Source organism: Pyrus communis, chromosome 4 (genome assembly GCF_963583255.1).
Source record: "Pyrus communis chromosome 4, drPyrComm1.1, whole genome shotgun sequence".
Lineage (NCBI taxonomy): Eukaryota > Viridiplantae > Streptophyta > Magnoliopsida > Rosales > Rosaceae > Pyrus > Pyrus communis.
The window spans coordinates 16411371-16483459 of record NC_084806.1 but is presented as its reverse complement, the minus strand read 5'-3'; the positions used below and the strand labels follow the sequence as shown (position 1 = coordinate 16483459).

General features: G+C 37.6%; 4 protein-coding genes and 1 long non-coding RNA gene across 15 annotated transcripts; 3 read left to right on the top strand and 2 right to left on the bottom strand.

Moving 5' to 3' along the window:
- Positions 1–20557: 20557 nt before the first annotated feature.
- Positions 20558–22393, top strand: LOC137732556 (uncharacterized). Its single transcript, XM_068471873.1, has 2 exons — positions 20558–21186; positions 22003–22393. Exons 1-2 carry the CDS (start codon positions 20652–20654, stop codon positions 22266–22268), a joined length of 801 nt encoding a protein of 266 aa, XP_068327974.1. The 5' UTR covers positions 20558–20651; the 3' UTR covers positions 22269–22393.
- Positions 22394–44038: 21645 nt separating this feature from the next.
- On the top strand, positions 44039–45024 carry LOC137730627 (uncharacterized). Its single transcript, XR_011068197.1, has 2 exons — positions 44039–44131; positions 44739–45024. It is a non-coding gene; the product is annotated as an uncharacterized lncRNA (long non-coding RNA).
- Positions 45025–52066: 7042 nt separating this feature from the next.
- LOC137731757 (tabersonine-19-hydroxy-O-acetyltransferase-like) lies at positions 52067–55800 on the bottom strand. 11 transcript variants are annotated; one of them, XR_011068288.1, is made up of 11 exons: positions 55544–55800; positions 55247–55316; positions 54979–55167; positions 54836–54900; positions 54477–54662; positions 54062–54382; positions 53846–53899; positions 53295–53353; positions 52919–53041; positions 52492–52738; positions 52075–52379 (listed from the first exon to the last, which is right to left on the bottom strand). XR_011068288.1 is itself a non-coding variant. In XM_068470959.1 (10 exons), exons 1-4 carry the CDS (start codon positions 55584–55586, stop codon positions 54283–54285), a joined length of 390 nt encoding a protein of 129 aa, XP_068327060.1. In that variant the 5' UTR covers positions 55587–55800; the 3' UTR covers positions 52079–52379; positions 52492–52738; positions 52919–53041; positions 53295–53353; positions 53846–53899; positions 54062–54153; positions 54263–54282. The 11 variants fall into 11 exon arrangements, 7 of the variants coding, with proteins under 7 accessions (XP_068327061.1, XP_068327058.1, XP_068327059.1 ...); XR_011068286.1 differs by having other exon boundaries at positions 52078–52379; positions 54979–55156; XR_011068287.1 differs by having other exon boundaries at positions 52078–52379; positions 54477–54653; positions 54979–55156.
- Positions 55801–62649: 6849 nt separating this feature from the next.
- On the bottom strand, positions 62650–66187 carry LOC137730853 (beta-amylase 1, chloroplastic). Its single transcript, XM_068469843.1, has 4 exons — positions 65376–66187; positions 64339–64549; positions 63953–64063; positions 62650–63871 (listed from the first exon to the last, which is right to left on the bottom strand). Exons 1-4 carry the CDS (start codon positions 65963–65965, stop codon positions 63068–63070), a joined length of 1716 nt encoding a protein of 571 aa, XP_068325944.1. The 5' UTR covers positions 65966–66187; the 3' UTR covers positions 62650–63067.
- Positions 66188–67292: 1105 nt separating this feature from the next.
- Positions 67293–68351, top strand: LOC137732775 (uncharacterized). Its single transcript, XM_068472050.1, has one exon. The coding sequence runs from the start codon at positions 67293–67295 to the stop codon at positions 68349–68351; it is 1059 nt and encodes a 352-aa protein (XP_068328151.1).
- Positions 68352–72089: the final 3738 nt, after the last annotated feature.

Genomic DNA, 72089 nt, shown 5'->3' with positions numbered 1-72089 from the left:
TCAAAATAAAATAATTTTTTAATCTTGGAACAGAAATAGGACAAACCGACAATGCACAAGTCTTGCACACCATGCACAAACCTAAAATTACTAAAATACACACATATAAATGCTAAAAACCCTTAGCCCATTGCATCACTGTTCTCATTTGGTAGAGAGGATGCCGAAAGAGCTCTGTGAGCTCTGAGTTTCAAGGTAGCTCCGATTTCGAGTATAGGTAAGTCGAGAGTGAAGCTTCAAGTGAGGGTTTCTCGTTTGCATCAATGTTCCATCCTTAAAGATATAATTTTTGTACCAAATTTTGCGTTTTGGCCGGAAAGTTCCATTCTTTCTGGCCAGTGAACTTCGGCAACCATATTTCCACTGCCATCAGGTTCGTCTTTCGAGTAAGATATTGCCATATAGTTTCCTCTATTGTGTATGTTTTTTTTTTTTACTTGTACATTTTGTACGCATATGATTTGAATGTTTTTTTTTTTTTTTTTTGTTTCCCAACTATTATAGTAAACATTGTACTTATTGCTGGTGAGAACTAGAATTGTTAGTCTTTTGTTTACATATGCAATGATTCGATTGCCAGTCTTCCATAAGATATTGTATCTATCTGTTGAATTTGTCATTTTTTTCACGTTGCAGTTATGTTGTGGTTGCTGCTCATTATGATAACTTGGAAGTTTGAAGAAAAGAACTTCATGACCTCTTAAGTAAGGCATCACTAAATGGTATTCCGCTCTTGGTGCTACGAAACGAGATTGACATAAAGGAAGCTCTGTCTGAAGAGGGTTTGTCATAAGAAATGTAAGTGAACTTTTTCATACTTTGTAAGGAATATGGTTGCCCATTATGGTGGTCTACTTTGAACAGATCGATGTTTGTGTTATTTGTTACATATGAATGTGTTTGTTTTACATATGATTGTGTTAGTTTTACATATGAATCGTGTGTCGACGAACATATTTTGTTGTCTAGGGATCTGAAAACCATCACTGATAAGGAAGTTTGTTGGTTCATGATATCCTCCAAGAACTTTACAAACATTGACAATCATTGATTGGTTTTTAAGGATTTGAAGTAAAATACTTAAGTTTTTTTTTTTTTCTATTGGGACTGATGACATTACATTTCTGAGAGTGGATTTCAACAAAGTTATCGAAGTGGTTGTTACTGTTTGCTGAGTTGAGTTTGTCAATTGTTGGAAATGTGCCCTAAAAGCCAATCATATGATGATACTTTATGGACATTTCACATGTTAAACTAATCTAGTTTAATATATATATATATATATATATATATATATATATATAAAGGGCATAGATTATTGTTTAAAGCCGTCTCATATAAATGTTATATGCTTAAACGATAAGTCCAAGAAATATGTAATTGGGCGAATGTGATCTAAAGAAGTTGGATTCATAAGACCATTCTTTTTCGTATACATATCCTAAACGTTCTTGATCATAGGATTGCCAATTGGGCATTGACAGTCCGTTAAGATCAATATGTGCTATGTCTTCTCTTAAAGAGAGTCACTAGTCTCGAGTCATTGGTGTGATTGACACCAAGACAAGCATGTAGGTGCTCAATAAAGAATGAGTCCACTGAATGCGATCAACAAGGAGTTCTCATACTCATGTACATGAGAACTCATGGTTGGGATACTGCAAAGTAGTCTTTTGACCTGAGGCATCATAGTTGCCTTGTGGTTAGGTCCTTGATCTTTGACTATGTCAAAGTCACATCGTCAAAGGGTGTTCACAACATAGTTAGGGTTAAGCCAATTAGCCATGGAGGCAAGTAAATGTGTAACAAGGGATCTCTAGCCTTCAAACCATTTGAGGGAGAATACTCTATGATATGATTAAGAATCTCTAGCCAGAGTATAAATGAGATTTAGGAAGTCGTTCCAAATCACATTCAAGGTAATCATAAAAGTAAGAGAATCACATTGGATGGTAGACATGAATAAATTATCAAACCAAACAATGTGGTCAAGAGTATTATATTAGAGAAAGACCATATTGCATTGTGATCCTAAACTGAATAGGTTCTCCACCTCTTCTGATTAGCTTGGGTAGTATGATATATTGCTAGGTGTCATTCATGGTTTGTGGAAGCCCTAAATGTGTGTAATCACTAAAGGTAGAGATTGAAGAAACAATGCTGATGAGCAAGGATAATTAAATGGTTTAATCATTTATGGCTAGGATTAATTAATATGTTAATTAATCGAGCGAATAAGTTCGTATTAGACCTCGATGAGTTTTGGGCCTCAAGGGCCAATGGGATTTGAATGTCAAGTCCAATAACTCAAGTTGTATGACAACTTGAAAACACAAAGGGTTTGACAGCCCAATAAATCCATCAAGGTCGGCCATAAGAGTGAGGGGTAGTGAACTTGGCTTAATTGCAAATTTGCCACTCAAATGTGAGGTGGTATAAATGCATCTTTATAGCCATTTCATCATTATGGTTTTCTTTGAGGAAATTGGAGATAACACAAGCTCTCATTTTCTCTCTAAGAGGCCGGCCACCCTAGAGGAAAATACCTAGCAATCTTTCTTCCTCTAGGTCACTCATCTCTTCCTCAATGCTCTCCTTGGTGTGGGGACTTAGAGGTTCCCTATCTTTGGAACTTGGAGAATCCATTCCTTCATCCATCCAAGAAGTCATGGAGCCAAGAAGCAAAGTTCCTCCATCCACATCCATGGAGTCAAGGAGCAAGGAGACTAAGGAAAGAAGGCCCTCACATGGGTGAATATCCTTTGCTAAGCAAAGAGGTGCTTCAAAGGTATAAAAGTTTCTCAACTCTTTTCTTTAAGATTTGAGTTGAGTCTTAGTTCACCACAACTATTAAGCCTTGAATTTCATGGGTAAAGTTTTGTTTTTGAGTGCATACAAGCATGATTCCACCTTTTAATTGTTAATTACATGCATAGATGTTGCTCAAATGAACTAGTTTTCACAAATATTTCCTTCATCGATATCTAACCATCCATTATCGTCATCTATTATGTGGTTGAGGTAGACATATTGGGATTGTTGCAGTAGCCTTATATCAATGTTTTGATTTACATGTATACACTTTGACTTTGTGAATTGTAAAGTACGCACATATTGTCGTTACATATGATATGATTATTTTGGTTGACAAATTTGACATTGTGAGTTGTGTAATGTGCAAATTTCAATCTTTTGGATATATGTGATCCCTGTGCAAATTGCAAATTTAGTGCAACATGTGTGTATTGTTTTGGCTATGTGAGAAGTGGAATTCTTTTTTAGCATGATGTGGATCAAAAGCTGTAGGAATCCGCAGCAGTGCTTTTTTGTCCCAACTTGAATGTTGCTTCCAATTTGTGGGAAGAAACAAGGCTTCCCCTTCTTTACCTTATATTCAAGGTAACATATCACTAACTTCCTAAAAAGAACCCATTACCATTAGAATATATTAATATTATTAAGGGACCTTTGCAGGTTTCCCTCTCTTTGTACATGGTTTTTCGATTTTGGAGGGAACCCAAGTTGACAATAAAGGTGATGAGACATAAAGGTGAGGTGGTTAAGATAATCCCTAGGCCCATAGCACATTGTTCCAAGGTTTGCCTTTTTCTTGCCAATTTTCCCTCTCTTGTTTCTATGTTAGCAAAAGAAGTTCTTCCATTGCCAAACATAAGAAATTCTTCTGTCGACTGAAATTTTATCTCTTCCGGCGATTGAAGGTTTGGCAGGCACATTTCTGCTCGGTTTTCAAGGGTACTAAGGTAGGGTGTTTATTTCTAAGTTTCTATATCAATGATTTATGGATATGGTGGGTATGTTCCAATTTTTTTTTAAAGTGTCGTATTCCACAAATTTGACCAATTTTTTTCCGTGGTGTGCATATGGTATGCATATTGTGTGTATATTGTGTGTATATGTGGATCACACTATGTGCATATGTTGTGCATATGGTGTGCACAATGTGTGCTTGTCTGTTCTTTAATATCACATTCACGATTGTTTGTTAGTTTTGATGCACCTATGTTATGTGTAATTTCAAGTTTGTGAACAAAACATCGGGGAAGTACCTGTAATGATTTGTCATAGTGGGAGGTGAGTTACATCTGATAAGGAAAATGAGTACGTAGGTGGTGAAGAGAAATGAGTTGTTGTGTCTAAATCTATAAAATTGTTGGAGTTTTTGGAGATTATTTCGAAGATCACATGTTGTGGTGCTGACATGGTTACTCTTGCCTACTCAATTCCAATGAGGTTCCATGCAAACAAACTTCTGTTCACTGGGGATGATAGTGACATGCGGTATTTTTTGGAGTATAGCTTGGCAGTTATTGGTACAAGGGTAACACCTACATATGTATTGATGCTCCACATCTCGGGCAGTATGAACCCACCTCCCACTAAGGTCCCATTATGGTCGAATGCAATGTTTAAAGTAAGGAATACTTTAGCTGGCAAACAAAGGGTTTTGGGTACTACGAAGGTGCCGATGATGGGTTACCATGGTGGACTTTGAATCATGGCAGTACAGATGGACAACCATATTTCAAAAGGGGTGACCTTTTTGTCGACAAGCAAGATCTATCAAGAAGGCTTTGATTGAAAGTGATTAAAGGGAATTTTCAATACAAGGTCAATACATCTTCGAAAGGCGTCTCATTGTCAAGTGTAAGGATGCCTGGTGTCCATGGTGGATTTCCGCATACCGAAAAGGTAGTGGGGAGTTTAGGATTGCCAAAGATGAATTCTCCCACCGGTGTGATTTGGCTTTGTTGAAAGACCGTCACTCGCAAGTCAATACGCGGCTTATTGGTCACATGATAAAGAAAAAGTTCAATGATCCCGATACAGTGTACAATGTCAAAGATGTTGTGCATGATGTTAAAACCACTATCAGGGTTACAGTTAGCTATAAGTCAGCATCTCGGGCTAGAGGACCGGTATTGGCATCGCAGTGCTGTTCACCTGAGGACTCATATGCCAATCTTCTCGCCTATTGTGCCAAATTTGAGAGGCTAAATTCGGGTAATAACACGACCATTCTAACCGACAGAGACCATCATTTTTAGTACTTATTCTTCATAATTAGTGCGCCAATCAGAGGTTTCTTGTCATGTCACTTGATGTCAAAGTGCAAAGATGTCCTCTTAGTCGCGACAACGCTTGATTGCAACCGCAACATCTACCCTTTGGCTTTCGGCATAGGCGACACAGAAAACAATGATTGCTGGGAGTGGTTTTTCAAGCAACTCCATAGAGTGATTGGGGATGTACTGAATTTGGTTATAATTTCGGACCACAACGCAAGCATCGCAAATGTGGTTAATAAGGTTTTCAAAACGGCCCAAGAAGCGGCGTATCCCGTCCCAAGGAGAAGATATAGTCCATCGGAAATCCAAGCGTTGCCAGAAACTTGGTCATAACAAATGGACTTACAGGGAACTTGTTGATATCCCCAACAACACATGATTGTTTCCCTTACATGGGGTGTCCCTATAATGTGCATGTCATGGTATTTTTGGATTAAAGTGTGTTTTTTTTTTTTTTTTTTCAAATGGTAGAAGTAACCCCTTGTGCATGGGAAATGCATATACTGTGCATCCATTCAGTCGTGCATTTGTTCTACAAATAAGAAGGATATTCAGTTGTCATGTTTTTCACACTGAATAGGACAGGGTCTATGTGAAAAAAAAGATATTTATACAAGTCTACCATGATGTGCATGAAAACCTATTGGATCAAATTAAGTGGCCAAATAAAACCCCTAATTAAAGCCCCTTTTTGTAACATATTATTATTAAACATTTATGAGTTGACATGAGAAGAAAAGACATCTTACGCATTTAGATGGAATGTATACCTCAAGTAGGTTAGGACAAGACATAGAGGTGAGGTCATGTATAACACGTATACAACTCATCTACCTTGTCCTATCAATCAGGTTATAAAGCCAACCAATACATTTACAAACAAACCATGGAGGCCAACTTTTGCTAACAATTTCCACTTTTTAGCTTGGGATTTACACAACTATAAGGATGGTGCCTTTTCCAATAAAAGAAACCTTAAAATAATGGGGGTAAGTATCATTCTATATGCCTCCAATTCTTAAGGAGAATTCCCAATCGTACATTACATTGCTCTTTATCACACATTTTTTGTTAAAAATTTGGGGAAAATATCCCACCAAGGTATTTTTTTGGCGCCCTGTATCCATCCTTTGTTTAGGGACCAGAACAATTTTCTGGCGCCAAATTTTTTACTTTTTAATTGGCAATCATGTCCTTATTCACCTATTAAACAACAACATTTTACATTACTAACTTCACACATGCGCACACGCGCGCACACACTAACACATTGCAAACTTCATCACATGATCAACCTCCACACCTACAATAGTTCAATAATGTCTAATTATATAACACTGACCGGGGAATCAGACCATAAAAACAAAGTCACTAGTAACTTCGATTTCAATGTGGTAAACCTCATGGCTAGGGAATGGGCCGCATTTTTCAAGACTCGGATCACTAACATTGAAAAGGAAAAAGAGGCATGTAGGACAAGAATTAAGTATTGAAGTCTATCGAGGACGGCCACAAACTCCAAGCTTGAAGGAACAGCTTTAAGGTCAGACTCCTGAAACACAAACCAAAACAGTGTTCATATGAGGACAGTGTTAGCCGGTTCAAGGTCTCTAAGGAGCTTGAGATGAAGAAAAAGAAAAAGGCCTTTAAAGGAGAAGTTGAGTTATTTCAGGCGTATGCCAATCTTCACAGCTACGCCAAGGCCAACAAGGATTGGCTTGATGTCAACATGACCAACAAGCGCAGCCTCCTTCTTAGGCGTTTGTTCTAGGTGTGGCATTGGCCACCCTTTTTTATAAACTGTCAAGGTCCTTTTTTTTGTGTAGTCTTCCAAAGTTGAAACTTACAGAGAGACCTTCTCAACTTGTTGCACCACTGTCCTTCTTCTTAAATTTGGACATTGGCACATCAAGATAATACTTTTGATCACTTTGATGTAATATGCATTTGCCGCTGGTTGTAATGAATGAGATTAATGATTACTTCCATTTCTGTTTTTCGCCATTTAGTGTACCATGTTTTCAGTTATCCTTAAAAGAAGTAAAGAAATCTTTGACAAAAACCAAAGAACTTAAGAAATTCTACGAAATTCTACCTGGACAATATGTACATATCAGGTGCATATATTGTGTACTGCGTGTGCATACTATGTGCACATTATGTGCCCTCTATGTGCATACTATGTGGATGGTACATGCATGGAAAACTTGTATGTACTGTGCATGGGATGTGGATAGCATGTGCACGAAAATTACAAATACTAAATTTTCACAATTTGTCCAGGTGGAAAATTCAAACCACTGCCAAAATTTGGGGCCCAATTTTAAATTTTGGGAAACGTAAGAAACTCCTCATTTTTTGAAAATTGTCCTTTGATTTTGGTGATTTTGGGTGCATATAAGGAAACACAAAACACCCCGTTCTCTCATCCCTCTAACGAAGAAATCCATACTACAGTCAAGCAATGAAACCTTCATCTTCCCGTTCCCACCCTTGCTCCCATTGCACCTCCCCTCAGAATCTTCTTCTTCCCGTTCCCACTCATGCTCGCCTCTTTCCTTCCCCTAGACAGAAGACATAGACTAGTTGGAGTTATATGAGCTTGAAAAAATTATAGGGAGGATTACTAAGCACAAGGAAGATCATGAGAAGAACATCGCATCCTTGAAGTGGAAATTAAGAAGGGCTCGTTGACCCGTGGAGATGTCGGCAGCAAAAGAGATTGAGAAGTTCATATTATCCGAAGCGTACAATCACGCCTTGGGTGAGCAATACAAAGAAGGCTTTTAGTTGGGACTTAGTAAGGGGTTTGAGATATTTCACCGCTATACAATGAAAATGGATGTCAACAGGAAGTGGGCGACCGTTGACTACTACAAGGTACTTGTTGTTGGGGCCACTCGCCAGGGATAATTTAATTTGAAGTTAATTTAAAGTCTTTTGTGGGTCCTTCCTATTTTGTTATATGTTGACATTCCATGTGTGGCTTGTCGTAAATAAGAAGGACCTTAATGTTTAATTAGCTTAATGTTATCTACATATGTTAATGGAATTCTGCTATCGTTTCCGATGTTGGTTTTTTATATACAATACAATAACCAGTACTGGACATTATATGTTCAAGTGATGCACATTGCAAGAATGTTCATCATCCAAGTCACATGTATACGTCATGCACATCGCATATACACGTCATGCACATGAAATAAACAAGACATTCATATACATTGTTGTACATGAAGCCTTAGAAGTAGAAATGCCAACACAAGGCTCTTGAATGCTAAGAAATAAAATAAGGATTACATGCTCAATACAAAAACCATGTGATTCCAAAGTGTACCAAAATTAGACTAACACACTAATTACAACCAATGGCAACAAAAGGCCCTTCGCTAAGTAATAAAATTAAGAATACATAATGAATACTGAAACAATGCAATGCCAAATTCATCTAAAATTACAATTACATACTAAGTACTCAAATTACGATTGGAATGTTAACCCAATTGTTTGGTTATAACAATAAAACTACTGAAATAAATGGTGTCCACATAATGATTCACACAAATGCACAACCTCTCATGAACTCGATGGCAAGCTTCAATATGAAAAAAGGCATGTTCTCAGGTTGTACACGATCAATGTCCAAGCTCGATGATAGGTAGTCAGCAAATTTAAGTAAGAAAACTCCGTAGTCAGACCAACAAGAAAACAACAACTCCAGGTTACAACACAATACATATTGAAGACATTTACAATTAAGTTTGATATAAGTATGAAAGGAACGTACTTATTCTTCTATTGGCCGCAGTTCGCCTTCACCTAAATCTCAAACGGTTTATCCATTGCTTTCGAGGTTAGGTTCAAATCGCTTCGCATAGCCTAGAATCCCATCGCCTTTAAAAGTTGGGGTATTATGAAACACATATAAGCAAGTTGTTTCTTCATTTTTGCCCACCTCGACCTTGACGAATGTGAATCGTAAATCATGATTTTGTGAAGTACAAGATCGACATCAGCCAACATCTAATGGTCACCATTCATGTGACATGGGATAAATACTTGGTCAACATCATTCCATGCACACGTGTGTGGCATCACACTTACATCGGTTGACATGACCTTCATCAAGTGCTCGAGGGTGTAAAAACTAGAGCTTCTTTTACCTTTGCCTTAGACTTGCCCTTACCATTTCCTGCAACAAGGGTCTCAAATTGTGCATATGCTGTTTCATTTTTTCCTACATCGATGTGTTACAACACGATTTCAAATCTTCCCACAAAACAAAAACTGAGGACATGTCTACCTATTTGTAAATGGGGTGCAAAACCGTATTACGAAGATAAGTAGATGGAAGAGAGGGTAACAATAATAACATAACACTTACCCAAAAATAGAAATCAATAGTTGCCACCACGCCCCGATTTCTCTAGGACACTTCATCGATCACTTCCTGAAAAGATAAGGCCGACATTGATGTGCTAAAGCCAAGGTCAAATGCATTGTAAAAGCCAAAATTAAATTGTTGTACTAGCTTATAATGTGGTAAACAAAAACTATTTACAAATGAACAACAATTACTTACATTACTGTTCAAAGTACCCTCAGACTGGAGGAGTGCGATACAAAAATCCCGACCGACAGTAGCCAATCTAAATAAGTCTAGTTTATCGCTGGTACATAAAAATAAAAAAATAAAAAATAAAAAAAAGGACGGGTTGTTAGGGATATATGGACATCGGGTTCATATTCAATTGTTTGAATGACAACCGAAAATGAACTTACCTCGACTAACCCACCCAACGAGTCAAGACGTCGACGAAAACCTCCACATCCGGCTTTGAGATGATCCGCATGGGCTCCAGGAGAACAATAAAATCGTCGACGGAACAACCATCGCCAACTTTCCTTCTTTTGTAGGATCCAAGAAGGGTGAAAGGGTACACCAGCTGCATTCCTTTACACTTCCGCCATATTCCCTTACAAGGAATGGTCTCCGAACTAGATGAACCAGTGGCCTCGTTCATGTCGGTGCCTTCGTCAGTGTCAGTACTATGCTCACTGACCTCTGTGACCTCGTCTTCCTCTCAAAGATAGAAAACTTGCCCTTCTCCTAGCTCACCTTTCACTCTAAACTGCAATATACGCAATAGTGAATGGGTGACTTCGTTTGAGTACTCGACCTCAATTATCTCTAGCAAATCGACATCAAAAGTAACCAAATTCACAGTAGGGTTTATGTATTTTCCCTGATCGGACTTCTCTTCGCCAGTAAAGGTTTCAGGTTGAGAGGAAAGTGTAATGAAATCTTCATAACCCGGTGGACGTTCCAGGGAATTGTCGCATTCTCATCCTAAGGGACATTATCTGCGTACGGCCCTAACCCTGTTGACTTTTCAGAGGTCGGGGGCTTGTCAAACTGTTTTCCAAGTGTGCTGCTTTAGAGACGCTCAAGCTCGGCAGCCAACTTCATGCGGGCACATTGCTCTTTCTCTAATGTTTCTACAACTGGACTTCCATTGTCACTGAAAATCCTTCAAACTGTCACTTAGAAACAACTCAAACTCTGCATATAAAAAATAGTGATTTCATTTCATAAGTCCATCGAAACCGATATCTGAGCAAAAATAGTACATGTGTGTAAATTCAAACTACAATTTACGAGGATTTATGTACGAACCACTGACCGAGATGACGATGGCAACGCTCCCACGTATGTGTATCCTTTTTTTGCCTTCCCTTTCGATTTGGATGAAGGCGTGGCCTCGGAGTCCTAATCAGCATCCGCAACACCTTTACTTTCGTCCTCTGGTGTTGCATCTCCACCAGCCTTAACATCATCAAACATGACATTCCAGTAAAGCACCATTTTTTCTTCCTCGGTCAGATTAATCGAGTGAACAACAACCTACATCGGACAAAATCGGTGTTGTATACGTAAGCATAACCAATTCGTAACACACAATATTCACTAAGTTTATTAAAACTCAAACAAACACATACCCTTTTTTTAGCAAAAAGACTACTTTTCACCTTGTGATAGGACGGATTTAGGTAGGTGTCCCAACGGCAAATCTGGGGCAACAGCTAAAGGTTCTCCGTGCACACCTTCACATAGTTTTTCGACCTCAAGTATGACAATGTTTCAAACAACCAGATCTACAAAATTTAAAGCAATAATGTCAATAAGTTGCAGCGAAAATGAATGCAAAAGTGCTTTCAACTTATAACAACAAAATAAATGGGAAATTACTTGAAAAACATAAGGAAACCCACTCAAATGATAGGAGTCCCGGATCATACCACCCCCCCCCCCCCGGCGGGTTTCTTTACAACCTTCTATCTTACTACTTTGTGGCAAGTCAAAGTGGTTGCGAATATGCTTGGCATTAACATCTAGAATGATGCAATTCGCCAGGGACATCTCTCCCATTTTTCTTCATTTTCTACCAACTGAAGCAGGTGGTAGTTAATGGCTGACTCATTTTCCTTGCCCAAAACAACAAAGTGGGCGAAGTACAGTAGATCGAGCTTGTACTTATCTTCTGGATGTTGGTACATGTTGAATTGTTCATCCAATTGTTTCAGTGTTATCTTCTTCTTCCCCTTGAAATAGATGTCTCTAAGAAGACATTCGTCATCCTTCTCTTTAGGGGGAATTCTCTGAAAGTAAGTCCCGTCACCAAACAGAATTTGTGTTTCTCGAAAGTCGCGACATGTTCCTCAAAAAGGAAGGAGATGGAATCATCACTCACTTTATCCTTAATAGCCCTAAGAATAACGTAGTGGGTGAGCTACCCGAACCAATCAATGCGGTCCACATCAACCAAATGTCCGAAACAAGAAGCCTTAAATTTGTTCAGTATATCCTTCGTAATTCAGCCTCTAATATTACCCAAACACCCCAAGGCATATGACAGACAAGAGATGGTTGCAGGAAACACCTCATTAGGTGGACACACGAGTTTCGTCAAAGATGCAAATTTGACCTTGGACTTGCAATATTTGGAACATATAAGATAAGCATGCACACAGGATATGCACAACATATGCATATTGTCTACCCAAATTAAACCAGTTCATCAACCAAATACAACCAAGTATAGCCAACATCAACGCTTGCACAGGATATGCACAAAATATGCACATAGTATCTACCAATTCATGAACAAAATTCAATTGAATATTTCCAGTAATATCAAAAGGATATGCACATAATATACATATAGTATGCACAAATTCAACGAATTCATGAACCAAATTCAAGCGTGCCCAATATATAGACATGCACGGATTATGCACGCAGGATGCATGAATTAATGAACATGTTTCAATTAATTAATTTCCACCAACCTCTAAACCACATGCACAACAGAAATTAATGTCAAACAACTTCACTATACAAAACACTAATTCGCACCCAAAACCCAAACTTCCCAATTTTACAAAACCTAGGTTCAAGTAATTAAATTCATTTCAAAACGTACCTCTTTTTGGATTTTGCCGTTGAAATCTTTTGGAAAGGATGTGCAAATGCTGGGGTGGAAACAACTTTTTTAAATATTTTGAAAGGAAGTGCAAATGCACAGCACAACACCTCATAAATATAGAGAGTGGATGGAAAAGGTTGTGTCTGTCGGAAACTGGGGTGGAAAAGGGTTGCGTTGGCCGGAAGTGGGGTGGAAAAGGTTGTGTCGATTGAAAATGGGTTGGAAGAGGGTTGCGCCATTTAGGGTTAAGGTTCTTGGAGCTAAAAGTTAGGCATTGCAAATTTTCGAACAAGGAGGAAGAAATGTTGACTTGGTTTTACAAATTAACCCATTTAAATACAAGGGCAATTAGGTCATTTCAAGGTGTAGGAAAATCCTATTTCTGTCCAATTGTTGTACATCGTGTGTGCATGGCATGTGCATATTTTAAATGTCCTATTTATCCCAAGATTAAGAAATTTGTCCCATTTTTAGGTACTTCCCAAGTATTTTTAGGATCTATTGGAAATGGAATATTAGCTAGTAGTACATAGTGATTAGAATATATAAAAAGAGAAATGCTAGCAACCTTTGTATTTGGTTTTTTTCTTTTTCTTTTTTTCAAATGACACGTGCCATCTTTTATACAAAAAAACAAGATCTTTAGAGCAGTCCTTCCTAATCAGCTAGGCTCTAGGGGGCAAGATCAAGCACATGGGCTAGAATGTGAGTAAGTGGATCTGACCATATGTTATAGCCAAGAATCGGCTTCTTCTTCGGCACCAAGACCACCAAAAGAGTAAGCACCATGGCTCACGACAATTTTTGCCTGAGTGCAACCACGAATCGTATTAGGAATAAGCTGGCCAATGCCTCAATCAATTGTTGTGACCTTGGATTAGGAGTATATTCATGCCTAGGTGGCATAGTTCTGTCAAGTAGACATTACATAATTAGCACAATTACTGGCATCATACGATGCAAATGCATGTTTCCCCTAACCATGCTCTAATACCAAACTAATACACCCCAATAGTAATAACACAAGTTATGAGGTCCTGATGTGCTGGCCAACACTAAAGTGACTATATGACCCCATCCGGAGATGATGTCACAAGTCAGCTCAATGACGAGGCCATAGCAAGATAGTTATGATGTGCAAGAATTTGAACCAAAAGATGTTCATTGAAATAATAAATTCAAAGCTTCTACATAAGTACTTATCATCTGCCCCCTTAGGGACACAAATTATCTCGGGTTTAATCCCGTTATTAATCACATCACATCAAAGTAACTAGAAGTTTCACACAATAAATACAACAAAGTGTAGTGTTGTGCATAATCAGAAGTGCAATCATGCAATAATTATTACACCATAGATAAAACTACAGTAAATGAGCCATCACCCATAATCCAGAGGATGAAAGCCTCACTGCCAAGCCCACTCATCCCCACCGATGTTCTCCTTAGTCTCGTTACGTGCTAAAGGGGTCGATAAAGCAAAACATGAGTGGACCAGTTTTATCACAATTATAAAATCATCATTTAAACATAATAACCCATGTTTTGAAAACATATATAGCAAAAAAAACTATATAATATAATACTACCATAATAGTAAAATCTTATTCATCAATCTCAACGAAAAACCATCAAGTCAAGTTCAGAAATCTGTTAATCAATCATGCTAGCATCCACTAACATAAGTATAGCAAGCAGGAAATATACTAGCATCAACTAGTTCATCTTAATACCGGTAATAATCGTCAACCCTAGCATCAACTAGGACAAATATAACCTGCAAATAAATCTACGGCCGAAGATAGTTATACAACATATCACATGATGATCATGTGGTGAAAATAGATCACGAATGATCTAAAGATATTATCATCTTAAGTCTTGTCCGAGACTAACAAAATAATATGCATCCACATATTTAGCATACAAGCATATGTGTATAAATATAACGCAAAAACATTTGGTTTTTCAAAGGGTTGCACTCATAGGTAAGCAGAACGTCCCTCGCAAATAGGCTCATTGCTTGAAGCCTTCTGATCCTTAATCAACCCTGTGAATATCATTATAAGCTAAGATAAGCTTAAAACATCATTTTAATGGAACATTGTCCAATTCAAGCATTTAGGCTTCTAATTTGCACAAACAAAGGGCACCACGTGATTTAAAACATCGAAAACTTAAGGTTAGGTCTCGAATCTGTCACGCACCGCTGCTGTGCTCCTGCCACGTGCTACCATGCACCACCATGATGGTGTCACGTACCAGGAAACACTCGCCACCATGGATCATCGTCGAAGGCAAACACGCAGTCGCGGTTCGGTGAGTAAGCATCACACTCGCCATCATTGATGCCACGGGCTGGTGCAGTGAGGGATTTAAAATAAATAACGAAATATGCCTTTGCCATTGGAAGATTCCGTTAGAACTAACGAAATCTTAGTCTTTGCCGTCAAAGTTAACGATGGCCATCGTTGGTCACAGTTGCCGGTTGCCAAAGCTTCATCGGAATTTGGAGAAAAATCCCAAAAAGTTGCTCAGAGCATCCCAAGCTCGAATTCATCTCAAAAACATAATAAAAATCATGAAACTTATCCTAAAAATGTTTAAAAGTTCACCTACAACCAAAATAGGGGTAGGAGGGGTCGAATCCATCTCGGATTCGACAAGCTTCACTCGGAATTGTTTGCCGGATTCTAGAAAACTTGAAGGTATGCTGCATGCATGTTAAGCTTGATGATTCACAGACAAAATTTCACATGTAGCAAGGTAATTCAATACTTGGGTCTAATTCGAGAGGGATCTGTGCACCCATAACCACGAACTCGTCGGAGTTCGTCCATTCACATTTGTCAAAAACTGGGAAAAAAGTATAAACATGCATGCAGGGGTTAGAGCTTGAAATTGAGTTCAACACTCTACCCAATCTATCACATAGACATAGAGGGAGAGATTTGATGTGCTGGGAACACCCACCAACTCCGAACTCAACAACATTTCGTCAAAGTTCGTCTTCCGGCTTGACAGAGGTTAAAACCCTCTAGTTAAATATATAATTCAACATCACAGTTTAAAACATCAACCACAAACCCAGAAATTTAGAGCATAAGGCATAATTCACCTAGGTTCGAGTTTTGAGAGTTATAGAGCTCTCGACTTCAATGGTGCCGACTGCATCGATCTCACATGAGAGCATCATTATGATCCTTGCATCCCATAGACTTCGATTATCTAGAAAATAGGCCTTAGTTATGAAGGTAAGTGGGAGAGTGAGAGCTCTCTTTTCTCGGGTTTAGAAAGAGTGAGTTCGAGGAAAAGAGAGAGGGATTCGGAAATGGTGAGGAAGAGATGATAGAGTGTGGGCTGGGTGTGGGTTAAGTCCCTGAAACACCCTGACCCAGAATATCCACCTGGACTCTGAATCGAGCTGGGCTGGCCGATACCATAAAGGTGACAAAGTCATATAGTGTAGTTATATGGAAAATATGAATAAATTTAAACCTAAAAGTGACAAATTGCAAGAGTGCGCTTGTGAGAGTGAATGAACCCATTTCACACATGATGTCAGAGTATAAGCAAAGTACAGTAAAAGTAAGATAAGAATTATACCATCGAAGGTACTCTCCTATACCAAACATTTGCCAAGAATCATAAATGACACGAAAGCTATGCTACAAAAACCTGGAGGGGCGAAAAGTAAGGGTGAGTGAGCTTAAAAATAAAGCTTTATAAAACCTTTTCAAAAAAAATGCAATAACCCCTCGTCGTAAAACAAGTATAGTTTCCAAATATAACATACTACGTATAGTATGAAAATACTTACCGTAGCTGGCAATATCTCTAGAATGCAATACTTCACAATAATTGGTAAATAAACATATAACGTCAAGTAGTCACAATATATTCCATAAATGAACATATCATATCAAATGCTCAATGACATATGCTGACACATGAGTTCATGCAGAGGTATTCTGACATGAACATGACTGGGTGTAAAGAAATGATTTACGCTCTAGTGCTACAATCGCGTGAAGAATGACACTATGTGCATCACATACGAGTCCTAATTGCCTATAGCAATCTATGCACATCACATATGAGTCCTAATTGCCTATAGCAATCTAGGACAGGATTGGCACCTACAATGGATCCAAAGTGTGCGTATGGTGCAAAGTGAACATATACGTGAAGACTGGCCCTGGCCTGGGCGAGTACTAACACCAGTGTAGCACATGATGAGCATATATCATATATATGATCATGCAACTTTAAATTGATAATTCTAGGCGACAAATATTATTCATGGCCATAAATACGATTAAGGCATCCCATAATAATACGCATACTTGTGTATCCCGTAGGATGTAGCCTAATTTCATAAATTTTGTCAATACACTAATTCTTATAAACGTTAATCTAATCTAGGCGTAACGTAGAAATTTTTTTATCAATTGTATAAATGGAAGCTAAATAAATATATAATATTTAAAAGTAGAGACCCACTCATAGTTACTTGCGATGTCACATCCGTTCGAGCTAGGAAAACCGGAGTCTCGGATAGTAATTGCACCTAAGCATAATATTGGGATCCATTAGTAAAACTCAACTAAAATGATTAAATTTGGGAAAAAGGACCGCGAATTCGGAATTAAGGCATCGAAATACCCTAAGAAAGGTCCCGTGCAAACTCTGTAAAAAGTCAACGAAAAGTCAGAGGTCAAACTAGCCATCGAGTCGGTCAATTACGTTAAAACTTTGGAATTTCCCTAAATGGATGCCAAAAATGGACTTTGGACATCGAAATTAGTCTAAGAGGGTTTTCAAGAAAATTTCGAAAAAATCAACAAAAGTCAACTAACGGTCAACAGCTAACTTTAACGTATTATTTTAGGCAACTTTAACGAAAAGCTCACAGTAGTGTTCACTTTAACAAAAAATCATATTTTTACACTAAAAAGTCAATCCTGGTACTATTCACTTTGCCTTTTATTTTATCCTTATCGTTAAAACTCAAAATTTTCAAACCATTTTCATTAGTTTTTCTATTATTTTATTTTTCCTTGAAATATTCCTTCCAAATTTTGAAATGGATCCCGGTCGGATCTGGGTTAGGGTTAGGCCGGTTTACGGATCCGATTTTGGTTCGTGGGTCGGGTTGACCCATTCTGGGTTGTGGGTGCACCACTGCAACTGCCGGTTTTTTGGCTGGTTTAGCCAAGAAAACTTCCTGAGATCCGATTTGGGTTCAAATCATAACCATTTGCAACATACTATATATGGATTTGATGCTATGGAAGATTAGATTAGGAATATACCAATATGGGGTCGAGTGGTAGCTGAAAAATGGCCTGCAACCATGCGAACTTCGCTGAAATCTAGGAAAATAGCTTCCCTGAGTTGGTTTCTGCAATATCGCCACCAAAACTCACGTGTAAGCTCGAAATCGAGCTAGAAATCGAAAACTAAAACAAAACAGAGTGGTGTGAGTCCCTACCTAGTCGGAAATGTTAATAGATCGTTGGAGTTCGTCGGGGGAAGAAATGAACAGTAGCCTCTGCTACTGCTGGAGTTCCATGGCCTGGTCTGGGTTCGAGACGGGGAAGAAATGATGATGGTGGTCTGGTTTTGGGTCAACGAGTAGTGCAGCTCACCGAAGTTGGTGAGGCGAGGTGGCACTGTCGTTGCTGTGTTGTTTTGCCGAAAGGAAAGAGATGAGGGGAAAGTAAAGGAGGAGAGACCGAGAGGGTTCCTCGAGTATGGGGAGAGAGTGAAGAGATGGAGAGGAGAGCTTGGGGTAAGGTGTGGGTCCTATGGGCCTTAAAATTATTAAATAACAAGGGAGAAATATCTAGGATAATGAATTTATTAAAATGCCCTTGAGTTTCGTAATTTCATAAAATCTTCACCATAACTCCGAATTCAATTCCGTTTGCACCTACGTGTTTGTACCATCAAGTACTTCAAGTATACGGTAAAATAGTAGCTCAAACACGTCACAAAATGATGGTCAACGAAGATCAACAATCTCGCCTCTAGGGGCATTTTCGCCAATTCACACTTTTAAAATTAAAAATCCGTAAAATTAGGGACGGATTGTTACAGTCCGACTTAAAATTGTTTAAGTGAAATTACTCAATTGCCCTCCAAAGTTGTGAAAATTACAATTTGGTCCTCTCAATCTTGATTCTTAAATTTCTTTCAACGTTATACTAACATACCATAAATAGGATTACGAAACTTAAGAAGTTACACAAATATAGTTCTTGAGTCAATGCTCGATAAATTAATTAAGACACCCACTTAGGGGCAAAATAGTCATTCACACGTCTCGAGATTAAAATACAGTATTTAAGGTACGGGTTGTAAGAAAATGTATTCAATATAGTGAATAGTCATATCTAAGCCAATCATCTCTATCAAACAAGGGCTTAATGCCCTTGAAATTATATTTTCTATTTTTTCTCGTTATTTTCTAGCCAAAATCTTTTTCTTTTATTTCTTTTTTTTTTTTGGTAATACAATGACATGTGTCATTTTAAGGAGTGGAAAAGTTCAAATGCAAAAATTAATACAAAGGTGGCTAGCACTATACTGGTATCCTGCAAAATTATAAAATTAAAAAGTAAAAAAAATGTGAAGGGAGAAGGGTTGGGGTTTTTCAGGTGTAATGGTCATCGCTCTTCGAGAGAAGATTGGTGCCTTGTACGTGTAATCTTCACCTAAGCTTTCTCTGCATTGCTTAAAAAAAGGCCATTGAGTAAATGAAGTGTGTATATAAGATATAATATTAGTAAATTGTTGAAATTATTGATTGTGTATTTCAAAATACAACTCTTCATAGTCACTTAATATTCAATTGGTTTTAAAGTCCTAATTTCAATTTTTATCTGTAAAACTGAAACTGGTGCATTAACTCATTTATAACCGTCGGCCAACGTTGTACGCTGTTAATTGGCCTTCATGTATAGCCTACTTTGTCTTATATAATCTTTGGGGCTTATGCCAATTTTTATGAATGATTTATCTTTTCTTTCCTCCAACGGACAAACCCCACCTAGTAAAAACACAGTCCCATCATCCTCTCCTCTCCTAATCTCTTGTATTATCTCAAATGCTATTATAATTTCAACGTCTTATATGCCAAAGGACAGAATCTAGTTGTTCATTCGATCCAAGTATTGCGAGTCTGCGCTTACAAGGATCATAGGTTATTGTATCTTGGAGGGTAGGACGTCATAACCTACTACATCAAGACATTGTCTTAGAGGGGCGAAATCTACTCTTAAAGACAATGATTACACACCTCAACCTACATAGTTGTTCTAATCAAGGATCGACGAAGAGTGTTCTCTATCTACAAAAGATAAGTATTTTATCTTATTTGGTTTATTTTATTTAATAAATTGTGGAGATAAAATTATGATATACTAATATTAATTGTACGTGATTTGTTGTAGAGAAATAGCACTTAAAACACGTGTTAAAACAGAAGCGAAATGCTATATCAGGTGGCTGTATTTCAATGCACACAATAATTTGCTTAAAGTTTTTGAACCAAATAGTTTCCAAACAAAAAAAATGTTTTTGAACCAAATAGTACGAATGCAAACTGTATATAGATGCTATCTGAGGGTATTAGGGGCTTATGCTGACTTAAAAGTAGCTGGCAAAATATTGACCAAACAATAATAGATTTTGAAATAAAGAACCCACGCTCCTAAATAAGAAAATTGCATGTGACTTTGGGAATAATCCAATTATATTTGCATACAGATCATGTGTGTCCCATATCTGTGTAAAAATCATCAAATAATGTTAGCATACAAGACACTAGTCTTCTTCACGAGCCTCACTCATTGGCTCGTTGATGCTTCTTCCATCAAACATTATTAACATTGTGTGAGAGTGAGTGCGCACCTAACTAGCAAGTCCCTTTATAAAAATAGACCACAGCTCTCATTAAGTGGAAGAGCAAGAGGAGAAGCCTCTGAAACAACCCCCTCCCTTGGATAAAATCGATGTCAGAAAGGGTCCTCTCTGAAAAAGAAAGCAGGAGTGTGAAAATCACTGGTAGATGGGCGGGTTTCTGAGCAAGAAGAAGGGTAATTTAAGTGAGAAAAATGCTGGTGGGTTGAGAGAAAAGGTGAGAAGTATTCAAGAGGAGATGAGTGAGATGGTGTGTGAGAGGAAGAAGGAGAGTGCAGCATATGAGAGGGACATGATGGTGTTTGCATTCAAGGAGGCTGAGTGGAAGCAAGAGAAGAAGAAGATGAGGGAGGAAGTGAAGATGTTGAGGAAGGTGGTGGAGGAGAAGGAGGAGAGGATTAGGGGAATGGAGAACTCTGGTGGTGGGGTTATGGTGGTCGGAGGTGGGAATAATAATAAGAGTAGTGTTGGCGGCGGCAGTGGTGGTGATGGTCGTGGAGTTGGTGGTGGTGGTGGTGGGGAGAATAATGGTAAAGAGTGGGAAGTGTTGTTGGGGAGTGTTTTCTTGGCTGAGCAAATGAAGGAGGAAAGAGCAAGGAGGGATGAGACTGTGGAAAAGTGGAAGCAACTTTATCTGGCTATTAAGGTGGAGCTTGATGATCTCATTCAGAGGACACATTCTGGTAACTCTCTCTCTCTCTCTCTCTCTCTCAGCTGGAAACTTTATAATTAACACTTACAGAAAAATGATAGCAATTTTTCGATCAGAATTTGTTCCAGCGACACTCAGTCTTCACTTTTTTGGAACAAAACAGTTGTATCTAAGAAATTATGATGGCGATTTTCGTAGTTATATTATTGTTAATGATAACCAACATCATAGTTTAGCAGTCGGTGGGTCTTAGGCTTTTCCTTTGTCTGAAGTCATTGATTATTTTTCTTCTCATCACAAGAAAAATGAATCATAAAAAAAAACTGAATTTTTCATCATTATAATTAGCTACAAGATTGCTTGATTCTTAGGTGTACATAACTAAATCAAATCCTCTTTACAAATATATGTTTTCAGTTACATTTGAAAGAATCAAACTCTGAACTTATTATAATCTTAATAATTCTTCACTAATGTGCTTTTAATTCATACATAGATAAATATATTTATGAAAAATGTTGTACTTTAATGATCCAAACTATAATATTAGCCGAATCGGAAATATTTGAGACATCTAATTGAGTTCAAAGAAATTAACGAACACTTTGTTTACTAAGAAACATTGAAACTCCATTGTGATAATTAAATAGGCAAATGGTTTCGGATTGAAATGAATTTTTATAAGGATGATCTATGAATCGAGACTTACAAAATAGACGGTTCCAATCGTTGAAATTCGACGTGGAATTGGGCCTACAACTATCCTCCATTTTTACCAAAAAATGAAAATCCTTTCGGATAAAGAGCCTATATATCATTTATAATGGACATTTGGTATTTACTGCAGGAAATGGGCTGTATTGGAAGGCAGAGGAAGAAGACAGTGTGGAAGATCTAAAGAGAGAGCTCAAAGCCAAGGAAGAAATGATTGCCTCTCTAAAATCCAAAATAGCTTCAATGGAGCATGACCATTTTAAGAAGGAAAGAGAGATTGACATAATAAGGCAGAGCTTACGAATCATGAGCTGCAAGAAGACACTGCAGGCCCCTAAGAATGTTTCTAGAGATTCACAGCTTGTGAAACCGAAAAAGAAACAGGCCAGAAAATTGTAATTATTATAATTAGAAGTAAACTAAAGTTTAGTGATCACTGATGTTTATGAATATGATGGCCAAAGTATGAAGTTCCATGGAACAAAATTATAATTTATGAATAATTTGGTACGACTATATGGTTATGTTTGTACCTCTGGTGGTTAAAAGCGTTAATCCTACGCTGAGGTGAAAGTTTGAACCTCCCCTCTTCCTTTCGCCTCATTTGAATTATTGCATAAGAGGCTACTAATCAACATCGATGGTGACACTGTTTCCAACTTACTCACCTTCACAATTCGGCATTATATTATATATTATTTTATCATATTTCTGACGTGGGATTTTACATTCTTCAAGAGTATGAAATATGGATCCTAACTCATGCTTAAGCAAAATTAAGGATACAAATTGCTTCACACAAGATCTGTCACATCCCGCCCTGGGGGGGACCACTTCCCGGGCCCGACTCCACTACCGTAGCATAATATTGTCCGCTTTGGGCTTACCATTCCCTCACGGTTTTGTTTTTGAGAACTTACGAGCAACTTCCCAATGTGTCACCCATCATGGGATTACTCTAGCCCCTTTCTCGCTTAACTTCGGAATTCCTACGGAACCCGAAGCCAGTGAGCTCCCAAAAGGCCTCATGCTAGGAAGGGCCAATATACATTTTAGGATCACTCCCCTGGGCGATGTGGGATGTCACAATCCACCCCCCTTAGGGGCCCGACGTCCTCGTCGGCACACACGCGACCAGGGTTAGGCTCTGATACCAAATTGTCACATCCCGGCCCGTGGGGGACCACTTCCCAGGCCCGACTCCACTACCGTAGCACGATATTGTCCGCTTTGGGCTTACCATTCCCTCACAGTTTTGTTTTTGGGAACTCACGAGCAACTTCCAAGTGGGTCACCCATCATAAGATTGCTCTAGCCCCCTTCTCGCTTAACTTCGGAGTTCCTACGGAACCCGAAGCCAGTGAGCTCCCAAAAGGCCTCGTGCTAGGTAGGGATGAAAATATACATTTTAGAATCACTCCCCTGGGCGATGTGGGATGTCACAATCCACCCCCCCTTAGGGGCCTGACGTCCTCGTCGGCACACACGCGACCAGGGTTAGGCTCTCATACCAAATTGTCACATCCCGGCCGGGAGGGGACCACTTTCCCAGCCCGCTCCACCACCGTAGCATCGTATTGTCCGCTTTGGGCCCCGACCACGCCCTCACGGTTTTGGTTTTGGGAACTCACACGAGAACTTCCCAATGGGTCACCCATCCTGGGATTGCTCTAGCCCCCTTCTCGCTTAACTTCGGAGTTTCAACGGAACCCGAAGCCAGTGAGCTCCCAAAAGACCTCATGCTAGGTAGGGATGAGAATATACATTTTAGGATCACTCCCCTGACCACTGTGGGATGTCACAAGATCAATCCAGCAAAAGAATAACAGAGGAGTGACAATGCTCTCTCAGGTCAGATGCATAAATGATGGGTCCCATATGTGGTCCCCACTTAAGGCTCAGGGGTTATTCCTCCTCTCTATAATTTTTCAATACAGAGGACCACAACCTCATTGGTGTCTTATCTTCCTTTTTTTGGCATGTGGTGGTGCTTAACATCCTTGGATCTAAAACAATAGCCTGTAGCCTATAGGGATCCAAGTGTTAACAAGAAAGGATTCAAGTACTTGTCTAGGAACTAGGAATTAGGGATGAGATTAGGACAGAGAGGGCTTCCTACTAGGCTCCAAACTTTGGCATTTGCAATTGCAAGTGAAGACTCTCTCTCTCTCTCTCTCTCTCTCTCTTCTTCCAAGTGCTGTCAATTCTGTTTAAGTTGAGAACCAATTAAGAGCGTGCACCTAATTTACTAGAATATGGACATGGTGATTGTAAGCTTAGTACACACTGTTGGCCCTTTCTCTGATAGGTTAAGTTTTTAAGCGTTTAGTGTTCAAGAATACAATCATCGGAAATTTGATAAAATATATTATTATTTATAAATGAATGTTACCACTACTAATAATATTAAGGCCTTTAGTGATAAAACTTAATACATGTCGGCATGTGTAGGTTGTAAAGCTAGAAGAATATCGGTGTTATTAATAGTGGGTTACAAACGTAACTCTAAAATCCTGACATGGTATCAGAGTCATTCCCCCAACTCGATCGTTCCAATTGCGAACAAGACTCTGACCTAACCCTTGGTATCAAAGTAACTTGACTCTAAAATGTTGACATTTTGTGGTTGTTTAATATATTATCAAAGTCTTCTTTGCAAGTAGTCAAGAGTTCGATTCTTGTTTTCAACTTGTTTGTTAGTTTTGCCAGTGTATGGTGGGTGCTGCACCTATATGCTTGTCTTTCTTCCCCTATTGGTATGACTCTCCACGTGCAGGTTTAGTATGCAAGTGAGGAAGAGAATGTTGTCAGCTTGAAATATATTGTTGGTTCATCTTTACCGGCTTAGTTTTTTAAGTCTAGTTGTCTAACGTAGTATCAGAGCCTTCTTTGCAAGAGGTCGGTCATGAGCTCAATTCATGTTTGCAATTTCTTTGTTTCTTTGCAATGTGTAGGGTGCTACGGCACTGCACTTATATGTTTGTGCCTCTTACCTATTGGTCTGCCTCTCCACGTGCAGAATTGACATGCAAGTGAGAAGGGAAATGGTGTAAGTTTGATACACATTATTGACCCATTTTACGACAACTTAAATTTTTACAATCTAGTCAACATGTCTCTTACCCTTTTGCTTTGCCACGCCACGTGCAGAATTGACATGCAAGTGAGAAGGGAAATGGTGTAAGTTTGATACACATTATTGACCCATTTTACGACAACTTAAATTTTTACAATCTAGTCAACCTGTCTCTTACCCTATTGCTTTGCCACGCCACGTGCAGAATTGGCAGGCAAGTGAGAAAGGAAGTGGTGTAAGTTTGATATACATTATTGATCCATTTTATGACAACTTAAACTTTTAGGATCTAGTGATTTTCTAACAGTTAACATGTCAGAAATGGAAAACTTTTGATACTCGACCTTTTTGTTGTTATTGATTGACCAATAAAAAAAGGAGACTTGTGAAAGTTGTTTGAGAAAGTATACTTATGATATATGAACTATACAAAATTTGAGTTACAAATGGCTTCTGATCTTCTTCCACTTGATAAACAACCTGTATACGATGTAAAAATTTGGATAAATTTATGGTACCTGACTAATGGTGGTTTGTTGCAAGTACAATACCTGAAAGTATTGGCAATTACAAATTAATACGCTCAAAGAAAAGCATATATAAGTTTGCCACCGCCCGTTAGACACCTCTCCACCAAGTAGTGGTCGGCCTTACGGAAGCTTCGCCAGAAGCGACTGGTTGCTTCCCGATCGCCTTTTTTAATACGGTATAGTCTTGTCTTCGGCTAACTGTCACGTTCTCTAGTTCATCGGACAGCTTGCTGCAACTTGGTAATTCGATCTCCTTTCTGGAAAGAAAAATACGAGGTTAACATTGTCTCCTGACAATGAGAGGGAGATATTACAACCAATAGTTATTTAGAACTCGTGCCAATATGTTTTGCAATTAAAATAGCCTGAAAATACCAAGAAATACAATCAAATTATGACTACTGAAGAAATATTAGCCATTCATTTTTTATCTCTCCTTCAATCAGTCTAATATTTTGCAAAGACGGTCAATAAGAGGAGACATAAAAATAGATAATTTGATCATGAGTGCATATTGGGGAATGCATTCCACGATAGAGTCCGTACTTTCCTTAAAATAACGACATCATTTGAAGAATTACTACATTACATATACTCCTGGTGAGATTTAGTGAACTATCAAGACAACGTACAGTTCTGATTATTTTTATTGGTTTTATCTAGGGCAAGAAATTCATTACGGGTAGTTCGGTTGTCACACCACAAACCACTTTTTATAGCATTCAATAAATGCTATACAAGTGTTTCATATTTTTTCCAAGTGTGAAGTGTCAATTTAGTCCCTGAACTATTACATCAATGAAAATTAAGTCCTTGAATTATTTTTTCGGTAAAATAAGTCTTTAAATTCATTAAAAATTGCTAATTTCATCCATACTATTATATTCAAGCTATTTTATCCAATTTTTCGTCAACTTAAGTCACTTAACACACTTTAGAGTGTAATACCGTCATTTTCTCACCTAAAAACCCTTCACCTTTCATATAGGTTGCGAATCTAACATCTAATTTACCTTCCAAAGTTAACTTATACTATTTCTTATGTAAAACTACCAATTTATCCTCTAAAGTTATACACTATTTCTTATGTAAAACTACCAATTTACCCTCTAAAGTTAACTCCATACACTACTTCTTTATGAAAAACTATCAATCTACCCTCCAATATGTATCACATGCAAGTAACGTGACTTAAATTGACAAAAATTGATTATAGTAACTTCAAATATAATATTAAGGATGTAATTGGCAGTTTATTTTTATAATTCAATGACTGAATTTTCTAAAAAAACATAGTTTAGGGACCTAATTTTCAATAAGGTGATAATTCAAAGACTAAATTGACAGTTCATCCTTTTTGCCAATGCTATACTAAACCATTGTATAGAAAGTTTACACTTTCTATAGCATTTTTCAATTGCTATAAAAAAAAAATATACTATGAAATGTATTTTATAACATTTATTGTTTCTCCCAGCACTTCTATATAATCCATAGCATTGCCCAAATACTATAAGCATCTTTGCATAACACTTGCAAAATGCTATTAAATGTCATACAATCATTCAACCATTGAAACATTGTCATTTCATCAATCAATCCTTTACAACCATATAATCGCTCAATTCTCATACAACATTCATCTAAGCAAATACTAAAAATGTTTCTTTCCGATTTTTTATAATTTTCTGGTCCGTTTCATTCTCGACATCGTATCTCCCACTTATGTCAGTTCATCACTAGCCTCATTGCGATGCAAAACGCTACATACTCTCTTCTCTTTCCCTTTCATCCCTTCCTCACTGAAAATAGTAGAAATCGAAGTCACTCAATGATGAAAATCCCTCAAAACAGACCACATATACAATCAACATGTAATCAGCACAAACAGACTATTTTTCACTTAACGGAAACTTAAAAAGTAAATAAAAATAAAAAAATAAAAAGGAAACAACCAGAGGGAAGATATATCATCAAGTGTGGACGACAAGCACACGATAAATCAAAACAATAGAAATTGAAATCATATTTAACTAGCATATAATCAGCACAAATAGACTATGTTTCGCTCAACAGAAACCGTAAAAAACAAGGAAACAACCAGAGAAAAGATATTTCAACAAGTGTGACGACAAGCACAAGATAAACCAAAAATCTGTAAAACTATCAATTCCCAACTAGTTCTGAATGAAAGCCAAATACTGAATAAGGACATCATTTTCCATAAGTTAGCAATGTGAACACACATCTTATAAAACAACCAACATACTCACAATTCACAATGTTGAGAATGAGTCTCACATTGATGGAATGAGGGAACTTGCATGAGCTTATAAAAGGTTGGGCTACTCCCCATATTGCCAATTGGTTTTATGGTGGAACCTCAACTTTCTTCATGTCATTAGAGCACCGATCTTGGTGACTCTAGAAGCCCATTCCACTTCCACTACAAACACAACTCAAATTTTCTCCAACAAACGCAGCCAACATGGCCGATGAAAAACCAAGGCGGTGCCTCACACATCCGATCCTCTCATCTTACACCACTCAGATGCACCGAGTCTTGTTTTAGTTTCACAACTCCTTGACAGACACAACTACGGTCAGTGGAGCCACTCTATGCACATCACTCTCAGGGCCAAGAACAAAGTTGGGTTTATTGATGGATCACACAAAAGCCCTGCAAGCACCGATGCCAAATATCTAATTTGGCAGAGATGCAACGACATGGTCTTGTCATGGATTTGGCAGTCTGTGCAAGGCAACATCGCTTGCAGTATACTCTACTGCAAATCCGCATCAGCAGCATGGAAGGATCTTGAGGATCGATTCTCACAAGGAAACGATTCAAGGATTTATCAAATTCGACAAGGACAACAATCTGTTTCAGACTATTACACCAAGTTGAAGGCTCTTTGGGATGAATTGGCTTCATACTATGAGCCAATCGCAAGGAAACGATTCACACACCGCAAATTTCTGGCAAGAAAAATTAAAACGAAGTCCGTCTAAAGTGGCAATCATATGCAACATCGTGCTAATACGAAAAAAGTGGGCTCACCTCTTCCATATGCAAGAAAATCTTGTTTCATCAGCTTCGTATATTATCTTGGATCTCCTGCAACTCCATTTTGTCAAAGTCCTGCACCATTTCAGGTCCCTCTATAATACAAAATCTGCAAAATTAAGCATGTAAAATTACAAGCTTTTGACAAAAAACTAAAAATCACAGGCTACAAAGCAGTATCCGTATCATTGTTGGGTTAACTAATGTAAGATTGAATAATTAGAAACAGAGTGATGCTATTACCATCACCAGAACGTTACTTAATCAGCATTATCACAAGCTTAACGTGGCTCACAGTCAAAGAAAAGTATTGAACCAATTAAAGGAAAAGAGTCCCAACATAAATTTGTAATCAAAACAATTGCAACATGTTTTCGGTAGAAAAATACTTGTAACATTCTACAATACTACTCAGTTCTCCTTTTAAGTTTGTCCTTTTAAATAATTTCATCAAGATAGTCATTAACAAATCAACAAAAGTCAGTGGGGGTGAGCATTTCGGGGATGGTAATAACACTTTAGAAAATAAACGCAGAGCAGCATACATAGAAGGGGAAACTAACCAAAACACCCTGAAAAGTTTCATTTTAATCATAAGGACAGAATATTTTGATAATACCCAAATTGGGCATGAGAAAGAAGATGAGGAAGAAAAACATTTCAGAATGATCACATGCATACTCAAAACAAAAGCAAAAAATAGGCTCCAGGAGAAAGCCATACAGCAAGCTCAAATACATTTATCAAGACAAAGCAAAAGAAGATAAGCAAGTTCACATGCAAAGTAAAAGGAAGACAAATAAGTCAGATCACGTTTTAGAAACAGTACTGATAATTTCAGCAACAGTAGAAGATGACAAGTACCAAGGAACTGTCCATACCATACATCTGTAAAGATTTTAGAACAAGGTATTCTCACCCAGTCTATATAAAAACAGTTCCCTTCATTGTACAAACAAACCTCAATATCTCAACACCTGAACACCCTACTCTCACCATATACTCACACCATCTTCATACTCTCAAAACATCCTTAGTCTTCATAGCATCCTTGTAAACACTTCCTTGTAAACAACTATCTTTGTAAACATTCTATATATCAATAAAAGTTCAAGTGTACATATTGAAGCAATCTCCAAGTCTTAAGTAAGCTTTCTTTTCTTTCTTTAGTGTGTTTGTTTAATTAGACTTCTAGTCCAAAACAGGGAAACACTATTGTAGTTATATTATTAACCTGCTAAATTGACGATCATACCTTGTTCGAGCACTCTGTTATAGTTGAATGTTTGTCATACAAATAACTGGACATTAACTAGGGTACCTCTGAGTTCAACCGTTAAGGCCTTATAGTACTGTGAGCGGCCATCATGCTGAAACATGTCGAGTTCCATGTGCAAGGTTTTATGTCTAGTTGTTATAATGGCCATGTGAATATTTAGCCGAGTCTGCTGTGCTAATCTGGCATCAGAGCCAAGTTTAGCATTTTAATAGTATAATTATAATAGTAAAGTATCTTGAGGACGGAAGTCATTGATACAACTGATATCATACTTGTTTTTTTTTGTATGAACAACAGATATTATTGTCCTTGTAGACCTTGTCAACCACAACCACCAAGTATTTATTGTCCTAGACACCCAACTATAACTAGCATAAAGACAAGATCAGAATATATATCCAAAAGAATTAGCAGTACTTTGAAGAAGCAGAAGTTTTATCTTGGTTATCTTGAACATCCTTCATTTATTCGTAAATATAATAATACATAAATGCAGCATAAAGTTTTAGAAGCAAAAGGAGTAGCAAATCAAGTTTTAGAGACCTTGAGAGAAGAAAGAGAGTTTCAAAGAAATCAATTATCCGTAACTTTAATAAGCATAATAGTTTATGATAGATTACCTTAATTTAGAAATTAGTGAACCTCAAAAAAGAAAAATAACATTAGACCAAAATAGTTTAGTTTGTTATTTTCCATTGAGAAAGCATTATCATATTTTGCATAGTGAAGAAAATTCACAAGCCAATAGTATTGTAGATCTTATTATTAGTCAAGCAGAAAATATAAAATTAGAAAATAATAAGCATAATCATTTGTTAAACCAATTGTTAGAGCATTTTCAGAAAAATTCCATAAAACCAATTAGACAAAATTTAGATTATATTACATCTCAGTTAGAAGATAATAACAAAAATATTCAAAGGTTTCCGAGCAAAAGAGAGATAAAAGAGCTTGTTGACCTCATAGATAGTAAGCTTAAGTAGAACTTAGATTATTAGAAGTAGTTGAGCAATTAAAATTAGAAGTCCAAAATATTCAATTAGTGCAAAAAGAGTTGAGTGAACAAGTAGATTAGTTGCATAATAAAATAGATAAATTATTAGTCTAATGACCAATTCAAGAACTAGCAGAAAATATATCCAAGCTTTGAAAGAAATTAGTAAGTTTGATAAAGAACCAGTAGGTTTAACAAATTTTTCAACACAAGTAGTGTGACAGCCCGTCCCGGACTTTTCGTACCGTAGGGGTGAAATGACGGTTTTACCCCTAGTATGGTTGTTTCGTTGTGTGGTTGTTTTTGGGTTTTGATTGGTTGATTTTGGACCACACACATACCCACACTCATTTCTCTCTCTCTACCCTGTCCCGAGACTCTCTCTCTCACCCTTTCCTATCTTCTTTGTACGGACAACACCCAAAACCCTTGGAATCTTCACGGATCGAGGAAACAAATTACATATTTTTGCTCGTGAGGTCCTTAGGAGTTCAACCATACCTATTTCAGGTAAGGGAACCTTCATATTCATGTCGAACCCGAGAGGTGTAAATCGGGGTACTGTTCATGCACACGTTAATTCTTATGTTTTTGGGAATTTCAAGCTTGTAGGAAGCTTGGTGAGGTTCTTAGGAGGCTCGGGGTGATTCGTTTGAAGGTTTTGGACGTCGGGATCGTGAGTTGCAGGTTTGGCTGGAGTTGGTGGTGTTTTCCCGGTGAGTTTCCGGTGGTTTTAGTGCTTGAAAGTGGTATAGATTTGTTCCTCTTGTTGTAAGCTTCATTTTGGTACCAATTTTGTGAAATTTGGATGAAAAACGAGTGAGATATCAAGTTTTGAATTTTTCCCGGTTTTCCGACGCTGGCGACGGCGCCGGAGGTTGGCCGGAGAAGATGACAGAATATTCCGTCAGTTTGGATGGATATTCCTAACGGCGTTAACAGAATCAGTTAGATTTAACGGAATATTCCTTACGGCATTAACTGACGCCGTCAGTGTGCCAGGCACGTGCCTGAGCGTGTGGCCGTGCCTTGGCCGGCGCGTAGGGGCGCGTGCGGTGTTAGAAAATTATTTTAAAAATTTGGGGATGTTCGTGAGGTTGAGTAGATCACGTTGGTGTATTCATACACCCCATTTGAGCATTGTATGAGAAGTTATTTCGTAATGTTGGTTATGTGCTTTTAAATTTACGTTTTTATGGTTGTTTCGCATATAGGTGAGACCTATCCCGAGGACGAGCGCGGTTACTCGAGGCAAGGGGGTTACGACCCTTCTACATACTAGTGAGTGGGCTTTTGGTTTTCCGTATATACCTATATACTTGTGTTTTTCCCAGAAAGTGAAATGAAACGTTTATATGTTTTATATGCCATGCATTATGTTTGCCCATTTAATTATGCATTATTAGTTGCATAAATATATATGTTTGGTGCTGCGGACGCACAGGTAAGTGCCAGGTGAGTTATGGTTTATGTTTATGTTTAGTAGTAATTTGAGATGCATAGAGAGCTCATAACCTGCACCCCTGGTGTTAGTGCTCCCGCCCAAAGTTGGGCACAGTCCTTCACGTGATGTTCACCTCCCATACCACACGCTCATCTTGGATCCAAGTTAGGTGCACAGTCCTGTCGTACAGACTACTTTAGGTGGTTTCAACTCGTAGGTGACCCGCGATTATTCGCCCAGTCTTCACGTGATCGTAGCACTTGAGCGTACTTATTTACGCCCAGTCCTATCGTACAGACCACTTTAGGTGGTTCCGACTCGTGTGCAGGTGTAGTTAGTGAGTTGGAGATTAGAGCTTTAGATTTAGCCGTACAGGTCACGTTAGGTGACTCCGGCTGACAGATTATATGGCATGGATTGGCATTACTTGAGTACTTGCATCTTATTTGAGGCATTTGGCATGGCATATTTCTGAGCATGATTTATATATATGTATTTATTATATTTTCTGGGAAGTATACAGGTTTTACGGTGAGGGGTTAGAACTTTGTTTATGAAATGATTTTTAAAAAGCTTTGTTTTTGCCCACTCACACTTTCTGTTTTGCGCCCCTCCAGGTTCTAGTTGACTAGCACTTTTGGTGGCTTCCCAGGGGATTTCTCGGCTTATCTGACAGATTATCACCAATGTAGGACCACCTTTGGGGTGTGTTTATTTAGTGTTGTTTCTCCCGGACTGCACTAGGTCTTTCGTGCTCTGAACTTTGTTTTTCACGCTTACGCTTGCACATGTATGTTTTACTTTGTGTATAGCTAGGTTTGTTTTTATTCGTACTTTATTATTATTTCTTAGCTTCTGCACTGTGCACATGGTTACGTCACTTCCACGTGATGGCCAGCATGCCCTGATCTCATTCGGGGTGTGTCAAGTAGCCAATAGTAATATTCCCATTAGGCAAAATAATTTAATTATTCAGTTAGTTTTAAATTTAGCTGAAAAATTAGATCAAGTTGAAGAACAAATAGCATAAATAAACCAAGTTTTACATAACGAATCTTCATCACTTCCACCATCTTTGCTAGATAAACTAGAAAATTTAACTTTAAGTGCAAATAATAATATTAGAAGACCTAAGCTAAATCCTTTTGATAATAGAAAATGGAACTCTTTAGAAAAGAAGTAATTAGAGCTAAAGATGTTTATCCAAATGAAGAAGAAGCACACGAATTTATTCGAAGAGGTTTTGAGAAAACACAGAAAAATAAATAAAACTTGTACCAATTAGGTTTATTTGAAAATAGAAGCAGAATTGTAAGTAGCATCAGTCAACATGAAGTTAGCTATATCGATAAAGAAGTTACATTTAATTTAATTAGTAAGGAAGCAGTTATGCATTTGAGAAAATCACATTTCAGTCAGATTCATATAGGAACAATACTAATTGGAATAGCAGGATTAACCAGAGCACAAGTATGCACAAAAGCATTAGTGTCTATATATATATATGTGTGTGTGTGTGTGTGTGTGTGTGTGTGTGTATGTATATGATGATAGATGGGATAATCACCAACAAGCAACAATAGTAACAGCTGAAGTAGATTTAAGTTCAAACTTAGCAGTCATAGGATGTATTCCAAATTATGTTATGACAATTAATGAATTTAGTAAATATATTAAAGTAAGCATAAGAACAAAAAATTATAATATGAAAGGAGAGTATAAAAATTTATGTATTAGCTTAATGTATATTGGTAAAGTGTCTGATAAATATACATCTTAAGTTTAATTTAGAATTTCAAAATTTAGTTCAAACATTAGGTAGTAAACATGTAAATATGATAGAAGCAAAAACCGTAGATAATAGCTTTTTAGAAGGAATTCAGTGGACATTACCTAATTTACAAGTAACAAGAAATAAACAACCAGATAAAGTACAAATATATAAAACTAGTACAGGTAACGCAACAATTAGGTTTAGTATTTACAAGAAACTAGAAAATATAGAAGAATATGAGAGTGAGATCGAAAATGACAGTGGCTTTTGATAATTTAGATATTAATTTAGTTGACAAAATTTTTGATCATATTGTAGATAAGCTTATAGAAGATATTGATCATTTAGATGAAGAAGAGTACTTAGAAAAATATAGGACATATGATTTAGAACTACATAGAATTTCAGATGAAGAAATGAAAAAATTAATTTTAGAAATAGGAGTAAAACATATTTTAGGATCAAAAGAATATAATAATTTATTAGAATTGAGAGAAGAATGTAATCCAACAGAAAAAAGTAGTATATCCGGAGTAGAAAATTCAGGACACGCAAGTAGGACTGACCAACAATTTTTTAGACCAACAAATGAACAATATAATGAAAAAGCAAAAGTAGATTACATAAAAGAAAGTACGATAAAACCACCTAGAAAAAATAGGATTCCATATTTGAGGGGGTTAGAACAAATTAATATAGCTAGTAATATTTTAAATTTAGATAATGTAGATCCACAAGATTGGGAAAGAACGATTGAGAGATAGGAAAAGGGTTGCGTACATGCAGCATTAATGTTAGATTTTAGTAATTTACAAAATATGTTAGATTATTTTGAACATACTTTAGATGGTTTAGTTTTTTATTATTTTCAGTCATGGAAAGTTCAAAATCCAGAATAGCATCAGACAACTAAAACACATTTTAATATTGATGGTTTTGTTACTTTGATTAAACAAAAATTTTTAGATCATAAAAGATTAGATGGCAGAAGTGAACAAGAACAAATAAGGGCAATTAGAAATTTAGAATAATTAAAAATTTGTGATTGACAGTATATAGCTGAGTATACAATAGATTTCTTTAAATATTTAGGAAGAACGGGTAGAATTAGTAATATTAATTTATTAGATACTTATATGACAAAAATAAAAGGACCAATAGGAGAAAAGATTTGGAATGAATGGCAAAAGCATCCATAGAAAAATGATATTGCAATAGGACCTAGAATTCAACATGTATATGATATAATTAGACAACAGTGTAGTCAAATAAAAGCTAAGAGACAAATTAGAAAGCAATTTTACATGAGTTGTAAAAATATAGATTTACCACAACAATATAGTTGTCATAAGAAAAATAGCATTAGAAAATATACAAAAAGAAATATAAGTCATATAAACCTTACAAACAGCATAAGAATTTCAGCATAAGAAATTCAAGAACATATAAGAAGAGAAAATATATTCCAAAACAATTTAGGAAAAGAAGAGGCAGACCTTGGATTGGAAAATATAAAGCACCAAAAGATAAGAGTAGTTGTAAATGTTATTCATGTGGAGAAGTTGGACATATTAGACCTAAATGTCCAAAATTAGGAAAACAGTCGAGAGAAAAAGTACATTTGATGGAGTTGTTTAAGTTAGAAGAAGATGAAGATATTCAGTCAATATACAGTTTAGATGATTTAAGTGATAATGAGAGTATTTATAGTATAGAGAGTATTAACATGATAGATTCAGACTCGAAAAATTCAAATAGCACAAATAGTGATTTAGAAGAGTATATGTGTGCATTCATAGAAGAACAACATGAAGAAGAATATAAATACATTAATTTAGGTTGGCCAGAAAAATGTCATAAGTGTAGTAAATTAGTTGCAAATAAATATTATAATACATATTCAATATTGTGCGAAAAGTATTATAATAATAAGTTATTAGAAATTAATTTAGCAGAATCACAAGAAAATACTGAAATATTAGGAAGGATTGTTTATAGCATAGAAAATCCAAAAAATAGTTCTTTAATTACCATAAATTGTGAAATAGAATTAGCAAAAGAACATAAGATACAAACAACAGCTATGATAGATACAGGGAGTACAAAGAGTGTCATAAGAGAAGAATTAGTACCAGAAAAATATAGACAAAAATTAGCAAAACCAGTGAGAATAAACAATTTGATGAGAGATCAGTTTACTTAACACATTGCATCAATAATGAGTCTATTAAAGTAGAAAAACAACAATTTAATTTACCATTAACATTTGTTTCACCAGTAGGATCATACCCATTCATTTTAGGTTTAAATTTTTTGAAAAGTTTACAAGGCTTTTTATTTATGAATCCTAGCATAACATTTTTCAAAGGAGATATTACAATAACTGACCAAAGTAATGCTGTAGAAGCATACAAAATCATAAGTATAGAAGAATCTAGTAGTCAAGATAGTTATTATTTGGAAAACTCAAAAGAAAATGTTGAGCATAATAACATAGAAGAGTTTGATGAAGAAATATTTGAACATAAATATCCAATTTTAGAAGAAGGAACCCGTATTGAAATATTATAGTTAAATAAACCAAAAAGTTTAGAAGAATTATTACAATTAGCATAACAAACTAGAATTATAGGAGAAGATCCATAGTTACATTGGAATAAAAATAAAATACTAGCAAAATTAGATATAATTAATCCAGATTTAACCATAAAGACAGCTAACATGCCTTGTAGTTTATTAGATAAACAAGAGTTTGAACAGCAAATAAAAGAGCTGTTAAATTTAAAAGTAATTAAACCCTCTAAGTCTAGACATAGATTAGCAGCATTTATAGTGAGAAAACATTCAAAGCTTAAGAGAGATAAGGCTAGAATAGTTTATAATTACAAGAGATTAAATGATAATACATATGAAGATAGTTATAAGTTACCAAATAAAGATGAGCTTATAAATAAAATTCATGAGAGTAAATATTTTAGTAAATTTGAATGTAAATCAGGATTTTGGCAAATACGATTAGCAGAAGAATCAATTGAGTAGACAGCTTTTACTTGTCCAGAAGGACATTTTGAGTGGCTTGTTATGCCATTTGAACTTAAAAATGCTCCGTCGATCTTTCAAAGAAAGATGGATCAAATTTTCAAGAAACATGATAATTTTTGTAGTTTTATGTAGATGATATTTTAGTACATAGTAAAAATAGAAATGAACATAGAAAGCACTTAGAAATAGTTTTACAAGAATTTATCAATAATGGTATTGTGATTAGCAAAAATAAAATAGCATTAGAAAAGCAAGATATAGAATTTTTAGGAATGTATATTAAGTCAGGTACAATACAATTACAAGATCATATAGTTAAAAAAAGTCTTAGAATTTCTAGATAAATTAGAAGATAAGAAACAGTTACAAGCATTTTTAGGATTGTTAAATTATGCAAGAAATTTTATCTCTGATTTGGGAAGAAAAGTATTTTAATAGTGAAGATATTAAATTAATTCAAAATATAAAGGAAGAAATTACTAAACTTAAGCCATTAACATTACCATTAGATGATAGTTACAAAATAGTTGAAACAGATGCTTCATCATTAGCATGGACAGGTATACTATACCAGAAAAAGCATAAAGAGTCACCAAAGTCTGATGAACAAGTTTGTAGATATTAGTCCAGAAAATTTAGTAATGTACAATCAAGATTACCATCAACAGATTTAGAAATTTTAGGAATAATTAACTTACTTGAAACATTTTATTTATTTTTACACAATGAAATATTTACAATTAGAACAGATTGTCAAAATATAGTTTTTCATTATAATCATTTTGATGCATTATAAAAGGTAATGACAATACATTAGCTGATATTTTATTAAGATTAATTTGTTGAATAGGAATGGAATATCGTGGACCATCATCCTCAAATAGCACAAGACCATAAGGCGGAAGAACACCTTTCAGTAACATAATGATGCATTATCAAACTCCGTCATTCAGTGGATTCCAAAATAGCATAAGCAAACCAGCATCCCCACGAGTACCCATTTTCAACTTTAATGGCAACATTGTTGAATGAATCAGAAATCCAATTCTGAGGTATAGGTCAAAGGTACCAACGCTTTCTGATAGGCAACATATTCTCTTAGATAATTTTTGGAATATCCAAATCAAACAGCCAAGCATGAGGTTAAGTCATGAAAAATTAATTAGAGCCTTAGAACAAGAGTTTGATAGCTTTAATTTTAATTTCCATCAAAGCCAGCATCATATTCATTCTCTTGAGCACAAACTCCAACCTATCTCTAGGGACCATGAGTCATTACTTAGTAAGTTTAGCAAAATGAACCAAGAACTCCAATATCTCATAATGCAGCAGAAGACAAGTGACACCCTGAAAAGAGAATTGAAAATAGGTTTGGAAACTGATCAACATAAGAATAAAGGAAAAGAGGTTATTGAACCCATAAAACAATAGGCTAGTGAGCCCATAGAAGAGATTAAGATTGAGCTCTTAGATGAAGACATTGAAATGAAGCAGCATCAGCATCTGAGCGACAAAGAAAAACAAGAAAGATATGAAAATTTTCTTAGGAATATATCTTTAGACTTAATAATAGATGGTATCCTATTAGAAAAAATATCAAAAGAAAAATTAAGGATAATGCCATCAGATATGCAAAATGAAATCCTGAGCAGAGCATCACAGTCCATGAAAGAGTTACAATTACAGTTACAATGTGCTTTGTATCAGTCCATCTTTGATCCAAAATCGGGGATGGATATTATTATAAAGATGTACCCACCATGTCTTTGTAATAATATAGAGAGTTGTATTTGTAAACTAGAGGTTAGCATAGTTGTGGCCAGAATTAACATGAAAGATTTTAGACCATGGCATTTTAGTTATGATCATCTGAAAAGCATAACTTGGTAGAAGTTACCTTATCCTTACTATTAGAGTTTGGTTATCTTGATAAAATATTTATTAACCATATTTCCCAACTAGAATCATTTCCTAAAAAACTTATAAAAGTAGCAGAAGAGTATCTAGAAAAATGGAAAGAAATTTGCATAAGTTTTATTAGTAGCCCTCCAGATTGGTATGTACATATGCATAAGCAGAAAGCTAGGCACATAGCCATGATTAATGAAAAGTCCTTTAGACTATCCCCTATCTCTCCACACAGGTGAACTCCTTCATACAAAGGTATTGTAAAAATTCGAGGGATCCAAATGTTTGCCTTAGATGAGTTTGAAGATTTTAGTTATGATATGATATTAGTAGCAGAAGAAGAAGAAATGCATATTTTTACAGCAAGTCAAAAGCCCGTCATCAACCATACTGGAAGCCTCAAAATTTCAAAGGAGAAACAAAAGATATGTATTACAAGGTGAAAGAAGATAGAGAAAGAGATGCAGAGCTAGTAGAAGGCGATGAACAGTACTGGAATAATTTGACAGAAGAAGAGCTGCATAACATCGACAACATGATGGAAGCATAAAGAGCTGGCAGCAAATTAGTATAAGTTGAATAGCATCATGTAAAATAATGTATTTCCAGACAAAAATGTCAACGTCATTGTGGACCCCTCTACAATAATAAAATAATGGCATAAGAGTAAATAAAGAAAAAAGCTTTATCCATTATGAACTTTTCATACACAAAATGTCTTTTTGATTAAGAATGAATAGTACCAGACCATTTTCGTTAAAACTCCCTATATAGAACAAGCCATCAATTTCTTGTCTCTGAACTCTACCAAAAGCTCAATCTGCAAAATTAAACCTATGCAAAGAACTGGTTCTAGAAGCTTATATGTCTGCAAGCGCTTCTACTGTTTGTAAGGAAATCATCTATTAGCTTTTTAAGTCATGTATCTAGTCAATCATAAACTTGAAACCCTAACAACCGTGTTCTCAAGTGAAATCGTCAAAAGGTCGGATTGCTCGTTTCAGTCATCTCTCCGTAATTTTCATCTAATATATTTAGGGCTTTGGCATTGGTTGCAGAGATTCGAATTGCAATAAGGATTATAGCTTTATAAATTAGGGCTTGGATTGGATTTGTATAGTTTGCTAAGTTTGTTTAATCATATTATATCAATGTTCTTGTGGATATAGGATTGATTTCAATTCACAGTACTCATAGTTGCCAATTACAATCATAATCGAATAATCGAGTTTGCAATTACAATCGCCACTGCATGCAAGGTGAGATCACAATTCTCAAATTGCATGCTCCTCCCTTAATTGTAAGTAATTCTGTAATTTCTTGTTACCAAGCACGAAGGGCGAACCAATATCATTAGTTTTATTGTGATTTGCAATGTAATTTTTTTACTGGAGCTGACAATAGGGTATTTATGGGTTGGTTTCACGATGAATCCGGGAAACAGGTGAAGAGTGAGATCTGATGAAGAATGATAGTAAGTCACATATAGCTTTTAAGGTATTTTCTTCTTTGACATTATCTTGTGTTTTAAGTAAGAATTTGGAATGCTTTTATTTATTTCTTTTGTGTGCAGAGCACCCTGTTCCTAGATTATGACTTGGTAGTATGAATTGAATGGCCCATTTTCTCTGCTTAAAATTTTCTTTATTAATTAATGGAAACATTAGAAGACTGAATTTCTAATCGGGATTGGAATCTATGGCCAGAAGCTCTATAATAAAGGCAATAAAAACAGTTTCAAATGAAAATTACAGAGAAATAGCAAAAATCATCATTTCTATATGATAAACATATATCTATAGCCCTTATGCAGAAACAAATCATTTTTATATTATAAACGTATATCTATAGTCCTATAAACCACAATGTCAATACTGGAAATAAAACTATTTGATGAAAACATATAGCTTTTAAGGTATTTTCTTCTTTGACATTATCTTGTGTTTTAAGTAAGGATTTGGAATGCATTTATTTATTCTTTGACATTATCTTGTGTTTTAAGTAAGGATTTGGGATGCATTTATTTATTTCTTTTGGCTGCAGAGCACCTGGTCCTAGATTTTGCCCTTATTATGGAGCTCCATGTCTGTTTAGCAATCAGTCTCCTAATGTTTCCATTAATTAATAAAGAAAATTTTAAGAGAGAAAATGGGCCGTTCAATTCATACTACCAAGTCATAATATAGGACCAGTATGCAGCATCGGTTATAACAGAATATTAGTATGTATCATCAATTATGGATTATTAGCTTGTTTTTGGATTTTACCATTTTGTCTACCGGATCATCGTCTTGACTTTTTAGCTTATCTTGGATTTGTTCTTTTTGTCATCCACGCAAACAATATCATTTGAAATTCATCATCACTTGTTTGATCATTGCCTTTTTTTCGACATATCTGAAATAGTTCTTTCATCATCATCATCTTCTTGCTATTAAACATTAATCATCTCATCATCAGCAACAACTTTAAGAAGTTTAGGTACCACTACGGCTGCATCCTCATTAGCTACTTGCTCAGGACCCACTACGGTTTCACCTTCATGATGAAGCACTAATTTGTTTGACGGTTTAGCTTTCTTGGATTTTAATCCCTTCTTAGCTACTTTTTTTTTCCATTTTCCTCTTTTTTGACGTCGGTGGAGGATCGACAAAGTCGTCATCATCATCTTCTGGGAGATATTCAATTGAATCCTCAATTTGTTTTGCATTGTCCATCTATGAAAGGATCGACAATGTAGATGCATAGTTGTGTAGAACGAATTTACAAACAGAGAATAGAACCAAATTAATTTACAAACTGCAGCATCAATAAAAGTGCAGCATCAGTTCAAAGTCAATCATTAGTTCAAATTGCAGCATCGAAGCTAGACATTTAATGTTCATACTCACAAAATTTAGAAGCATATTCATTTTCTTTTTCAAATGTTTAAGAATTAATTTAGAACCAGAAAGTACAACCAGAATTAATTTACAAAGTGCAGCATCAATAGAAAATGCAGCATCGAACCTAGACAGTTAATGTTTTTACTCACAAAATTTAGACGCATATTCATTTTCTTTTTCAGATGTTTAAGAATCAATTTACAAACTGAAAGACAACCAGAATTAATTCACAAAATGCAACATCAGTACAAAGTACAACATCAGTTCAAAGAGCAACATCAGTTCAAAGTGTAGCATCAGTACAAAGAGTAATATCAGTTCAAAGTGCAGCATCAGTCAAATTGCAGCATCAAAGTGCAGAATATCTTTGCACATAAAGTACATGTAGAATCATGTTTTTACATAAAAATGATTGTAGTATTAGTTTTACCTCCAAATCTTCATTTGCTTCTTTGTAGAATTGTGCATTTAGTTTTGCCAAATCCCACTTCACTGTTGTTGGTGAGCGTTTCTCCCTTCCTTCTATTCTATTGGGTTGATGATTGTCGTGTGATCATAAATCCAATATTATAGACAAAATAAAAGTTATAGAGTTGTATATTTTTGTAAAATAGGACCAAAACTGAATTTTTTTTTTTTTATTGGTTTTTGTTTGTTTACCAATAAAAGTACAACAGCACCACTGACGGTTGGTTGTTTGTCTCTTTTCCTCTTCTTTGTTCTATCGATTGATTCCAACAAGTATCTTGTTGTTTCCTTGGCCCAGTTGTATTGATTGATGTTATTGATAGAGTTGCAATTCTTGGCCAAACTCGAAGGGAGTTTCCCCGTTGAGCTCCCAAGCAGATTAGTGTTGAGCAAATACAGAATTATATGGCAGGCTGCATCTTGATCCCCTTATGTTGTCCCAACATCAAATGCAACTTGATTGCTTGTGCAATTTCTCTTTTTCCGATTCTTGTCATTTCTGATAAGTATTTATCAATGAATTTGTTTTCTCTAGGCTTTGGGATTCTGCAATCTCTTATTAACTGAAGGGCTTCTCTACCTTGGTTTGGGATCCCAAATATTCGTTGGACATCATCAACATTTACTTTGCAATATTCATTGTTGAATATGAGCATCCCTTTTTCAGTGTCATACCAATTCACTATATATATGACATCCCAATCGGATTTCTTCATTTGTAAATCACTTTTTATGTAATCTTTCACTAGCTTACCGAAAGCTGACTTATATATGAATGCCAAGACTTTTGGCTTTTCTTCAAGTTTCGGCTTGAGCTTTTGTACTAATTATGCAAAGGCCAAGAGATTCAACCTTATTTGAGCATAGTTCTCATCTGTTGCTCGATGCTTTACGGCAAGAGAAGCTGATTTCTTTTTTATTGCAAGATGTTTTGCGTTTGTCATCATCTTCATAAATAAAATAAAAAATGAAATGATCATGAGTATAATAAATTATCAAATAATAAGAAGTCATATAAATGACAAACTAGATGCAAAGGGCAGATGCTTAGCACACAAGAATTAATTTACAAACAGAAAGTACAAGCATATTTAATTTACAAAGTGCAGTATCAATACAAAGTGTAGCATCACTTTCAAAGTGTAGCATCAGTTCAAAGTGCAGCAAACACACATATGAACTACAAAGGGCATATGTTTAGCACACAAGCTAGATGTAGTATCACTAAGCACACAAGGGCAGCATTAGTACAAAGTGCAGCATCACTACAAAGTGCATCATCACTACAAAGTGCAGCATTAGTTTCAAAGTGCAGCAAACACTTGATAATGCATACATTTTTTACAAGTGTAGAATCAGTACAAACTGCAAAGGGTAAGTGCTTAGCACACAAGCTAGATGCAGCATTACTAAGCACACAAGCTATATGCATCATCACTTAGGTACCATTTGGTACGTAGGACGAGGCGTTCCATCCCACGTTTGGTGCGCCCAAAAATAGTGAAACGCGCTGTCCCACGAGATGAAATTTGGCTGATTTTTCGTTCCGCCTCCCCATGGAACGACTCATTCCACGCCCGTGGAGCACAAAATTTTAACATTTTAAGACAAAAATGCCCCTTATCTTTTTCAATATTTACACCATACAAATCGCAGAACAAAACCCTATCATCTTCTTTCCCTCTTCTTTGCCTCTTACTTCTCCCAGTTATCTCGCAACCTTCCTCCTCATCCTCTCCCGTAGCCTCTCTTTTCTCTTCCCCACGAAGTGGAACTCAAAGCTCTGCATCTCCAGGTTTGATCTCTGCATCCAATTCCAATCTCATTTTTTTTTTTCACAATATTATCTGATCCTCTGCAATCGATAATCTGGTTCTAATCTGCCATCTTCTCCTTAAAACCTAGGTTTTGCTCTCAAAGTTTTGATCTTTACATTTTTCTGCTGTAACTTTTTATGGGTTTTGGTTTTTAAGGGGCTTGAAGGTTGATCTGTTTGCTTTTGAGGTAGTTCATGTTGATTTCATTGGATGATACGATATAATGAATGATCTAGTTTGGTTTGGATTCATAATCTAGGGTTTTGAATTGGGATTAATTGTTCAAGTAATTTTTAATTCTGCTGATTGTTTGTTTTATGAGTGTTTCTATGTAATTAGCTTATGTTTATGTTGCTAGGAAACAGCTCAAATTAATAAATCATTTTAATTTGATTTTTGTGTTGTGATTTGATCAGGTTCCAGTTTAGTAATGACTAATGAGCTTTTGCTTTGTTAGACTAATGAAATAGTCTTCATTTTTTTTTGAAATTTTGATTCGTTAGACTAATTGGGTTTTCTTTATGTGTTTATTGTGTGAAGTGTTGGATAATGTTTGATTAACTTTGGGATTTTGTTTCCATTTAGTTTTTCCTGTGGAAGAGTGAGGGCATTTACTATTGATTTGGAATTGAAGAAGTAAACTTCAAACCTTTCCATGGTGTTGAATTTCAAACCTCTAGCATCTGCCCGAAGAATTTCATTATCTTCGACCAGACTGATCATCGAAGTCAGATTGTGTTCAATCCTGAAATTGCCCACAAAATTACTGGTCCTGCCTTTAACCTCTATGCAGCTTACATCCAAGACAATCTGAGATTGATAGCTTGTTGAAAGTTTTCTGGTTTTTAATTAATTGGGGTTTTCTAGTGCTTATTGTAAGGCAATTGATGATGCATGGGTAAGTTAGTCATTTAATCTTTTGGTTCCGTTCCGTCCAGCGTGTACCAAACGCAAAACAGAACAACTGTCATGTTCCTTTCTGCGCGTACCAAACATAACACGGAACCTTTGTTCCATCCCGTCCCGTCTCATCCCGTCTACGTACCAAACGGTACCTTAGCGCACAAGCTATATGCAGCATCACTTAGGACAAAAGTAGATGCAGCATCACTTAGCGCAAAAGTGGATGCATCAGTTAGCGCACAACTAGATGTAGAATTGGTTTGGTAACGCACAATGTAGATGCATAATTATGCAGAACCAATTTACAAAGTGCAGCATCAATACAAAGTGCAACATCAATTTGAAAGTGCAACATCAGTTTCAAAGTGTAGCAAACACTTGATAATGCATGCATTTTTTACAAGTGCAGCATCAGTACAAAGTTCAGAATCAGTATACATATAAACTAAAATAGCAAACTGAAACATCTAAAACACTAAAATTGCTTTTTCACGAACTGGAACATTGAGTTTTTTGTAAAATCAAGTGCCAAAAACATTTGATAATGCATGCGTTTTTTACAATTTTCTTTTGCACAAACCAGTGCAAAAACACTTGATAATGCACCCAAAACTTTGATAATGCATTCGTATTTGACATATTTCAAAATGTAACTAGCAAAATGGATGATTTTGAGTAGTAGGAAAACCTTTGAAACACTGATCTTTTATGGGATTTGGCTGAACTTGTCCATTGCATTACTAAAAATTCAGCTTGAAAATATCAGAAACTGTGGAGATTTTAAGGTTTCTGGGGAAGTATCTTTTGCGTGATAGGGTTTTTGAAATGATAGAGGTTTGGGGGAAGAGTAACGCGGGTATTGAATGGAAAAGGGAAAGGAACCGAGTAGTTTTTATGATTTTTTGTCGTGTAGTGGTTAACGTGGCCGTTTATTAACAATTATAGTCGAGTGGCATGGACCATAATTTAGTCGGCCCTTTTCTTTTTGGGTTGGGTTTTGTTTTCTGTTATTGGGTTTTTTGTCCCTCCATGTAATGTTTTAAAAGGTGTGAAGTTGTGTGAAATATGGTATATAATTTTGTCTCTGTAAGTAAGGCTTCCTTTGATAGCATGTTGCTCATAAACGCCATATTAAGTTTCTTAAATGCTATTAAAAGTATAATATGGCAATTTAATAGTATTTTCATGAAAAAAACGCTATAAAATAATACTATTGATTGCTTTCCTATTTTCTCTACTAGGGTTCAAATTTTTTTTTTATATTTATTTACTACTTTTCCGTTTGTTTCAGAAGTAGTTATTTAATAGAAAAATTAGATGTCACTTTAGTGGTTATAAACACGAAAATCCTCTAACAAATGAGAAGAGAACACGTGTACAAAGTAATAATTGTGTTAATATAGGGTTTAGGCTACAATCTCTTTACAATTTGATCATCTGATTCGATCTCCGAAATGTAAGATGTGTAGTGTTGTTGATCCAAGGGTTGCTATGACTTGATCTTAGATAAACGGATGCCGCAAGATTTTGGGACTTGGCAACGGAGGAACCGGCATGTGTAGGGGTGCTTGGTGGTTCTTCATGGGTTTGACAAAGAACACGAAGGGTTTTCTTGAGTGTTTGAGTGTTTAGGGGATTTGAGTGTTTGAGAGCTTCAGACTTTCAAAGCTTTAGCATCTGGGCATAAATGATTTTCTGGACTCTTTTTTAGTCTTGGAGCTTCGTATTTATAGACTCTCCAAGCCTTGCCTATGAATGAATTTGGCTTTGATTGTGGCCTTGATTAATTGACGAAAGAACCAGGACTCGATTATAGGCCGGTTAGTGATTTGTCTCCATGAATTAATATTTGATTTAATTACATTAAAATCAAATAATTCATTTCCGCCAAGTGTTGACATGTGTCCTCAATAACTCATCCGCCCTCCCATGCCATGTAAGCCCCTACATGCCAAAATTTAATATGTTGGTGAACATCAATTTTCACCGAAATTTGCATGTCCATAGTGGCATTCCTCTTCGTTTATAAGTGAATGAGGTCTTAGGTTCAATTCTCACCAAATGTGAATTTGAACCACATTATTGCTAGCTCATTGTGAGGCTAAACCTACTCCTCCCTCTTAGTGTAGATAATATCATTCAAAACTCAGAGATAAGGATTCAACTCCTCAATTAGACCATCTGGTAGTTTCATAGCAGTCCTCATCGTCATTAATCATCTGCACCAGTGCTTTGGAATCCATTTCAAGCATCACACTAGAGAATCCTAGATCTCTAGCAAATTGTAGTCCCATCACTGCTGCCATGGATTCAGTACCACGCACACTAAATCGATGGGCAATATGTAGTGTTCATGCTTTGAAATTAGTTTTTTCTTCTTTCTCGTCCTTTCATTTTGAAATATTATCTAATGGTGATTATGAAGGTGAAAGAATGTTTGCAGTGCATCCACTGCATTTGGATCATGATTACAAACTGATGGGAGCAATAGAAAAACCAAAGATTTGGATCATGATCATCTCGTCTGTTGTAATTCTCCAAAAAAAAGAAATAGAAAAACCAAAAATCTTGTTAACTGGAAAGTTCTTGACCAGCATTCATTCAGGGAAAAAAATTGAATCACTCAAGCGAGCAAAGAAACTAAGTTTCCTAATTTGCTAGTTAATTCCTGCCAATATGTGTGTAGTAAATTGAATTTTCTTCCCATTCTGAGTTAACCATCATGTGCATACCTCATTACTGCCAGCTGCGAAGGTATGCTGTGGACTGATTCGAACTCATAAACACCGCATTCTTACCAATCGATTCCACCTCTATCCATCTTGATCTACCATCTATAGCACATTCCAGCTTATAAATATGGACGCAATTGTTTCGCTGAAATAATTCTTGTAAAGCCGCACAATTAGGAATACATCATCCCGTATATTAAAAGGAAGTGATTGCATACTCTGAAAGATCTACTGTCTTACAATCTGCAGCATCAACTTCCTGTCTTTCAACATTATCCTGAACAAAACAATTCCAACAAATCGAATAAATTTAAAACTAAATTGCTTGAGGTAATCCACCATCAGGATCCCAAGAAAGCTGTTGATATGAAACTCAAACCTTTCATCTCGCTAATTACTGCAGGTCAAAATCACTCACTTCTCCAAGACTTCCACAAAGTTTAGTTCAGTTAATTTTTAAGTAGAAAACTTGATGAGTTATTTGGTTCCCGAATCCTAAAAAAAATGAAAACTGAAAAGTAGACGATTCAAATAATTGAACTCTAGTACTGCAGAAAACACCGATGAATGTACCTCACCCCAGGCAGAGTTAATTCCTCCCTAGCCTAGCATGCAATGCTGAAGCATATTCAGGTCAATCCAAAAAACAGGTGGTGCAGGGCCCTTTGGAAGATCACAAACTTTTTCAACTTGTTTGTTTTTCAAATTAAACACACCTAAATGATATGTGTGAAGTAAACTGAATTTTCATCCCACTCTAAGCCATCGTGTGCAGAGGTCATTACTATGGACTGTTTCAAACCCAAAAACAAAGCACTCTTGCCAATCGAATCCACCTCTATCCATCTTGATTTACCATCTATCAAATATTCCAGCTTATAAGTATGGAACGCAATTGTTTCACTGAAAAAATCCTTGTAGAACCGCACAACTCGGAATACATCTTCTCCTGTTTTGATTATGTAATCCCTGTAATTATTAGGAATTTTTGCTCTTTGATCAGGCCGGATTATCATCTTTCTATTGAGAAAGGACTTGGAGAAATCCCAGACTTCGACATAATAGCTTTGGTGTAAAGCATAAAACTGATTGTCATAGTTGGTAACGTCAATTTACGTGATTGTCATAGTTGGTAACGTCAATTTACGTTCTGTGCTTGGCAAGTTTTCTCCACCTACGATCTGTTGTGGTACAAAACGCAAGATAATTACTATTCCTATATAGGTTCAACCACCTATCTGTGAAGTCGTACATCACCAAAACTTCAATATTTTTCTTGCTGCTACTGCAAGTTGGTCTCGAACACAGAACAACTTTGCTGATCTGTCTCGCCATATCTTTTGCTGAGCCAACATTGTAACTTTCCGTGCCCTGAATTTGATTATTAGCATGAGTAGATGTCTTGAATTTGATTGTACAAAGCTCTCTCTCGGCACTCTGCGTCTTGTATTGAATGTTAATTACATCTGGAAACGTTTTGAAACGTGGGAGGGGGAGTTGAATCCCAGAGATGGGATTTAAGAGCAGCGGCTGTAGCTGTTTCTTGTTCCACAAGAAAAACAGCCATCCTTGAGAGGATCCAAGACAGATACTATTACCATGGCGTAACTCATCGGGTGTGTTCTTCAAGCTGTAAACCTTGCCTTCAAGACTTGAAAAACGAAACCCATCATCGTCGGTATATTGAGGAAGAAGGATCCATGGTGGTTCCGGTAAGCAAGGGAACGACGATGACGAATGCGATACAAATTTGACGGCCTTATTCCATGAAGGACAAACTGCTTTGAATCGCAATACGTTTGCAAAAGACTAATTTGATGAGATCAATGCACAAGGGTCGATTGGAAGTTCAGACCATCTTGATGTACTACGTTTTATTTGGTTTGATTGGACGTTTTCTGGGTCCTCCATTGGCATATGATCTTGAAGAGAGGTTGGAAAAGGTAACCCTAGCTAGAAAGGAAAATAAAAGGAACTATGAATAACCCTAAGAAAGTGGTGAGCGTACTACCAATCTAAGAAAGCGCCGACTTAGTCATATTTAATTTTTCCAAAGAGTTGCTTAGTCATATTAACAAATTTAATTTAATTATATGTATCGGAGAAGAAATTTGGACCAAACTGGTAACTTCTTGATAATTTTTATATAAAATTATTCTTATCTCCATGTCCCCAAAAAACTTTTTTTTTTTTTTTTTTTTTTTTCGGTTGCAATTGATAGCAAGAAACCAGGATCTGATTGTCAAGCTCATTTTGAAGTTCTTTAAAAATGGTTAAAAGTTCTTTTGATAAAAAATATAAAAATAAAATAAAATAAAAAATTGGAACCAATGCTCAGTAAAAATGCAAGTCAATCTTAGAAAAAAAAACTTTAAGTACTTCTTGTAAGAAGCACCGATCCAGTACGGGTTTAGGATTTTAAGTATTTTTGGAATCCAAAAACATTCTCTCTAAAAGTGATTTCAGCCATTTTCTCTAAAAGCGTTTTCCTGTAATTGGATGAGTGTCAAACCTTCCAACAGCCACGCAAGTGTGGCAAATGATTAAAAAAAAGTAGCTTGTAGTTTCAGTTTTTGAAAACTAAAAATAGTTAACAAACAAGTTAAATGAAAACGAAATGTTAGTTAATTTTGTTTAAAATTCTAAAGAACTTAAAATTGAATTTGATTGTACAAAACACATTATTGGCGTTCTGTGTGTTTTACTTACAGGGTATGTAAATGCTAATAGTATTTGGAAAAGCTTCAACATGTGGGCGAGGGAGTTGAATTCCAAAGAAAGGATTTAAGAGCAACGGATGCAATTTTTCTTTTCTTCAATGCTTCGGACTACTTGGTAGTACGGAAAGTGAACCGTCATTATTGAATTGAGAAAATACTTTTTTTTTTTTTTTTCTTAATACCAATATAATGGATAAAAAGCTAGAAGACAACCCCCAGCTGCTAAAGCTGTTTTTTTGTCCTCAAGAAAAGCAGTCACTAGAAGATCCAAGGGAGATAATATTACCATGGTGTAACTGCTCATCTTCAAGTTTCAAATGTTGCATTCAAGATTACAAAAATGAAACACATCATCATCGGTATCCTTAGATAGAAGGATCCATGATCGACCGGCTCTTGTATGCAAGTGAATGATGATGACTGAGATACATAATTACATATATATATATATATATATATATATATATTATCCCATGCATGAAAGACAAAGTTTCTTTGGAGCGCAATAAATGTTGGAGAGCCAAGTTTGTCAAGATTAATGCAAAAGGGTCAATTTGGAGTTCAGATCAGCTTGATTTGCTTCCTAATATATATTTTGCTGGACTGGATTTCGGTTTGGTCCTCTATTGATTTTAACTTGGGGATCACAAGAAATTAACCCTAAGCCTAGATAGAAAGAACAATAAAAGCAACTTGTTAATGAAGGAAGAGGAGTTTGAGGTATCAGCGTTGAGCAACTAATTAGGAAGAAGTTTAGATGAATTGATAGGGAGCTAGTAGTAGTTTACTTGGACAAGAATTTTGAACAATTTGGGTATCAGCGTCGAGCACTGAATACTGAAATTAACTCCCTGGTGGTGTTATAGGATTACTAACAGAAGATATATTATGGAGTTAACAAAGGTAATTAAAGAAAACAATTTGTTTGCATTGAATGGCATATTGCAGTACTTGTTAAGCTTTTATTACATTGATTGCTGTAATGTGGAAGAAAAATGGAAAACAAACTAAAGAATATATCTGTAGAGTTTATTCCAACTGATGACATGAGCTTCCTTTCAAAGACTTCTCAGTCTGACACTGACAGACAAATTAACTTGAGTCTCCCTAACGATAAGGAATTAAGAGCAAGAAATGCTCCTAATTAACAAAACCCTATATCCATCGAAGTACGTATGTAGATGCTAATTAGTTGATACCACACATCTTCACAAATCGTAATAGGAAGATGTGGCTACTGCTGGTATATATCTTCTTCATTTCTTTTCATTCATTCCAAGTGTGTTCTTCACGCTGTCCATGGCACCGTGTGCCATGTTCATCACTTGCTCTCCTGTCTGTGGCAATTGAGAATAGCTCTATCAGAAAGTTTGCAAGATTTATTGATGACCGTCCCACTTGTTTGTATTATAGTCAGCACAAGGACAGTAGTCAACTAATGATGTACGATGATAAAACCATAAGGCAAATCAAAAGGTGACTGATAATAAAAAATAAAAAATAAAAAATAAAAAATAAAATGCATGACAACTTCAAAATTGAGTTTTGGGGAGAGAGAGAGAGAGAGAAACAGCAGAGAGAGGTTGTAAGCAAAGACCAAATATATAAGACTTTTCATTTACATGCATCCCAAATTAGGGTTCCAAAATCACAATAATTCTGGAAATTCAGGTTCCAACATCCCAGAAATAATTAAACGAAAAAAAAATTAAGAGAAGAGAGGGAGGAATAATGCATACCAAGGAAGAGAAAAAGCTGGAATGGATCGAGATGTTAGGGGACTGAAGTGAATTGGTATCTGGGTCTGTTTTGTTTTTTCTTGAAGTTGTAGTAATTTGAATGCACCATCCATTTGTATTTATAGTAATTACCTGCACAAATCTCAATCACCTTACAATCTATCACTACACACATATAGTTCATACAAAATTGCAGGAATAAATTAAACTAACAAATTAAAAGAAAGGGACAAATAATGCATACCAAGGAAAAGAAAAAGCTGGAACCGACCCTGCCATGGTATATAGGCATCTCAATTTTCAATACCAATTACCCTTCTCAAATCTAAACATCTCTCTCTAGTCCTCCCTCCCATACCAAAGTCCTCTCACCACCGCATCACATAGTAACACAAAATCGAGTTATTCATGATTACTCAAATCCCAAGTTGGGTGAGTGACTATAAATTCTCAAGGCATCTAGTGACCAAGAGAATGACGCTCGGTCTTACCTTCAAAAATAGCCATGTTAGGTTATTGTAAAAATTATGATCCACTTTTATCATATTTATCAAACTCTAAATAAAAGATTATGAACCATTGTGTTATTTACATGTTCCAATATGCAGGAAAAACATAGGGTTTCATATTCCAAGAGAAAAATAAGTTAAGGAAAAACCTCAACACCTAACCTTATTATAATGGTGGCTGCTTAGTACAGCATCTGATCGTCTCAAGGACCTCTTTGAAACGGCCTTGCAAACATGTGATTGGGAATCTAGATGACAGCCTAGAACAACATTGTATTTCAAAGCCTGATATTCATAAAAACCTGAGTCAGCTTTAAAAAATCTAACTATTTTCTGAATCACCAGCTACAATTCTTTAAAATCAGTTTCCTGGAAACAAAGATCATTCAAATGTCACTATTATTAAACCTATTAGCAAGAACAAAGATTCTTAAACTTCCTATCTCCATATATGAATTTAAGGAGGAGAGAAAAACAGAGTTATGCAAGTATAGAGGTGCAGTGCAGTTGATTTTAAGTTGTCAATGGGAGAAAATACCTGGAGTTGGAGATAAACTTGGTGAAAGTAGAAATCTTCAAGCTGCAAACAAATTGATCCTGGTTTTTGTCACAGAATGTCCTTTCATCAGAGAAAATTATAGCAAAACTTTTAAAACTAAACAAAATTGTGTGAAATGATTAGGAAAGCAGAATTTTTCCAGACTATGCAGAGAAATAAAATTTAAATTAAAAAAAAAATGTGAGTTCAAATAGAACCATATAGAGGTACACTGAGCAGAAAATCTTATTTAATGATAGTCTTTTAATTTATCATAGGTTTTTTGTTACCAAAATTTACCAATTCAAATTAAATTCACCAAAAAAGCATACATGTTTTTTCGTTAACTTATACATACATTTGTGAATAATTAAAGAAAAACTGCAGTTTAAAAATCTCACTTCTTCAACAGAATTTTGTAGGTGGATATAAGTATTTTGATTTTGTAGAAGCAAGTTGGATAACGTGTAAACATACATAGATTACAATGCTGAGAAAATAAGTCTTTATCTTTTATAGTAATAAACTATAATTTTAAGAAATTTAATTACCATTTCATTCGAGAGTAAAGTTTGAACGCCTTGAAATTTGTGGAAGCTCAAAACCTGCAATATGAATAGTGACAAAAAGGGCTCAATTGTTGAGAAGCATTTGTAAAGAGGAACTCAACATTGGACCTCTAGCAATCACATAACTTTGCACAAAACACTCAGGTAACTTTACCAGGATTACACAAAAGAGACAAAAACAGAAGAATAATTCAATACCCCTGAATCTCATATGGGAGACCAGTAGATTCAAATGAATTGAATGGTGGAGGCACATTAGCACCCTAGCAAAAGATGTAAATCAGATCACTCTGAGCAGATAAAAAATTGATATCAGACATCCAGAGAACAGAACATCATTCAGGACAAAGTTGAGTTTGAAGTTCTTTGAACACCATTCGGAACAAATTCCCATGTTACCTTCATTTAGGACAAAAAATTTACAAAATTAAAGTTGGGTTTTTCATATTCTCTATTGGGTATCGAAAGTCGTGGGGAAAGATTGGAAACAACCAAACCAACATCCAATTTAGCACACACCTAAGAAAAACAGAAGCAAGAAACAAAACAATGAAAGATCATAAAAGGTTCAACAATACTAAACTAAATTACAGTTGGATTTAAAGATGCATACTCAAGCAGCTCCTTAGTGCTTTCAAATATGGCCATGTCTTCTTCCTTGAGATTCAAGGATACTTCTATGCCATCTCCATCTCGTGTATCCATTAACAAAATTAGATTCTTGAACTCCGTACCTGAAGTCACCCATGGTGGCTTTCCCCATCCAAAATCAGGTTCATAGAAAGGAAACCTGCATCAACTGCTGTAGCTATAAGTTTCTACATCACTCCTTACCATGAGATTCCAATAATCCTTGAAAATTTCCCATACATCGTCCCCACCAATACCGATACCATATTTTATTTTAAATTCCCTTAAATATTCTAACACATTGATATGTACAAATTTTCACAGAATTAATGTAAAAATTACCTTTTTTTTGGAGACCACAATCTTAAAAACCGCTACTTAACCCAGAAATTTAATCACAAAGAATTCTGCAAAACCTAAAAAAATTTACTAAACTGACATAAAACCAAACCCAGAAATATAAGGGTACAATTCTACAAACCCACCAATTTAATGAAGAATTCTCCAAAACCCAGAACCCTCTGCCAAATGAAATGGTCAAAGCATGGAAAGTAGACTCGAGAAATCCAATCGTTAAAAGCCATCAGAGGAAAGGTTGAAATATAGCTATAAAAACAGGTCCAACCAAGTAAAGTAATCCACTTGGTTATTAAACGTAAAATTCTACAAAATCACTAAAAACTTGTTAAAATTCAATTATATTAAATCACAAATTTGAAGTTGATTTTGACATGCAATAGGTCTAAAAGGTACCTGAGGTGATAAGGTATGGTTTGACATCTTCTTCTTTCTTCACCTCTTTCTAAGTTGCTCTTTGCATAAACTACAGTAATTAAAAAAATAACCCAATTACGTTGTATTAATCTGTAAATACAATTAAAGGTCCACCAGAAAATTATATAACTCAAAATTAAACAACACCAAGATGAATTTAAGCAAAACCTAGATCAGATTCTAAAAGGGTTTATCAAAAATAATAATTTAATCAGAAATTAACACTAAAAATAAATAAAAAACCAAAAAAATTGCAATTTTATCGTTTCTTTTCACCTTTTAAGTTCCTGAGAGTGCTGGAATGCTCTTGCTTTGCCATATTAGCTTTCTGGGCTTCTCCTCTGGAATCTAAGTGAGAACTGAAGGCCCTGCGGGAGCAGAAGAGAAAGCAACCTCTAGCAACAGAGAAAGCAGTGAAGGTTTTTTAGCAAGAAAGTGCGGTTGGTAATTTGTGAGACAAAGATCGCACGGTGGAAGAGGGAGAGAAGGTAGCCTTGGAGAGCGAAAGAGGTTCAAGAGCGACAGAAGCAGGGAATTGTGAGAGAGAAAAGTGGAACGGAGGGAAAAGTAGAGAAGAAAGGTCGAGAAGTAGTCGATGTGGAGCGATGAGCGACGCGTGGACAAACGGCATAATGGAGAAGAAACAGAGGGGATTTATGCCATTGAAAATGACAGAAGCTGAGGAGTGATCGACAGGTGGAGATGAAAGGCAAAGTCGTCTTTTTACTGTTAAAATAGGGAAAAAAGAAGGCAGATAACAAATGAATTGGAGGGCATTTTCGTCTTCTTACTGTTAATGAACATTAATTTTATGTTGTTGAGTATTAGTATATACAGACATGTATGTATTTTTCTCTGCCACTTTGCATTTATTATCCTTTTTTTGAGGAATGGGCTTTCTTTACTACCACCAGACAATGGCAATGGCAATGACATCCCCCCCTTTTCCTCTACCTCTTTCTCGAATGGAAAAGAAACAGTGAGAGAGAAATAAAATAATAACATGCATAGAAAAGAGAACCCACTTTCAGAGAGAGCTGCAACAGCCGGTGAGGGTGTGTTCTTGAGAAAAACAATTATATATATATATAATAAACAAAACAATCACCAATTGTTTTACCCCGTGGATAAAAACATTGGTTTTTGGACAAAAAAATGATAAACAAATAGACTGCAGGACAAAACAAATTATTATAGTTGTCAGGTGTTAAATCCAGCCACATAGTTTGTGGCGCAAAAAAGGAAAAAAATTATAAAAATATTGTTTGGGCTTTCAAAAGCAAGGAACCGCAGATGATGGAGAGAAAGCGGAAAGGGCAAAATGGCCAACTCACTGCACAATTCCAGAAAAGGGCAAAAAATTGCTCAGCAGGCGAGGGACAAAACCGGGTGGGCACTGTTAATGAACAGTGCCAATCCGCTGAGCTTTAGTATATATAGAATGTGTTTGAAAATTATTCGAAAATGTTTGAGGGATCAAAATTTTAGACCACATTAGCTGATTCCTAGGCAATTTACGTGTTTATAGACAGCTGAATATACAAATTGATGTAATAAGTGGATTTGACCCTCACATAATTTGTGATCATCTAAACTTAATTAGTTTAGTCCCTTAAGCATCACTCAAATTCTCATGCATGTCAAAAGAGTGAAGGAGTTAACAATTAATCAAGAAATATTTATAACCTGCTGAAGAAATCCAGAACTTTGGTCCTTTCCATCCTGAGCAGACTCCTTGGCTGACTGAGCTGCATCAGCTGTTGCGTTCCTAGCTTCATGTGTTGTTTCCTGTGTGGACTGCATCCACTCTTCTGCCTTAGCCTGCACCAACAACATAAAACATATGGCATTGTATCACATATACAGCACGAGTACGATGATCATCTAATAAATTACGTTCTGCAGCTTAAAAGTGTTCTTGCACCCACGCACTTGTCGTATTTCCCCACTCACTTTATATCCATTTGTCATGAACATTTTCAATAGTCAACGGGTGAGAGAATATGATAGGTGGGTGGAAATAACAACACCCTGCTTGAATTGAAAACATCAATCTCATACCTGGCCCTGGCCTTGGGATTGGCCTGCATTGAATGGTTGCTGCATGCTGGACATTTTCTCTCAAAAATTTATTAATGAGAATCCTTGTGGTTTTCTTAATGATGTAAACGTTTTCTTGACTGATGTAAAACTGGAATTGGAAAACGTCTATATATACACTAAGTTATGGTTCCAATTAGCAGTGGGACATGGATTTGGGAGCGAGTCTATCTGCAGCGTGTATTTCTGCTGTTGAAATGGGGCATTGAGTGAAAATTAGTAGGGCAAGTTCCTATTTTTGGCATGGTCCTTCGAATGGAAAGGACTATGCACCACTAATCACTCGCTTGGGGACGAGAAAAACTTGAGTAGGAACTTTTATATAGCATCATATGATATGATGAGTGAAATATATTGTCTATAGTTAAAACAAAACATGTGTTACAATCTTACAAAATTTGAATCAAACATAATTTCTTTAATACGTGGTTATCTTATGTTTATTGAACAGTGTTTACCACTCGCTTTGCCACGTGACATAGAAACTTATAACTCAAATTTAAAAAAACTTTTAGAGAAAATGTTTTTGGATCCAAAAGTACTTAAAGTGCTTCCTATAATAGAAGCACCAGATGTGCTTCTTGTAGGAAGCGCTTCGAGTGTTTTTCTAAGATTCATTTACTAAGGATTGGATTCAAAAATATTTTCACTAAAAGCAGTTTCAACCATTTTAAAAGTACTTCCAAATCTCTCTTTTAGGCATAGAGAGAATATGTGAGAGGTGTATCTTCATTTGTCATTGATTCCTTTGAGAGTTAGAGAGACGTCGCTTGATAAATACCCAAGTTAGAGTATTTATAGAGATGTTGAGAGTCCTTTTATGGAAAGCAATCTTCATTAAATCCAGAAACTATCTAGGAGATATCCAATTTTCTTAGGATTAGGATTACTTGCATTATTCCCAAGATATCATAATTTGACTTGAATTAGGATTTCCTTACTTGGGATACAAGTACTTTAATAGGCGTTAAGCCTAGCCTGGCAAAAGTTTGGTAGGGTCCATGGCTTCAAGCATTCCAATCCTTCTTTCCAAGTGTCATGTGCTCAGAAAATCATGGTCCCATAGTGGTGATGGTTGCAACTCCCGAATGAGCGGACGGGAAGAGAGTCGGGAGACGATGATGAGGGGATGTCGTGTGGTGGCTGGCTACTATGATGTCGACACAGTCGAATTTGAATCGACTCAATTACTCTCTGTCTCAAGAAGTCAAGTGGAGGTGGGAGGGAGAATGAGAAATGGAGAAAGAAAGATAATTAGATCATGCCATTAATTGTATGTTAGAAATGGGTTAGTCCACCCCATAAATACCCTCGCCCTAACCTGCATATCAGTCCCTATTTACCCACCCTTAGTTCTCTCCCTCAATACAATGTTTTGAGTGATATGTTTATTCTTCTCTGGAAGAGGTATAATATACAATCTTAATCCTAACCAAATAGGGAAGAATAATTACATGATATTAAAAAGAGATTTCTCCCATATTACACAAGATCCATCCTAAACTAGGAAATCCTAAATTATAGGAAACTATACAAGTCAACACTCCCCTCAAGTTGGTGCATATATGTTACACATGCCTAACTTGTCTAGAAACTTAGAGAACTTTTCACTAGAAACTGCTTTGGTGAGGATGTCAGCTATTTGATCTTTTGTTCTGATTAGAGGCACTTCAATTAGTTTACCTTCTAGCTTTTCTTTAATAAAGAACCTGTCAACCTCTACATATTTAGTTCTATCATGTTGCACTGGATTATGAGCAATATCGCAAGCAACCTTATTATCACAAAACAACTTCATTGATTGACTATGTTTGACACACAAATCTTGTAGTAGTAGTTTAAGCCATAAAATCTCACAAATACCAAGGGCCATACTTCTGTATTCTGCTTCTACACTCGACCTTACTACTACTCCTTGCTTCTTGCTTCTCCAAGTAACCAGATTTCCACCAACAAAGGTGAAGTAACCTGATGTTAAGCGCATATCGTCACTCGAACCAACCCAGTCAACATCTGTATAACCTTCAATACTAAAATGACCATTCTTCTTAAATAAAATCCCTTTCCCCAGACTTCCTTTCAAATAACTCAATATTCTCATAATTGCATTCATGTGTTGTTCTCCTGGATCATGCATGTATTGATTAATAATACTCAAGGCATGAGCAAGGTCTGGTCTAGTATGTGCCAAATACATTAATCTTCCCACTAACCGTTGATACCTCCCTTTATCTACTAGTACTTGGTTCACATCGAACTGTTGTAATGGCCAATTAAGATTTACAGCCAAGGACAACAAAACAGGGACTGTATTGATCTTGGCCACAAGGGCAAATGTATCCATATAGTCAATTCCATATTTTTGAGTGTATCCTTTTGCTACTAGTCTTACCTTGAAGCGATCCACTGTCCCATCAGCTTTATACTTCACCGTATAGACCCATTTACATCCCATAAGTTTCTTGACAGCTGACAAGTTTGTGATCTCCCAGGTAGCATTCTTCTTCAAAGACTTCAACTCTTCATTCATTGCTGATTGCCAACATGGATCAGCTAAAGCCTTATGCACACTGTTAGGAATAGATATAGTAAATAATTGACGCACAAATGACTTATTTGATTCTGACAGGTGACCAGTAGACACATAATTACTTAACAGGTATAATACATTAGACTCAGGGTTGGGCTTACTCACCGGATACCTAGTTTTGCATTTAGGGTTAGCCTCTTAAGTAAGTTTTGGAATACCTCAGTTGACGTGATCAGGGAGATGACGTGGTGGTGGTGCATTTAGGATCGAAGACGATTAATTATGGTTATTGGGACTCAAGATCGACTGTGAGGTAGCTAGTGACACAAGACTGTTCGATGGTGAGGAAATTGGCAGTGAGTTATCTAGCCATATCGACTTGTCCATTTCAAGGTTTTCATCATTGTTTCCATGTGAATGATCACCAATTGTCTCCAAGACATTACCACTCAGTTCCAATTCATTCACATCATTATTTTCGAGTGAATGATCACCACTTATTTCCAAGGCATCACCACTTAAATCCAAACACTATCTATATTTGGAATAGTATAATCAAGAGTTTAAACTTCTGTCTGATTCTCCCCCTAAAGTGAAGAATCGGGATTGGCAAAGTACATATCATTCTCATGAAACACAACATCCACAGTGACAAACAATTTTTTCGTCAGAGGGTGATAACAACGATACCCCTTTTGATTTGAGGCATACCCCACAAACACACACCGTAAGGCACGAGGTTCAAGCTTACTTCTTTTCTGTTTATGAAGATGAACGACGGCCACATAGCCAAACATGTGAGGTGGAAGATTAGGAACTGTAGGAGCATCAACATATGAAGAGAGAGTCTGGAACAGGGTCTGAAAGTCTACTGATCGGGATGGAACACGATTCATGAGATACGCAGTTGAGGTGAGAGCTTCTCCCCATAAGGATAACGGGAGATGCGCCTCGAGCAAAGAAGCGCAAACAACCTCTAGAAGCTAACGATTCTTGAGTTCTGTAACACCATTTTGTTATGGAGTATATGGACATGTAGTTTGATGAACAATACCATGATGATCAAAAAAGGCACAAAGTTCAGAGTTTACATATTCGCCGCCATTGTCACTCCTGAGAACCTGTATTTGTGACTTATATTGTACTTATACCATTTTGTAAAATTGCTGAAACAAATAAGTAACTTCACTTTTGGGCTTCATCAAACAAACTCAAGTAATACATGTGCAATCATCAATAAAAGTAACAAACCAAAGAGCACCGCCAAGTGTAGCAATTTTAGATGGTCCCCAAACATCAGAATGAATTATCATTAACGGGATTGAACTTTTATTCAAACTAGGCGGAAACAAAGTACAATGACTTTTAGCCATTTCACAAACACCACATTTAAAGTTAGAAATATCATGCTTAATAAATAGGAAACAACCTCCGCAGATAGCCGAACAAAGAATGTCCAAGTCGACGATGCCACAACCAAATCTCTGAAGCTTTATTCCTATCCCCTTGATTTCCTTCCACTACAAGAGCTTGAGTCAACATTCGGGAACTGCTCGATGTCAGCTCCAAGTAGTACAGCTTCCCCTTTTTAATACCATAACCAATCGTCTTGCAAGTCCGAATGTCCTTAAAACACAAAAAAAAGACCAAAAAATTACAAGACAATGTAGGGTAACAGTTATTTGAGTAGCAAATAATAAATTATAGTCAAGGGAAGGAAGAATAAGCACAGAATCAAGATTTAGGGTATCAGAAAGTAAGACATCGCTTTCTCCGATAATGGGGACAACATTACCATTGGCAACACTCACGACAGTTTTGGGAGATGCTTTTAGAGTTTGTACCTGTTTAGAATCACAAATCATATGTTCAGTAGCACCAGAGTCAATTATCCATGTATTATTCGTAACAAATGCAGAAACCTTTAAAGCCTTACCATCATTACATGTAACATTAAGAAAGGCCGACACTTTCTTGGCTATATGTTCAAAATCTACCTTCACTTCGTCAATGGAGGTACAACAAGAAAAATCTGAAGAACGATTGGACCGATCACGATTGATCCTACTCTTCTGCCCGATTCGAACAAATCAAGTTGGAGCGGTACAACCCTAGACAGCCATATTCCCAAGCAACTTCAATTAGTACGTCAATTGGTGATGGATAAAGCCCAAATTTTGCCCAAGCAGCTTCAAATATCATGGGCCAACAAGAAAGAAGCCCAACAACCACAAACAACCAATTAACAAATAATAACAAATTTAAAAACCAATCAATTTGTTCTTGCCCGTGTGGGCCGAAAGCAAAAAAAATAAGTTTATTTTTCTTGTTTTCTTTCCTCCTCTTTTGTTTTTCTTTTTCTCTCTTTTTTCTTTTATTCTGTGTCTCCTATTCTTGGGTTTTCTCCAGAACGCACAAAACAAGTGCGAACGTAGCAGCGACGAAGGTGTGCCGGCGGGTACAGTTGTTGCAAATTCGTCAAGAAGGAATTTGTGCAGGTCATGATGGACACACGAATATGGGCTAGGACTTCAAACTGGCAAGACGCAATCGGTGTGCGATGTGTTGTAGAATTTTGGGGTTTGTCAGGTAGCAGCAGCAGGTACGGTTTGATACAGGTTCTGGGTTCGTGTGCAAGTGATGTAGCAGCGGATCTTGGTGGGCGGATGATGACAGAGAGGTGGTGGTGGAGGATAGAGAGGTGGTGCCAAAATCAGTGTGAGTGAGAGAGAATAGTCTAGGACTAGGAGAGGGTCTGAGTAGAGACCACAAATGTCGATAGATTCAATACAGGATACTTTTTGCATGAGTCCCAATTAGGTTTTATTAATTTGCTCACGATAATATAACTTGAAAGAGGTTATCTATACACCCCTACGCATTTTCCATAACAGCAGCTTAATAAAGAGGATAGAAATGGTATTTTACGGGGGTATTGATACAAACAATCCCAACATTTACCCCCAAAATCCTATAGTACACACACGCCCCTACTCGTTTTCCATAGCCACAGCTTAAATAAATCAGCTATTGAGAAATTATGCAGGGAATGGAGAAGCAACTGTCTTGCCATTATGTTTTTACCTTCGTATACGACCGTGCGATTTACTACTCATCACTAGATTTGACTGCGGTAGAAGCAAGCTAGCTAAAAGCCTAGTCCTGCATTCTTAGTGCATAAGAGGAACGGCAGCCTCCTGCACCAAAGGTGTTGAAACGTGCACAAAATGCTCCGCTTCCCTCTCCACCTCTTCCCGGCACTTGTGGCTACCCTTTTCCTTCATTTTCTTCACAAACGCCACAAAACGCCTCCAGTTATCGGGCTGGAACAAATGCGGGTTCATCCTCAAGTATGTGAACGCACACATTTGGTTGCCTTCAGTGTTGCCCTCAACGTTCAGAGATGATGCTTCCAATATCTGTTCATGTGCATAGTCGTCGTACCTTGGCAGTGCATTTTCACCGGCAAGTGGTACGTTTGTTTTCTGTGTGGCCATAGCCACTTGCCTAACAAGCTTCTCTGGTAAACATTGAGCATCCTGTGGCTGCTCGTGGTCGCGCATCTCAACACAAGTGAAATTGAAGATGGCACCATGGCGTGCTAGCATTTGCGCAATAGGAACATAACCATCTCTGAATCGTGTGTTGTAATACCCTGCTGTGAGCTCAGGGGCATGGGACCGGGTCCCGTAATGCCAGTGGATGCCTGCAACCTTTACTGAGATCTTTACACCGGCCTCCTCGAAGATAGACTTAGCTGAGGTCAGTATCCTCTCACCATGGTCCAAGAGCATTTGGGAGTACCAGCCGAGGAAGAATTCACCATAAGTGCTGTTCCAGCCTCCGCCGTCTTTTCTGAAAAAAGGGGTATCTTCCGGCCAGTTGTTATAGTGGCCGGCATCAGTGGGACCTGTGCTACCCCATTCTGGTTTACCCGCAGCTTCAGCAGCAGCTTTCAAGCCACTGAGTATATACTGCATCATGGTACATTATATATTAGCCGTGGTGTACAAAACTAAGAGCTACTGGCAGAGACAGAGAGGGGCAAAAGATACCTTGTCAAAACATTGGAAGGCGCCAATTCCTGGAAATTTCCATGTCCCATTGGATTCGGGATACGAAGGGTAACGCAGCTCACCTGCTGGACCCATTCCAACTTGGATTTCCTGAGAAGAAATTTGAAACAATTTAGCTTAACAAGCAAGGCATGTATCTGCAGTTTCTAACTAAAGATTTAACACCATTGCAGACACATGTATTTGTCTTGTAAAAAAAGAGAGAATACATTCATTATCGATTAAGTTTGACATTTTTTTTTTTCCTGGCATTCCTTGTTCGTTGGATTTACAGCGACTACGTGTGCCATGATCGTGCCACATTTACTGCCTAAGTATCTTCTCTAGACAAACAAACAAGTATACAAAAGAGAGGGAAGTATTACCACAATGGTGTCACCAAGAAGGTGTTTGAAGTTGTCCCGGAAGGCACGCATGAAGTCGGCGTAGCACTGGACCGGCGTGCGGCCCTTGAGGACTGGGAGGGTATCAGCGCCAAGCGATAAATACTCGCAATTCCTCCTTCCCCACTGATCAGTGTATGCAAGGTCTGGATCTTTCTCAACCTCTTCCACAACCCACTTGGGTAAGGGAATGCTGTATTCAACAAATATAGACCACTATTCAGCATATCGCCACAAATTTCCAAAATTCCTTGTCACAATGTAATTTCAAGCTCAATGCTAATAAAAATGGAAAATACGACATTATTTTTTAGTGCATATCAAAACTACCAATTAATAGAACGTTATTTGTCATCAAAATAGAGTGAAAAAACTATTTAGTCTTGTATCACACAAAGAATTGATAGATAATAATGTAATTTAATAGATCTAAATTTCATTTTATTGATGGCCAATAATGTTAAGATATATCTAACATCAAAGATAACAAAAACCTGCCAAAAGTATGCACAATGTATGTAGGCATAAGCATAAGCTAGCTTTTTTTTTTTTTTTTTTTTTTTTTTTAATTGAGACAACTGTTGACCAATCATGATTATCTACCATTTTTGAACCAGAGAAGTTAGAGAGAATTTTACCTTGCCCATAACCACAATACAACAAACTCACCAGCTCATAATATCGAATTCAGAACCTTTCACATTTTATTTTTATTTATATTTATGGGGGAAGCTGCAACTCGTGCCCTGTCAGTGGGACACTTGTTGTGGTTGTAGGCATAAGCTGGTTTGTTTTTAAGAATCTTTCTAGTGCGTTTCACTTTCCAAACGTGTTAGAGTCAGGCCAAAATGTAGTACAGTAACTTCCAGAAATATCTAATGCCAAAATGTATTTTCATTTCGCACAAGGAGCGTGCATCCACGCTCCACTATCGCACGTGAAAGTAAAAATTAAAACCAACCGAGAAATACGTGAAAACAATAAAAATTGGAATGAAGTGGGAGAGAGAAATAACTCACGTAACGGAGTCACCGACGTTCCCGCCGCACCGATGAAACGACATCACAGCCTGTACTTTGAGGCCGTGCTTCTTCGCCATCTCGAGAAGCTCAGCGTACCCGCCCCAATTGTACGCGCCGGGCGCTTCCCTCTCCACCAAACCCCACCACACGTCCATCATCACACCCTCCGCCCCCGCGCTTTTCAGCGCCTGAAGACTAGCGTTCATCGCCTTCTTCCGGTTCACCGAGTTGTTCATCGTCACGCTGTCCAACGGCATCATCACATAAACCGGCACTCCCGTGCCCTTATCGTGCGCACCCCTCACCTGGTGCTCCAGAACCGGTGATTCCACCTCCGTCGCAAACGCCCTGCACGCCATCGACAGATCCGCCCGGCTCGACCCGAGACCCGGCGATCTGCACGGGCTCAACGGCGGCGACAACCCGTCCATCCCCTCCGGCTTCTGAATTTTGCAAGTCAGACTAGCCGCCGGAGACTTCCACATCGGCGACGTGCTGACCGATTCAACGGATGATGAGCTGGCTTCGGTCGTCGTAACTGGAGTCCCAGAGAGTGCGCCGATCTGATGCGTCATGCTTAACGCCATTTTCTTCGTAGCCAAACAGAAATTAACCCCAGAAAGTGAGAGAAAAGTAAATTGATTTCAAAAATTCAAACTTTTAGAACAATTTTGAATTTTCGCCTCTGCCTTTTCCTTTTGGAGATTCGGATTCTCCTTTCAGTCGGTAACTTCTTTGAATTTTGTTTTTTCAGATCGTTTTTTTGTTCCGATTTGAAATATTTGTGTAAGAGAAAGGTAATGGTGAAACTCCTGCATTTATAGAACGCAAGAGCTTTGCTTCGTAGCTACGGAGACAGGGTACTTGTCCCGTAGCTCCCTTGGAATAAGATCTTTTACGAGCCGATACTTTTCAGACACGTGTCCTCGTCTCCACGTGGCAGCGGGCCGAGCGGCTGAGAATGCTACAGCTACGATCGCTCGATCGACGCACGTGACGACGGACGGTGTGATGCCCGCTTGTTCCCGCGAAGGTTCCAAGCTTCGCGCAGACACGTGGCGGGAAGGGAACGGGTGAGGCTTCTGTTTTTTAGGAGCCGTGAGTCCGTGACAGTGAGTGTTCCGACACGTAAAGGCTTGACGTTTTTCGGTACGCGTAGAAGTTTTGGTGATGGTGGGATATAGCAGCTTTGATTGGGCGGGCGGGGGGGGGCCACCACGCCCCGCTGAATGAGGAGGATTTTGGATGGACGGCCGACGTTTATGATCTGTTTTAAGAGGCAGGTTTTTTTTTTTTTTATGAAAATGTTTGGAGCAAAATGGGATTTGCTATCATTTGTCACTCTTCTAACTAAATTAGGATAAATTATATTTCACACTCAAATTTAATTATTATTGTGCTCTCATATTTCATCCTCACATCATCTATTATTTGATTAACCATGAAAAAAAAATTGCTTAAATGGGAAATGTCACATCCCGGCCCAGGCGGGACGACTTCCCGGGCCCGCTCCACCACCGTAGCACGATATTGTCCGCTTTGGGCTTACCATTCCCTCACGGTTTTGTTTTTGGGAACTCACGAGCAACTTCCCAATGGGCTTTTCCAGCATTTCTGACAGACACCCATTAGCGTAGGGTCACCTTCGGGTGTACTTTTGTCGCATCTTTTCTTTTGGACTGTTGTAGACTTGCTCTGAACTTAGCGTCTCACTTTCGCTAGCACTTGTTTTAGTACTTTGTATGCTAGTTTTAACTATTCGTACTTTTTATATTATTACTTTATTAGCTTCCGCACGTGCACATGGTTACGTCACCTTCGTGTGACGGCCAGCACGCCCTGGTCTCGGTCAGGGTGTGTCAGTTTGGTATCAGAGCTTAGGTTTGGCAGTCCTGTGTCTGTGTGAGTATCCTAATGGTTTTGGTGTCTTCTGTCAGAATTATGCCGCCTCGCCGGGAACCACGTCGCTCTTCTGAGTCTAACTTCCCCGATGTTGCTCAGTTGGGGGAAGTTTTTGCTACAGCCCTTCAGTCAGTATTGCGCCCTCCCCAGAGGACTCCTCTGGAGACTATGTATAATCTGAAATTGGATAAGTTTGAGGGTAATGAGGGTCACGAGAGAGCAGAACGATGGTTAGAGCACATTGAGAAGACTTTTCGTGTGTTGCACAATCAGGGGAACCTTCCTGTTGAGAGGTGGGTCGAGACGACCTCATGGTTTCTAGGTACGGAGTCTGCAGCCTGGTGGGAACAGGAGCTTCGTCGTTTGACTCCAGCCGAGAAGACTGATTGGGACGTTTTCAAGGATTTGTTCAAGAGGAGATTTGTGCCGCCTGAGTACATTGATCGGAAGAAACAGGAGTTCACCGAGCTGAGACAGCGGAAGATGACAGCTAATGAGTACTATCGCAGGTTCACTGATCTGTCTCGCTACCATCCTGACGTTGCTGGTAATCCGGCGGAGATGCTTCGTCGTTTCCGCCTAGGTACTAAGAAGAAGTGGCGTTCGATGGCGACCACTACCCACTGCGAGACCTACCAGGATTTCTACGAGATATTGTTGAGGATAGAGGATTCTGAGAACATGTCGAGCGAGAGTGAGGAAGAAGAAAAAGACGGTGATCAGAAGAAGGATGACAAGGGTAAAGGTCAAGCGTTGCTCGGGCCTCGTAGGACTCAGAACTTCAAGAGGGGTGGCGCTAGTTCGAGTTCTTCTAGCGGTGGTTTCAGTGCCACTGGACAGGGACGAGAAGGTAGATTTTCTGGTGGTGCTAGAGGCCAGAGGCAAGGCGACGGTGGTCGAGGCAGAGCCCTAGTTTACCCCAGGTGTAACAACCGGCATTTCGGCGAGTGCAGGCGTGGCAGTAGTGGTTGCTTCACGTGTGGGCAGATGGGACATCGGGCTGCGAATTGTCCCCAGAGTCAGCAGCAGAAGCCGCAGCAGACTTTTATGCCACCACCTGCACCGATCTAGCAGATTCAGGGTCCGAGTAGTTATGGTCAGGCAGGTCGAGGTGGTGCCTACCACTACCAGGGTGATGCTGTCCCTTATGCCCCGGGACAGTATTAGTATCCCCAGGACCCCTATTCCCAGGGTGGTTATCCTCCATATTCTGGCTGCTATATGCCGTATCCTTCAGCACCGGTAGGTGGATCCCAATGGTATCAGGGAGGACAGTTCCAGCAGGGAGAGATTGCCACTAGTAGTGCAGGGTCTTTGAGGCAGTCGGGTCAGCCCAGTCAGGGGCGTGGTACTCAAGGACGCGGTGTTCAGGTGAGCAGAGGTCGCGGAGGACGACAGCAGGACCAGGGACGTCTTCACCATATTTCTCTGCAGGATGCTCAGAACAACCCAGACTTGATTATGGGTACGTTAAACATTCTTGGTTATTTTGCTAGAGTCTTAATTGATTGCGGAGCTACACATTCTGTGATTTCTCATACATTTGCTCAAGTGACACAACCTCGCCCCACACCTCTAGGGTACGATTTAGAGTTCGTTATGCCTAGAGGAGAGTGATGTATTGTAGATTGTGTGTACCCAAGATGTCCAGTGGTAGTTGAGGGTGTTGTTTTGTCAGCTGATCTTATCCCGTTAGATATTGTTGATTTTGATGTGATTCTGGGCACAGACTGGTTGCATTTCTATCGTGCCAATATTGATTGTTACGGGAAAGTAGTTACGTTTCACTGTCCTGGACTACCTGTGGTTACTTTTGTGGGTGAGCAGAGTGGGGTGAGACATGGCGTTATTTCGGCCTTGCGAGCGAAGAAGTTGTTGTCTAAGGGTTGTCAGGGGTACCTAGTTCATGTGGTGTTAGATGAAGCTATTCCTAGCAGAGTTGAGGATGTGAGAGTGGTCAGACACTTTCCTGATGTTTTCCCCGAGGATTTACCTGGTTTACCCCCAGATCGAGACGTGGAGTTTACTATTACTTCCAGGTACTAATCCTATTTCTTTGACTCCTTATCGTATGGCTCCCGCTGAGTTACGGGAATTGAAAGTTCAATTACAGGAATTAGTGGATAAGGGGTTCATTCAGCCTAGTACTTCGCCTTGGGGCGCTCCAGTATTGTTTGTGAGGAAGAAAGACGGAACTTTGAGGCTGTGTATCGATTATAGGCAATTGAATCGGGTGACGATTAAAAATCGTTATCCGTTGCCACGTATTGATGACTTGTTTGACCAGCTTCGAGGTGCTTGTGTATTCTCCAAGATTGACTTGAGGTCTGGTTATTATCAGCTGAAGATCAGTAGGATGACGTTCCTAAGACGGCGTTCAGAACTCGTTACGGTCATTACGAGTTTCTGGTGATGCCATTTGGGTTGACGAATGCACCAGCTGCTTTTATGGATTTAATGAACCGGGTATTCCAGCCATACTTGGATAGATTTGTTATTGTCTTTATCGACGATATCCTGGTGTATTCTAAGTCGAAAGCGGAGCATGTTCGACATCTTACTTTGGTGTTGAAGAGGTTGAGGGAACACCAATTGTATGCTAAGTTTAGCAAGTGCCAGTTTTGGTTAGACCAAGTGGCGTTTTTGGGGCACATCATTTCAGCTCAAGGTATTTTGGTGGACCCTCAGAAGGTTGCAGCTGTGGAGAGTTGGGAGCAACCGCAAACCGTTACTGAGGTGAGAAATTTCCTGGGTTTGGCGGGGTATTATCGGAGATTCGTTAAGGATTTTTCGGTGATCGCCTTGCCACTGACGAGGTTAAAGAGGAAAGATGTTAAATTTGAGTGGGATGGCAAGTGTGAGCAGAGTTTCCAGCAGTTGAAGCATTGTCTCACTCATGCACCTGTTTTGGCACTCCCGGACGATAGTGGTGATTTCGAGGTTTACAGCGATGCTTCCTTGAATGGTCTGGGATGTGTGTTGATGCAGCATGGTAGGGTGATTGCTTACGCTTCACGGCAGTTGAAACCCCATGAGTTGAATTACCCTACACATGATTTGGAGTTGGCTGCCATCATCTTTGCGTTGAAGTTGTGGAGACACTATCTTTATGGGGAGAAATGTAGGATCTTTACAGATCACAAGAGTCTTCAGTATCTTTTTACTCAGAAGGAACTTAATCTTCGTCAACGGAGGTGGATGAAGTTGCTCAGCGATTACGACTGCACGATTGATTATCACCCTGGTCGTGCAAACGTAGTGGCTGATGCACTTAGCAGAAAGTCTCAGGGCCGCATCAATGCGTTGTACGCTAGTCGTATTCCTCTTTTGGCGGACTTGCGTGCTACAAGTGTGAGGTTAGAAGCAGAAGACCGAGATGTGGCTTTACTTGCTAATTTTCAAGTTAGGCCAATTCTAGTTGATCGGGTGCTTGAAGCTCAGGTAGCTGACCGGGAAACTCAAGAACTAATTCAAGCTCGAGAGCAAGGAAGGAGGAGAGACCTCAGAGTTCTTGAATCGGATGACATGTTGATGCAAGAGGGTAGAATGTTCGTGCCTAATAATGTAGATTTGAAGAAAGAAATCCTTGATGAAGCACATATTTCGGCTTACGCCATGCATCCAGGGGCTATTAAAATGTATCATACCATTCGACCATTTTATTATTGGCCGGGTATGAAGAGGGAGATAGCGGAGTATGTGAGTAGGTGTGCTGTTTGTCAGCAGGTTAAAGCGGAAAGGAAGAAGCTGTTTGGGTTGTTGCAGCCGCTTCCCGTTCCAGAGTGGAAATGGGAAAATATCACTATGGATTTTGTGTACAAGCTACCGCGTACACATAATGGATTTGATGGCATTTGGGTGATCGTTGATTGGCTCACTAAGTCGGCACATTTTATTCCTGTGAGGGAGAAGTATTCTTTGGGCCGATTAGCGGAGTTGTTCATCTCGAAGATTGTGAAGTATCATGGTGTCCCTATGAGTATTGTCTCGGATCGTGATCCGCGATTTACATCGAAGTTTTGGGTGGCTTTTCAGGAAGCTTTGGGCACGAGACTACTTTATAGTACGGCATATCATCCACAGACGGACGGACAGTCAGAGAGAACTATTCAGACTTTGGAGGATATGTTGCGAGCTTCGGTGTTACAGTTTGGTGATGCTTGGCACCAGCGGTTGGATTTGATGGAATTTGCCTACAACAATAGCTTTCATTCGAGTATCAGCATGACGCCATTTGAGGCATTGTATGGTAGATCTTGTTGTACACCATTGTGTTGGTCAGAGGTTGGAGAAAGAATTCTAGTGGGTCCAGAGATTGTAGAGGAGACTACTCAGAATGTTCAGGTGATTAAGTCTAACCTGAAAGCAGCTTAGGACAGGCAGAAGAGTTTAGCAGATCGGCATGCTACGGACAGAGTGTATGAAGTCGGAGATTGGGTATTTCTGAAGCTTTCACCGTGGAGAGGTGTCGTGCGGTTTGGAAAGAAGGGGAAGTTGAGTCCCAGGTACATCGGACCATACGTGGTCACGGAGCGAATTGGTGAGGTAGCTTATAGGTTGGAGTTGCCTCCAGAGTTGGCTAGAGTGCATAATGTTTTCCACGTGTCTATGCTCCGACATTATGTTGCTGATCCGTCTCACGTGATACCTCCCCAACCGTTAGAGATTAACCCAGATTTGACTTATGATGAGGAACCAGTAACGATACTAGATTGGAAAGAAAAGGTTCTGAGGAACAAGACGGTGAATTTAGTGAAAGTTTTGTGGATGAATCATTCAGTCGAGGAAGCTACGTGGGAGACAGAAGAT

Coding starts and splice junctions, on each gene's coding strand:
- LOC137732556 (XM_068471873.1), top strand. CDS start 20,652: ATGGGCGGGTTTCTGAGCAAGAAGAAGGGTAATTTAAGTGAGAAAAAT. Junction 21,187..22,002: donor CATTCAGAGGACACATTCTG/GTAACTCTCTCT, acceptor TATTTACTGCAG/GAAATGGGCTGTATTGGAAG.
- LOC137730853 (XM_068469843.1), bottom strand. CDS start 65,965: ATGGCGTTAAGCATGACGCATCAGATCGGCGCACTCTCTGGGACTCCA. Junction 64,550..65,375: donor AACGTCGGTGACTCCGTTAC/GTGAGTTATTTC, acceptor TGTTGAATACAG/CATTCCCTTACCCAAGTGGG. Junction 63,872..63,952: donor CCTTCCAATGTTTTGACAAG/GTATCTTTTGCC, acceptor ACCATGATGCAG/TATATACTCAGTGGCTTGAA.
- LOC137732775 (XM_068472050.1), top strand. CDS start 67,293: ATGGTTTTGGTGTCTTCTGTCAGAATTATGCCGCCTCGCCGGGAACCA.
- LOC137731757 (XM_068470957.1), bottom strand. CDS start 55,586: ATGGCAAAGCAAGAGCATTCCAGCACTCTCAGGAACTTAAAAG. Junction 54,654..55,246: donor ACCATACCTTATCACCTCAG/GTACCTTTTAGA, acceptor CAGTTGATGCAG/GTTTCCTTTCTATGAACCTG. Junction 54,127..54,476: donor AGCACTAAGGAGCTGCTTGA/GTATGCATCTTT, acceptor ATCTTTTGCTAG/GGTGCTAATGTGCCTCCACC.